At 42.0% G+C, this 59,014-nt stretch overlaps 4 protein-coding genes and 1 long non-coding RNA gene across 8 annotated transcripts; 4 read left to right on the top strand and 1 right to left on the bottom strand.

The window, feature by feature from the left end:
- Nucleotides 1-17,842: 17,842 nt before the first annotated feature.
- LOC115141098 (uncharacterized) lies at nt 17,843-25,489 on the top strand. 3 transcript variants are annotated; one of them, XM_029679715.2, is made up of 10 exons: nt 17,843-18,345; nt 18,468-18,873; nt 18,954-19,050; nt 19,388-19,465; nt 20,574-20,861; nt 21,033-21,129; nt 22,063-22,984; nt 23,131-23,200; nt 23,449-23,623; nt 24,488-25,489. In XM_029679715.2, the coding sequence occupies exons 3-10, from the start codon at nt 19,002-19,004 to the stop codon at nt 24,639-24,641; spliced, it is 1,833 nt and encodes a 610-aa protein (XP_029535575.1). In that variant the 5' UTR covers nt 17,843-18,345; nt 18,468-18,873; nt 18,954-19,001; the 3' UTR covers nt 24,642-25,489. The 3 variants fall into 3 exon arrangements, with proteins under 3 accessions (XP_029535575.1, XP_029535576.1, XP_029535574.1); XM_029679716.2 differs by lacking the exon at nt 19,388-19,465 and having other exon boundaries at nt 17,845-18,345; XM_029679714.2 differs by lacking the exons at nt 17,843-18,345; nt 18,468-18,873; nt 18,954-19,050 and having other exon boundaries at nt 19,423-20,140.
- Nucleotides 25,490-30,547: 5,058 nt separating this feature from the next.
- On the bottom strand, nt 30,548-54,038 carry LOC115141097 (uncharacterized). 2 transcript variants are annotated; one of them, XR_003865328.2, is made up of 5 exons: nt 53,546-54,038; nt 52,743-52,853; nt 36,357-36,424; nt 34,465-35,505; nt 30,548-34,383 (listed from the first exon to the last, which is right to left on the bottom strand). It is a non-coding gene; the product is annotated as an uncharacterized LOC115141097 (long non-coding RNA). The 2 variants fall into 2 exon arrangements; XR_010458462.1 differs by having other exon boundaries at nt 30,548-35,505.
- Nucleotides 35,019-46,646, top strand: rpz (rapunzel). Its single transcript, XM_029679712.2, has 3 exons — nt 35,019-35,098; nt 38,703-38,759; nt 43,180-46,646. Exon 3 carries the CDS (start codon nt 43,274-43,276, stop codon nt 43,955-43,957), a length of 684 nt encoding a protein of 227 aa, XP_029535572.1. The 5' UTR covers nt 35,019-35,098; nt 38,703-38,759; nt 43,180-43,273; the 3' UTR covers nt 43,958-46,646.
- LOC115141096 (uncharacterized) lies at nt 38,771-43,170 on the top strand. Its single transcript, XM_029679713.2, has one exon. It carries the CDS (start codon nt 41,360-41,362, stop codon nt 42,026-42,028), a length of 669 nt encoding a protein of 222 aa, XP_029535573.1. The 5' UTR covers nt 38,771-41,359; the 3' UTR covers nt 42,029-43,170.
- LOC115141094 (protein rapunzel-like) lies at nt 53,803-57,661 on the top strand. The gene is made up of 3 exons (XM_029679711.2): nt 53,803-54,044; nt 55,477-55,973; nt 56,161-57,661. Exons 2-3 carry the CDS (start codon nt 55,480-55,482, stop codon nt 56,849-56,851), a joined length of 1,185 nt encoding a protein of 394 aa, XP_029535571.1. The 5' UTR covers nt 53,803-54,044; nt 55,477-55,479; the 3' UTR covers nt 56,852-57,661.
- The last annotated feature ends 1,353 nt before the right edge of the window (nt 57,662-59,014 follow it).

Genomic DNA, 59,014 nt, shown 5'->3' with positions numbered 1-59,014 from the left:
ACTAGCACACTATAATGATTTATTGGTAGTTTGACAGTTGCAGTCCATATTAATATATTTGTATCATTCTAGTCTTTGAATACATTTGTACATTGTAGCAGCAGCATTAAAACTAGCAAGCTAGCAGGATTAGCTGCTAATGCTAGCTCATCAGTTGTAGACTTGGATCTCCCTCCCTCTGGTCTACTATAATGTAGCACAGTTTGTTAAGCCAGCCCATTGGCCAAGTTCCAAAAGGAGTAGTGCCAGATTGGAGGGGTGAATGGCAGAACAAGAGAATTACTAGTTAATTCAGCCATAACGGGTCCCAAGCATCATAGCAAAGCAAACTGGCTTTGTTAGAACAATGTTGGACTGACAATAGATAATATATTTGTTTAGTAGAGCATAGCTCTATGACTACAAGACAGTTCCTAGTTGATATGCAACACAGAAGACAAGCAGAAGGCTCAGCAAAGGTGTCTGATGTGACGAAACCGCCAGGTTTGCTAGCGCTGCTGTTTAGTCCGCCGCAATATTGTATTGCTGAGTCTCATTTTGCATGAGAAATCGAAGCTGCCCGTTCTTTATGGAAGCCACCCGACCTTTGTCAACCCAGCGAATTAGCTAGAAGCATATCAGCTGCGCTCGCCCATTTTCCTGACTGTCCTATTAACTGAGTGAAGCAAGGCATGGGTCACACTTAAGTAACCTTTTCTTGTAATTGGGTTCAAGGTTAAATGACCCCGGAGCAGGGAGGTCCGGGGTTAAGGTCGCCGTGTCAGGCTGAAGGGTCTGCATTTAATCACAGATGGGAGAAGAAATCAAGGTCCAGGCTTAAGCTGTCTGGGTAGGCCGGGACCCCGGTCAAACAGTGGGGTGGGGGGTCGAAGGGACGGTTGCTAGGCGACTCATATTCAAGCCAAGGTCTTCAAAGCTTTTAACCTTAGCGCAAATCGATATGGACAGCAATTCGGCTAATATTCATCTTGCAGATGGGAAAATTAGGCAAGAGTTGGGTCAGAGGAGTGCTGTTGGCATTGCAACAGCACTGTAAGGGCTCCACTAATTGAAATGTATGCAGAGGGAGAAAAAGAATGAAAGAACGACAGAAAGATGAATGAATAATGGCTGTGACAGCTTTTCAGTGGAGTGGCTCTATGTCTCTCTCTATCAATCTCCCCTCCCTCCCTCCCTCCCTCCCTCCCTCCCTCCCTCCCTCCCTCCCTCCCTCCCTCCCTCCCTCCCTTTGTCTCTCATAGCCAGTGGGAGATGGACAACCAGGAGTGGAAGGGTTCAGCTAGCATGACCCATAGACCTGTCCATTGCCAAGGGTGAGGAAATAGCCCAGATTAAAGAGCTTGTAAATAATGGCCCATAAACATCTGCCTCTTAGGACCCTCCATCCATCTCTGTCTCCATCTGCTACTACCGCTTTTGATTCCCTCATTGTGCTGCCTTCACGGGCAAATGCAATCCCCAGTACAAAGTCATTCATATTCCAAGACAAACAAGCATGTGCTTGACCCCCGGTCGACGGTCGTGTACAGTTCAGAACTCAAACGTTCACAGACGCTGCGCTGCGTCTGGTCCAAGGACAACAATGGAGCACATTTAGCTTTGTTTTATTTCGTTGGGCTTGCCCCTTTCTTAACTATATATGTAGCTTTGTTAACTTAGCACAGTGACATGCTTGGATATGTCTACGGTTTACCTTCCGTTACAGCCCTGTTTTGATAAGACGCTAGTGACTGTCCTATCCTCCCTTTTCCAGGCCGCTCCCTGGCTCCCTCTCGGTATTAACCTTCATTAGCCCCCCCTAATTAGTGATTAGGCCTCATTAATGGTGAGCTGCTGACATCTGCTCGGGGATCTGTCCACTTGCGCTCCTCTCTCCTCCCATAGTGACGCAATACAGAGCAGCGTAAACCAACCAAACGACCCCTGGCACCAGCGCTGGCCACCTCATTTGTGGCGAAACTGCAGGTGGTGAATTAAGGTAAACAAAAGGGCAATCATGGGTAGACTGACACTGAGCAACACTCGCCAACAAGTTGCAGGTACAATCCTGTGCTGTATTGGATTTGATTTAGTTTAAGATTGCCGAATGTTTCTTTATCAATTCTTAGATATATTTTGGAATATGTAGCACCATCTTGTTTTATTTGAACTTTCTCTAACCAGGAAGAAACCCATTGAGACACAGTTTTGCTCAGGAGACCTGGCCAAGAAAGCAGCAGCAGTCAATACAACATGACAACATTTAAAACATACAATACAAACAGCACATCATTAAGAGCTGATCCGGCCTAAAGGAAACAATCACACTCCTCCTAAACAGAGTTTTAAACTCACTAAGGGGCACTAGTACATCTAGGTGAAGCGTATTTTGCAGACGGTTCCATTCCTCCGGTGCACAATAGGAAAAGGCAGACTTGCCTAACTCGGTAACGGCCCCGGGGACTATCAATCACCTAGTAGAAAGCGTCTGGTAACTGCTAGTGGTGAAGAAGAGCAGGGTACCAAGATAGAGGGGGTGTTTACCCAGAAGGGTTTTGTAGATGAACACATACAAATGTAGCTGTCCGCGCATGTAAAGTGAGGTCCAGCCCACCATTTGATACAAGGTGCAATGGTGGGTGAGCGACTTGGCATTTGTAAAAAAAAAACAACAACAACTGAGTCCAGTCTCTTTTACACAGAAGAGACTGCATGCCCCGTAGCACTCACTTCTGTCATCATTAAGTACTTTGAGAGGCTAGTTAAGGATCATATCACCTCCACCTTACCCGACACCCTAGACCCACTACAATTTGCATACCGCCCCAACAAATCCATGGAGGACGTCAACAAAATGAAGGAGCTGATCGCAGAGAGAGTATGTAACCCATCCACATCGACAGGGCCACAGTGGAGAGGGTGAAAAGCTTCAAGTTCCTCAAGTGACAACCTGAAATGGTCCGTCCAAACAGACAGTGTGGTGAAGAAGGCGCAACAGCGCTTCTTCAACCTCAGGAAGCTAAAGAAATTAGTCTTGGCCCCTGAGACCCTCACAAATGTCTAAAGACGCATCATTGACAGCATCCTGTTGGGCTGTATCCCAGCCTGGTACTGTATGTCAATTGCACCTTCCACAACAACAGGGCTCTCCAGAGGGTGGTGCAGTCTGCCCAATGCATCACAAGGGGCACACTTCATGCCACCCAGGACATCTACAGGACCTGGTGTCACATGAAGGCGAAGTAGATCATCAAGGACCTCAGTCACCCGAGCCATGACTTGTTCAGCCCTCTACCATCTAGAAGGCAGAGACAGTACAGTTGCATCAAAGCTGGGACCCAGAAACTGAAATACAGCTTTTTTCTCTAGGTCATCAGACTGTTAAATAGTCACCACTAGCCGGCCTCCGCCCATTACCCTTCCCTGAATTTTGTCACTTTTATTAGCCGGCTACCCTGCACCTTAGAGACTGCTGCCCTATGTACATAGTCATTGAACACTAAAAACGTTTACATACTGTTTAACCCACTTCATATGACCATCCTACCGATCCTCGACTTCGGGGATGTCATTTACAAAACAGCCTCCAACACTCTACTCAACAAATTGGATGCAGTTTATCACAGTGCCATCCGGTTTGTCACCAAAGCCCCATATACTACCCACCACTGCGACCTGTATGCTCTTGTTGGCTGGCTCTCACTTCATACTCGTTGCCAAACCCACTGGCTCCAGGTCATCTACAAATCTCTGCTAGGTAAAGCCCCGCCTTATCTCAGCGCACTGGTCACCATAGCAGCACCCACCGTAGCACGCGCTCCAGCAGGTATATCTCACTGGTCACCCCAAAAGCCCATTCTTCCTTTGGCTGCCTCTCCTTCCAGTTCTCTGCTGCCAATGACTGGAACGAACTGCAAAAATCTCTGAAGCAGGAGACTCTTACCTCCCTCTCTAGCTTTAAGCACCAACTGTCAGAGCAGCTCACAGATCACTGCACCTGTACATAGCTCATCTGTAAATAGACAATCCAATCTACCTCATCGCTATACTGCATTTATTTATTTATCTTGCACCTTTGCACCCCAGTATCTCAACTTGCACATTCATCCTCTGCACATCCTACCATTCCAGTGTTTAATTGCCTTATTGCAATTACTTTGCCACCATGGCCTATTTATTGCCTTACCTCTCTTATCCTACCTCATTTGCACGTGCTGTATATAGATTTTCCTACTGTATTATTGATTGTATGTTATTGATTGTATGTATGTTCATCTTTATTTAACCAGGTAGGCTAGTTGAGAACAAGTTCTCATTTGCAACTGCGACCTGGCCAAGATAAAGCAAAGCAGTTCGACACATACAACAACACAGAGTTACACAGAGTTACTGCTTTATCTTGGCCAGGCCGCAGTTGCAAATGAGAACTTGTTCTCAACTAGCCTACCTGGTTAAATAAAGGTGAAATATATATATATATTTTTAATTATGCATATACTGTATTTCAGTCATCCTATAGTCAAGGCTCATCCTATATAACTACTGCTGTAAACATATTTTCTATTCATATACTGTCCATACACAGGGCTCCTGAGTGGCACAGCAGTCTAAGGCACTGCATCTCAGTGCAAGGGCATTACTACAGTCCCTGGTTCAAATCCAGGCACATCCAGCCGTGATTGGGAGTCCCATAGGGCGGTGCACAATCGGCCCAGCGTAGTCCGAGTTTGGCTGGGGTAGGCCGTCATTGTAAATAAGAATTTGTTCTTAACTGACTTGCATAGTTAAATAAAATAAAAACATTTAAAAATACACACACACACACATCACGCCCCCATTCTCATCGACGGGACTGTAGTGGAGCAGGTTGAGAGCTTCAAGTTCCTTTCGTCCACATCAACAACAAACTAACATGGTCCAAGCACACCAAGACAGTTGTGAAGAGGGCATGTCAAAATCTATTCACCCTCGGGAGACTGAAAAAATGTGGCATGGGTCCTCAGATCCTCAAAAGATATTACAGCTGCACCATCGAGAGCATCACTGCCTGGTATGGCAACTGCTCGGCCTCCGACTGCATATGGCCCAGTACATCACATGGGCCAAGCTTCCTGCCATCCAGGACCTCTATACCAGGCGGTGTCAGAGGAAGGCCCTAAGTATCATCAACAACTCCAGCAACCCTAGTTATCGACTGTTCTCTCTGCTACCGCATGGCAAGCGGTACCGGAGAGCCAAGTCTAGGTCCAAGAGGCTTCTAAACAGCTTCTACCCCCAAGCCATAAGATTCCTGAACAACTAATCAAATGGCTACCAGACTATTGGCACTACCGCCCCCCCACGATGCTACTACTCTCTGGTACCCCCGGTATTGTTATTTACTGCTGCTCTTTAATTATTTGTTTTTCTTATTTGAGGTATTTTTTTAAACTGCATCGTGGGTTAAGGTCTTGTAAGTAACCATATCACTGTAAGGTCTACACCTGTTGCATTCGGCGCATGTGATAAATAAAACTCATTCAAGGGTTTTTCTTTATTTTTACTATTTTCTACATTGTAGAATTACAGTGAAGACATCAAAACAATTAAATAACACATATGGAATCATGTATTAACCCCCAAAAAGTGTTAAACAAATCCAAATATTTTTTCTGTTTGAGATTCTTCAAACTAGCCACCCTTTGCCTTAATGACAGTTTTCCACACTCCTAGCATTCTCTCAACCAGCTTCAACTGGAATGCTTTTCCAGCAGTCTCAAAGGAGTTCCCACATATGCTCAGCACTTGTTGGCTGCTTTTCCTTCACTCTGCGGCCCAACTCATCCCAAACCATCTCAATTGGGTTGAGGTCGAGTGATTGTGGAGGCCACGTCATCTGATGCAGCACTCCATCACTCTTCTTCTTGGTAAAATAGCCCTTACACAGCCTGGAGGTGTGTTGGGTCATTGTCCTGTTGAAAAACAAATGATAGTCCCACTAAGCGCAAACCAGATGGGATGGTGTAGCGCTGCAGAATGCTGTGGTACCCATGCTGTTTAAGTGTGCCTTGAATTCTAAATAAATCACAGACAGTGTCACCAGCAAAGCACCCCCACACCATCACACTTCCTCCTCCATGCTTCACAGTGGGAACCACACTTGCAGAGATCATCCGTTCGCCTTCTCTGCGTCTCACAAAGACATAGTGGTTGGAACCAAAAATCAACCATCTCAAATTTGGACTCATCAGACCAAAGGACATATTTCCATCGGACTAATGTCCATTGCTCGTGTTTCTTGGCCCAAGAAAGTTTCTTCTTATTATTGGTGTCATTTAGTAGTGGTTTCTTTGCAGCCTGATTTACACAGTCTCCTCTGAACAGTTGATGTTGAGATGTGTCTGTTACTTGAACTCTGTGAAGCATTTGTTTTGAGCTTTTCTGAGGCTAGTAACTCTCATGAACTCATCCACTGCAGCAGAGGTAACTCTGGGTCTTCCTTTCCTGTGACAGTCCTCGTGAGATCCAGTTTCATCATAGCGCTTGATGGTTTTTGCGATCGTACTTGAAGAAACTTTCAAAGTTCTTGAAATGTTCTGTATTGACTGACCTTCATGTCTTAAATTAATGATAGACTGTCGTTTCTCTTTGCTTATTTGAGCTGTTCCTGCCATAATATGGACTTGGTCTTTTACCAAATAGGGCTATCTTCTGTATAACCACCCCTACCTCGTCACAACACAACTGACTGACTCAAACGCATAAAGAAGGATCTTTCCACAAATTAACTTTTAACAAGGCACACCTGTTTATTGAAATCCATTCCAGGTGACTACCTAATGAAGCTGGTTGAGAGGATGCCAAGAGTGTGCAAAGCTGTCATCAAGGCAAGGGTGGCTACTTTGAAGAATCTCAAATATAAAATACATTTTGATTTGTTTAACAATTTATTGGTTAATACATGATTCCATATGTGTAATGGCATAGTTTTTGATGTCTTCACTATTATTTTACAATGTAGAAAATAGTAAAAATAAAGAAAATCCCTTGAATGAGTAACTGTGTCCAAACTTTTGACCTCTACTGTATGACTTAGATGAAGATCTAAGTGGCAAGAAACAGTGGCAAGAAAAGGTATGTGAACCCTTTGGAATTACCCGGATTTCGGCATAAATTGGTCATCACATTTGATCTAATCTTCATCTAAGTCACAATAATAGACAAACATAGTGTGCTTAAACTAATAACACACAAATTATTGTATTTTTCTTGTCTATATTGAATACATAATTTAAACATTCACAGTGTAGGTTGGAAAAAGTATGTGAACCCCTAGGCTAATGACTTCTCCAAGGAGAAGGAGTCAGCTAACCTGGAGTCCAATCAATGAGGTGAGATTGGAGATGTTGGTTAGAGCTGCCTTGCCCTATAAAAAACACTCACATAATTTGAGTTTGCTATTCACAAGAAGCATTGCCTGATGTGAACCATGCCTCGAACAAAAGAGATCTCAGAAGACCTAAGATTAAGATTGACTTACATAAAGCTGGAAAGGGTTACAAAAGTATCTCTAAAGGCCTTGATGTTCATCAGTTCACGGAAAGACAAATTGTCTAAAAATGGAGAAAGTTCAGCACTGTTGCCATTCTGCAAAGATGATTGAAAGAGCAAAGCGCAGAATGCTCAATGAGGTTAAGAAGGATCCTAGAGTGTCAGCTAAAGACTTTCAGAAATCTCTGGAACATGCTAACATCTCTGTTGATGAATCTTTGATACGTAAAACACTAAACAAGAATGGTGTTAATGGGAGGACACCACAGAAGAAGCCACTGCTGTCCAAAAAAAAGCATTGCTGCACGTCTGAAGTTTGCAAAAGTGCACCTGGATGTTCCACAGCGCTACTGGCAAAATATTCTGTGGACAGATGAAACTACAGTTGAGTTGTTTGGAAGGAACACACAACACTATGTGTGGAGAAAAAAGGCACAGCACACCAACATCAAAACCTCATCCCAACTGTAAATTATAGTGGAGGGAGCATCATGGTTTGGGGATGCTTTGCTGCCTCAGGGTCTGGAGAGCCTTCTATCATTGGCAGAAAAATGTATTCCCAAGTTTATCAAGACATTTTGCAGGAGAATGTTAGGCTACTTGTCCACTAATTGAAGCTCAACAGAAGTTGGGTGATGACTGTTGGATCTATAAACATAAGCATTTCGCTGCAGCGAAGTCACCATATTCAATTACAGGAAGAAGTGTCTTGAACAGAAAATTGTCTTCTTTCTAGTCTCAAACAGGAAGCAAGCCTTGTCACAAAAATAAAAACCCAATTTCAGTTTAAGCTTATCTACTAATGATCTAGTTTATCTACTTGAACTTTGTAGGACAGCTTATTGTCCAACCAAAGACCAAGGTATTTGTAGAATGACACCTTTTCAATGGGTGTGCCCCCAGATGTCAATATACTAACCATCTCTGGCTGAGAGCGAGCTCTGGTGAAGGTTATGAATTTAGTTTTTTGAGCAGTCTAGTTTGAGACAATATAAGGAGGTCAGCAGTGACTTAAAGGCAGTCTGGAGCTCTTCAACGGCCTGAATCAGAGAAGGAGCATTTGCATAGACGACCATATCATCTGCACTTTGTCTGGTTGCATCCCATTTCCCCTGGGGTACACCTCTCGTGATCTCAAGAAAGCTTGACTTGTGATTCTTAGCATAGACACATTGTGTTCTGTCTGCAAGATCATTTTCAAACCAATTGACAGCCCCTTCATTGAATCTGGCTAGCAACAGTTCATGGTCAACTGAATCAAACGCATTTGATAAATCAACAAGCATTGCAGCACAATGTTTTTTTTTTATCAAGTGCATTATGATGTCATTTGCAACTGCCATAGCTGCAGGTATGGTCCTGTGCCCTAACATAATACACACAACATAAAGTAATCATGCATACTCTTAGAAAAAAGGGTTCCAAAAGGGTTCTTCGACTGTCCCCAAAGGAGAAATGTTTTTGGTTCCAGGTAGAACCCGTTAGAGTTCTATCTAGTACCCTCTGTGGAAAGGGTTCTACATGGAACCCAAAAGGGTTCTACCTGGAACCAAAAGGTTATTCAAAGGGTTATCCTATGGGGACAGCAAAATAACTTTTAGGTTCTAGGTAGCACCTTTTTTGTGTATATGGTGTATATGGGACAGTAGTACAGTATTCAAACTAGATTCAAACCTTGGCCTTCTTTATAAAATCATATAGACGTTCATAAATGAAATGCTCATTAAAAGAGTCCGATCATCAAAAGTAATGTATAATGCCAGTGATACAGGTGTAACAGTATAACTTTAGACCGTCCCCTCGCCAATACCCGGGCGCGAACCAGGGACTCTCTGCACACATCAACAACAGTCACCCACCGAAGCATCGTTACCCATCGCTCCACAAAAGCCGCGGCCCTTGCAGAGCAAGGGGACCTACTACTTCAAGGTCTCAGAGCAAGTGACGTCACTGATTGAAACGCTATTTAGCGCGCACTGCTAACTAAGCTAGCCGTTTCACATCCGTTACACAGGCTAAGAGTAGAGAAGTGTTTGTGGGTAATAATGTGAATGAGGCCAGTCATTTTTCAGGCAGGTGTTGTAACTAAAGCATTCTAAACCCAGAGAGCTGGGAGGGAGGGACACTGCCCTTTACTCTTTAGATGAGCCCTCTAACCTGCCGGCTCAACCTCAAACTGTCAACATGAATGATGCGCCGTCTTATTGCCGGATCTTACTCAAGGTGAGGTCTCCCACGCTGCACTGTACCGAGACATTTAGCATTCAAGCCTCTATAAAACACCCTATTCCTCCTTAAAATGCCCTCCCCCCTCCATTTTTCACCAAATTGTAAACTCTCCCCTTTTATCTCCGGGTCCATCTCTCTCTTTCTCTCTACCTCTCCTCTTGCCCCTCACCCCAACGTGGATTTATTAGCTGCCATCTTTGGCCTGGAGAATGACCCCCACCTTAAACTAATTTCAATGGAGCCAATAAATTTATTTGGCAGATAAATCACTGCTTACCAAATGCTCGCAGCGCAGAGAAGGTCAAAGTCATGGAAGGAAATTACAGAGATGGTGAGTTCAGATGAGAGGTGCCAACACCAATGTAGCATGTAATGCACATCTCCCTGTAGGTGGTGGTGGCAAACTGGACCCAAACCCCTTCACTTTTTTCTTATCCTGTGTACTGTACATGAAACGGACTGAATAACTTATTCAGATAAAAATGTATTGAAAGTTTATTGGTCCCGTACAGTTTAGCAGGTGTTATAGCTGGTGCAGCAAAATGCTTATGTTAGTATCGCCTAACATTGCAGTAAAATGTCAAACAATTCAAATGTAAGGAAATAAAATACAAAAAGAAATGGTGGGACAAATCTGATTAACAACCCAAAGAGCAGGGGATATATTAGAGAAAGCTCTGTCAAGAATCCAGTGTATACAGTATATACATATGTTGTGTGTATAAACAGTGTAACTAAAATACAATGTACAGTAGTAGAAATATTATGATGAGCTACATTGGGGATACAGTATTTAAATACACATTTTGAAATGGGAAGTGACCAGTGGTTCAATGTCTCTAACATGGGACAGCAGCGTTGACTGTGTGTGTGCTTGCGTGTGTATGTGCATGTGTTTGTGAGTATTACATTTACATTACATTTAAGTCATTTAGCAGACGCTCTTATCCAGAGCGACTTACAAATTGGTGCGTTCACCTTAAGACATCCAGTGGAACAGCCACTTTACAATAGTGCATCTAAATCTTTTAAGGGGGTATGAGGTGTGTGTGTGAGTGTGCATCACACGGTAGACGGCTAGTGATGGCTGTTCAACAGTCTATTCAACATTGTTCAAAAGAGCAGGGACAAAGAACTATGACATGACCTGACCAACAATTCTGTTACGTTACAGCCTCATTCTAAAATAGATTAAATTATTTTCCCCCCTCATCAATCTACACACAATACCCCATAATGACATAGCAAAAACAGGTTTTTAGAAATGTTTGCAAATTCACACAAAACATTTTTTTTTACATACATAAGTATTTAGACCCTTTACTCAGTACTTTGTTGAAGTACCTTTGGCAGCGATTACAGCCTTGAGTCTTCTTGGGTATGATGCTACAAGCTTGGCACACCTGTACTTGGGGAGTTTCTCCCATTCTTCTCTTCAGATCCTCTCAAGCTCTGTCAGGTTGGATGGGGAGCATCACTGCACAGCTATTTTCAAGTCTCTCCAGAGATGTTCGATCGGGTTCAAGTCCGGGCTCTGGCTGGGCCACTCAAGGACATTCAGAGACTTGTCCCGAAGTCACTCCTGAGTTGTCTTGGCTGTGTGCTTAGGGTCATTGTCCTGTTGGAAGGTGAACCTTCACCCCAGTCTGAGATCCTGAGCGCTCTGGAGCAGGTTTTCATCAAGGATCTCTCTGTACTTTGCTCCGTTCATCTTTGTCTTGATCCTGACCAGTCTCCCAGTCTCTGCCGCTGAAAAACATCCCCACAGCATGTTTCTGCCACCACCACCATGCTTCACCGTAGGGATGGTATTGGACAGGTGATGAGTGGTGCCTGGTTTCCTCCAAATGTGATGTTTGGCATTCAGGCCAAATAGTGCAATCTTGATTTCATCAGACAAGAGAATCTTGTTTATCATGGTCTGAGAGTCTTTTAGGTGCCTTTTGGCCAACTCCAAGCGGGCTGTCATCTGCCTTTTACTAAAGAGTGGCTTCCGTCTGGCCACTCTACCATACAGGCCTGATTGGTGGTTCCAAACTTCTTCCATTTACATTTACATTTACATTTAAGTCATTTAGCAGACGCTCTTATCCAGAGCGACTTACAAATTGGTGCGTTCACCTTAAGACATCCAGTGGAACAGCCACTTTACAATAGTGCATCTAAATCTTTTAAGGGGGGTGAGAAGGATTACTTTATCCTATCCTAGGTATTCCTGAAAGAGGTGGGGTTTCAGGTGTCTCCGGAAGGTGGTGATTGACTCCGCTGTCCTGGCGTCGTGAGGGAGTTTGTTCCACCATTGGGGGCCAGAGCAGCGAACAGTTTTGACTGGGCTGCGCGGGAACTGTACTTCCTCAGTGGTAGGGAGGCGAGCAGGCCAGAGGTGGATGAACGCAGTGCCCTTGTTTGGGTGTAGGGCCTGATCAGAGCCTGGAGGTACTGAGGTGCCGTTCCCCTCACAGCTCCGTAGGCAAGCACCATGGTCTTGTAGCGGATGCGAGCTTCAACTGGAAGCCAGTGGAGAGAGCGGAGGAGCGGGGTGACGTGAGAGAACTTGGGAAGGTTGAACACCAGACGGGCTGCGGCGTTCTGGATGAGTTGTAGGGGTTTAATGGCACAGGCAGGGAGCCCAGCCAACAGCGAGTTGCAGTAATCCAGACGGGAGATGACAAGTGCCTGGATTAGGACCTGCGCTGCTTCCTGTGTGAGGCAGGGTCGTACTCTGCGGATGTTGTAGAGCATGAACCTACAAGAACGGGCCACCGCCTTGATGTTAGTTGAGAACGACAGGGTGTTGTCCAGGATCACGCCAAGGTTCTTAGCGCTCTGGGAGGAGGACACAATGGAGTTGTCAACCGTGATGGCGAGATCATGGAACGGGCAGTCCTTCCCCGGGAGGAAGAGCAGCTCCGTCTTGCCGAGGTTCAGCTTGAGGTGGTGATCCGTCATCCACACTGATATGTCTGCCAGACATGCAGAGATGCGATTCGCCACCTGGTCATTTAAGAATGAGCTGGACTCCACAGATGGAATAAATTTGCAAAAATGTCTAAAAAACTATTTTCGCTTTGTCATTATGGGATATTGTGTAGATTGATGTGGGGGGAAAAATATTTAATCCATTTTAGAACGTAACAAAATGTGGAAAAAGTTAAGGGGTCTGAATATTTTCAGAATGCACTGTATTAGCATTTGGTTAGCACAGGTTAGTTAACACAGTGTCCAAAGAAGGGCCAGATGTATACAGAATGGTGTCGTCTGCATAGAGGAGGATCAGGGAATCACCCGCAGCAAGAGCGACATCGTTGATATATACAGAGAAAAGAGTCGGCCCAAGAATTGAACCCTGTGGTACCTCCATAGAGACTGCTAGAGGTCCAGACAACAGGCCCTCCAATTTGACACACTGAACTCTGTCTACGAAGTAGTTGGTGAACCAGGCGAGGCAGTCATTTGAGAAACGAAGGCTATTGAGTCTGCCGATAAGAATACGGTGATTGACAGAGTCGAAAGCCTTGGCCAGGTCGATGAAGACAGCTGCACAGTACTGTATTTTATCGATGGTGGTTATGATATCGTTTAGTACCTCGAGCGTGGCTGAGGTGCACCCATGACCAGCTCGGAAACCGGATTGCACAGAGGAGAAGATACTGTGGGATTCTAAATGGTCAGTGACCCCCCCCCCCCTTTGAAGAGGGGGATGACTGCGGCAGCTTTCCAATCTTTAGGGATCTCAGACTAAACAAAAGAGAGGTTGAACAGACTGGTAATAGGGGTTGCAACAATGGCAGTGGATAATTTTAGAACGAGAGGGTCCAGATTGTCTAGCCCAGCTGATTTGTACGGGTCCAGGTTTTGCAGCTCTTTCAGAACATCTGCGATCTGGATTTGGGTGAAGGAGAACTGGGGAGGCTCGGGCAAGTAGCTGCGAGGAGTGCGGAGCTGTTGGCCGGGGTTGGGGTAGCCAGGAGGAAAGCATGGCCAGCCGTAGAGAAATGCTTATTGAAATGTTTGATTATCATGGATTTATCGGTGGTGACTGCGTCGCCTAGCCTCAGTGTAGTGGGCAGCTGGGAGGAGGTGCTCTTGTTCTCCATGGACTTTACAGTGTCCCAAAACTTTTTGGAGTTAGAGCTACAGGATACACATTTCTGTTTGAAAAAGCTAGCCTTTGCTTTCCTGACTAACTGTATGTATTGGTTCCTGACTACCCTGAACAGTTGCATATCACGGGGACTATTCGATGCCACTAACTGTGGCGGACTGAATGTTGTTACGATTACTCCATGAGTCGTTAATCATGAAGCATACACCCTCGCCCTTCTTCTTTCCAGAGAGATGTTTATTTCTGTCGGCATGACGCATAAAGAATCCCAACGGCTGTACCGACTTCGACAACATAACCCGAGAGAGCCATGTTTCCGTGAAACAGAGTATGTTACAATCCCTGATGTCTCTCTGGAAAGCAACCCTTGCCCCAATTTCGTCTACCTTGTTATCTAGAGACTGGAATTTTGGGTCAGCCTCTGGAATCAGATCAAATGCCCTGGGTGGTGGTGTGAACAAAGGATCCGCTTCGGGAAAGTTATATTCCTGGTTTAATATGTTGGTAAGTTGAAGTTGCTCTGATATCCAATAGTTCTTCCCGGCTGTATGTAATAACACTTAAGATTTTCTGGGCTAACAATGTAAGAAATAACACATAAAAAACAAATTACTTCATAGGACTAGAAGAGAGGCCACCCTCTGTCGGTGTCATCTTGCCACAACTATTTTGGTCAAGTACCAGGATAAACTAAATTAAATGTGCAGTCTTATTCCATATGTGCCGTGATTTAAGAGGGGATCACAATATGATGTTAATTTGATTTGTCTGACCAACCAGCCAACTGGGCTGCTTATCCATGACCTCTGAACTCCTTGGTTTTTCAGTTGGCTGGTTGAGGACAGCACCTTCACTTGACCCTTCGGCCTGTATGGTAATGCCATGAAGTGGGAGGGGCAGTTATTTGAGAGGAGAGAGGCCACACAACATGAGCTCAAGGCCAGTGTCCTCTAACTATGTACCAACCCGCCTTAGCTATGTTTAAACATCTTTGTATACAAACTACTGCCTTCTATTCCTTCATTGAACTCTAAGTCCCTCCATCCGCCTATCTAGTTATCAATATTCTTTACATGCCTGCCAACAGTCTCTAACTGTATGCATACAGGCAGGCAGAACATATTCAAAGCCTTTGCATCTTTCTGTAAATCTGTGTGAAGTGCTTCGAATTCAATTTGCCGGCTTCCTATATGCTGTGCATATTGATAACCTCTATCTACCATAGCAGATACAGTAGTACAGATTTCCAGGCTGCGCTCCAAAAGCCAGTGAAAGCATTCAGGCTTTAGATGGGAGTGCTGTGATCAGAGTGGGGCTCAATTAGCTACTGTTGTGGGTGTGGGGATTGGGGCCGGAGGCTGGGGGCCGAGTGGGGCCAAATCCTCTCCTCCAGGCCCAGCTGGGGGATTAGGAGGGTTTCCTGTCCCTTGGCTGACCCTTCAAACCCTGCCCAGATGTCCGGAACCCCCCTGAACCCGCTCTTAACTCTTTCAAGACAAAGCACTCAGGTGACACCTCTTATCTCAAGGGCTTGCTCTTTTCTCTCTCTCTTGCTCGGCCTCTTAACGGCTTTCCCTGCCCTCTGGTCTAGAGAGGGGGTGTTCGTAGTGTCGGCTATCCCTCGACTGGACTCGCGGTCTGGGGTTCTGAATGACTTAAGGATGGAAATGAGTCTCTTGGTCTCAATCCTCCGCTGCATGCCTGCTGCAAGGTGTTTAATAGCCAACCAAGGTCGAAAGCCACTGACAACGACTACGCTATCTGTATGAAATTAAGTGAAGAAAGGAAAAGTTGGTCTGTATGTATACCACGGTCTGTGGCTCTGTTAAAGAATCTGTCTGTGACCTCGCTAACCTCGTACTGTGCAGGTCTTCAGAAGTTGGTGGTGGTCCTTGAGGGGTCTCGAGGGTGACCCTGCTCCAAAGGACAGACACTTGGCAGGGTAATGACCACCCAAAGGGATCCCTATTGATATCTAAGAGGGCATGGAGAGATGAACGGAATAGGACTCTGTCCGGGTCAGATGCTGGGATTAGCATTCAAAATGGCTCTTATTTCTTAAACATATTCCAAGAAAGGTCCAAAGTATTTTCATGAAATGCCCAAGTATTTCCTTATAGACCTGAGATACCATACTGTACGATGGAGTCTCTTACAGATGGGAATATAATAGCCCCATGTCTTCATCAAGGTTTGACAGTTTCAGTGTTGGATCAGTACTACTATACACATGCATGTATTCATCACAATAAAGTACACATCTTGACCACCTGCCCTCACATTCAGCCAAATATGTATGTATATGTATATATTATTATCAATCTTCCTCCATCTCTCCACAATGTTCTCTGTTCTTTTTCATGTGCTTTTCTTAATCCTCCTCCTCTATTTATCCTCACCACCACCCTACCTCTCCATCCCTTTATCTCTGCCCTCTTCATCATTCCCTCCTCTCCCTTCTCCTCCTCCTCTCCCTCTGTCATTGCAGGGCAGTCAGAGTTTTAGGGACCCAGTGAACTGTGAAATCGCACAAATTGCTGTTGCTTTACGTCTGGCCCAGCGACAGAGGGAGAGCAAGAGAAAGGGAGTGAGAGAAAAGAGGAGGGAGAGAGAGATTTTCTGCTCCAGCACTTCTGAACCTTTTTTGCCCCCCCTTATTCAAACACACAGACACACATGCACACGCACAGCTGCAAGACTGCATATCTCCCCCCCTACTACCTCCACTTCACCACCACCTACTCTCAACATATAATCCCTCCACCCCCCACGATAAGACACCACCACTTTGCTTTAGTATCCGGGTCACAGAACAACTTGGTGAAGCAGCCTCAAGAGCGTTAAAACCCCTAGACCTGGGAGAGACATTTCAGCCACTTCTAATGAAAAGAATGCTTCCCCTAACACCAAAGTCACAAAAAGGCTAAAAAGAACATGCTGTGACTGTGTTTGCACTTGTGATGACTCCATGTTTTTTCTATTTCAGTCAGACAGTAAGAACTAAGCAGGATATGTATACAGCATACCTGACTTTACCTCATATTGGACAATCCTTCTAATGATGAAGAGATGTCCAAAGCTATAGTTTTTAATGTTATATTTTTGGTTGTCTGTTTGTCTATTTTTAGACAACCCCAATCTTTCCCATACTTTCTGCTCCCAACAATTGATTTAGATTTCCATGCATCTCCACAACCTGAAATGTTATGAGCCAGCTAAACACATTATATGGTTATATCAACATCAATTTGTAAAGATGTTCCCATAAAACTTTCTGGCTTTATTTTGAAGATATAATGCACCTGCGCATATATGATGGACTGTGACCATCCCTCAAAGGCTGGTACCTACAGCATTGGAGCAATGGGCCAGTTTCTTCCCTTGTGTCCATATTATTTGCTGTATACTACCATCATGTGGAGCAAAGCTGCTACTGCAAGTTGGCCCTTTTATTTCAACATTTGCACTGTTTCTATGCACACTCACAGAGCCCAACAAACTCACACATCACACACAATATGCACATACATTTATACTGACTCTACACAACCCGCACACCAACTCACATGCAAGCTGCTGCTACTCTGTCTATCTTATATCCCGTTGCCTAGCCCCCCTTCACATATCTACCTCCATCACTCCAGTGTCCCTGCACATGCATGGTATTGGAACTGACTTTTAAAATATTTCCTGTATATAGTATGCCTACTTACTTACTTTATTGTGTATTGTGTATTTCATATTTCTTATTATTATTTATCGTGTGTTCCTTTCTAGTGATACATTGTTATTGATTATTGCATTGTTGGGGTTTGAGTTGGCAAGAAAGGCATTTCACTGTACTTGTGCATGTGACATTAAAACTTGAAACAAAATCATTCTTAATTGAGTTAGCTACCACTAGCCGACGCTGTGACTTCGCTATCACCTTTAACAGACCTAATACATGCGGAAGTGAATGGTGTTTGGAGATAATTAACATGAACTGTGTCTGTTCTCTTTAATGTATTATTTTCTCTGGTATTAACGTGTTCCTGTGAAATACCTCCGGTTCGTTATCTTACCAATTTGTTGTTATCTCATCACTTGTGCTAGAAGCTGTCGTCTAGCACTGCTTGGTGCACATGCAGTCTTTAGTGCCCGGCTTTCATGTTTCATAAAAAACATTTTTTTATTTCCATAGTATAGCAATGTTATCTGTTTTACAAAATGAAGACGACGCTCGAGCAGTCGAACATGCATTTAGAACAGAGATACATACTATTGTGAGTGTTATTTCTAGTATCAACAGTGCCAAAATACAGGAATATCAAAGTAAGTTGACTAAGAAGGACAAATAAAACGAAACGCTGCAACGAAAAGTTACAACCGCAAAACGTGAGGTCACAGCATTGCGAGGCTCGATTGAATTTTCTGGAAATGAATGTCATCAAGTCAGGTCAAGCACTTATGCACTTTCACCAGAAATGCAAAGAGGGAAATCAATTTGCAATGAAAACGAGGTGAGTGGAGAATAGATTTCCCCTGTGAGTATTGTCCTGATTGTTTTTATTCCAATGTTTAGCTCTTTGACATGCACTTACCAACCCCTACTTTTGTCCAAATATCTTTGTTTTGATCACAGGTCACGGTGGAAGGACTCCTCCACAGGTTTTTTTCCCAGTGCAAAGACACATCTCTTCCCACTGGGGCATCAACTATTTATATGTCCCATCAACAGAACCCTATTTCCCATTCTGAAGAAGAGTCGCGGTTTTTAGCAGAGCTAACCAGAGGCCAGTCCCCATCACCCAGTCCAGTCACCAGACCAGTGATAAAAGAGGAGCCCTCTGACATTGAGACATTCTACATTAAATGGGAGATGAGTGAGGAGGGTATTGGGGAGGAACGGGAGGGCCTAGGCCTGATACACATCCTGGGAAAAGAGTACGAAGCCCAGCAGACGGGTGGAACTCCAACCAGGCAAAGAGACGGAACTGGTAGCCAGAGTGGACATGAGTATGGGGAGAGACCGACCAGGCATCTGAAAAGTATGCATGTGAAATTATGATTAAAAAAAATTCAAGTTTAAGAGGATCATGCCAATGACAATATGGTTCTATTGTCTCAGGGAGGCTGTCAAACGCAGAGACACAGAGGAGGTTCAGAGAGAGAGTCCATGCTGACCCTGAGAAGTTCCGGGCCTACAAGGAGAAGGAACGACGCAGGTAAATAGGTTACTATACCTTTCACTACCACAGTCTGGGTGTCCACCTTCTATATAGTCTTGATGAGAATATTGACGTTAACTTGAATTAAATTAATCTGCACAGATGAGGTCTGCACAGATGAGTTTAGGCTGCCAAACAAAGATTGGGATTTGGGATCATATTTGTTGATATTTCCTTTGGTGTTTGAGAGGATGATTTCTGTATCATATTGTAATGATCCAGTTATTCAATGAATTGGTTCGGGCTGTTAATGTTCTATGTTTTTTTTTTGGAAATGTCGGTAAATTAATTCACATTGTACACCATTTGCTTTTGTTCACTGATTTACCACTAGACGGTGCTGTGATTGAGCCACCCCAAATACATTTGACACGCGACGCGCGCGATTGGCGCGGCGGAAGTGAACTGCGAGGTAAACGTTGAGATGTAATACAGTTGCTCTCTAAAACATGTCAAATTAATTTTCTTCTGAATATTTTATACAAGTGTGAATGCCTTTGAAATACCACGTTTTCGTTCGCTTTCTCTTTTTGATAATATTGTCACTGAAGGGTTACAAACTGACGCACGCATCGGTAAAGTTGTTGGCTGCTGACTGTTTAGCCAGCTGAGCTAGCTAGTAATGTTTACGTTACAGTGCCACAGACAAAAGGGTTAGCTAGTTATCAGCTGCTTCACTCTGTGACTTGGCCAATTTAGCAAACTTGTCAACGTTAGATTGTGCGGGTGAGTTAAAAAATAAATAATAATAATCTCCCAAGTAGAGCAATGAATTCCTGTTTACATAACGAAGAAAACGCTCGTGCAGTGGAACATGCTATCAGAACTGCGGTAAATACTGTCATGGATGTTATTTACAATATGAACAGTACCAAAATACTGGAATATGAAAGGAAGGTGGCAGAGAGGGACAAAGAAAATGAAACCCTTAAATATAAGCTTAAAAAAGCTGAAGACGAATTAACAACATTTCGAGTAGGCCTATCCTTTGAATTGTCTGCACTTTCACCAGAAAGAGATTTTGGGAAACCCATGTGCAATGAGAACGAGGTGGCAAGCGAAAATGATTGGAGAATGGATTTCCCCAGTAAGTAGCTCTCTCCCGATTGCTTGGTTATCAGTAGTTCATAATACTGTACATTCCCACTCAAGTCACCGGTGCATAAATGTCAGTGTGTACATCATTATAGACACTATGTTATGAGGATGAGTGTATTCGTAGTTGATATTCCCGTATGCTAAAGTAATGCTGTTGCCAGTACCAGTACTGAGACAAATCCGGTACATGAGGTCATGTAGCTAACAATCCAATTTGTCTCAGTATATGCTCTGCAGATTATTATTGTGTACTGGGTACTGCCCCATTTAACATGGCAACGCCTATGATGAGACATCTTTTTGTAATCTTGTTCATTTTCACCGCCCTGCTGGTAAAGGCAACTTGAACATGTCTATGCTCAAACCTGGCTAGTTTGTGACCAGTTTGTGCTTTAGATATCATGTATTTGTTTCAATCCCAGGTCTCAATGCAGGGACTCCTGGGCTTTCAGCAGAGCGAGCCAGAGGCCAGTCCCCATCAGCCATTCCAGTCACCAGCCCAGTGATAAAAGAGGAGCCTGCTGACACTGGGTCCTTCTACATCAAATGGGAGATGAGTGAGGAGAGTATTGCAGAACAACAGGAGGGCTTAGGCCCGATGCACGTCTTTGGGAAAGAGTCTGATGGAACGTCTTCTGTTGCTGGTAGCCAGAGTCCAGGAGATAGACGTTCAGAACAGTCTGAGGAGACATTGACAGAGCATGTGAAAAGTACGCTTGTGTGTCTTGTCTCTGTCCTTTTCTGTTTGTTGATGTTGTGTTTTTATAGTGGAATGGTGAGGGGATTGTAAAAGTTGTAAGGGGTCTTATGGGTTTAAAAACAACTGTCTGCTATGCAGTTCATGGTAATAACAATACGGTTCTATTGTCTCTTGACATCAGGGAGGCTGTCAAGCGCAGAGACACAGCGGCAATACAGAGAGAGAATCCGTGCTGACCCTGAGAAGTTGCGGGCCTACAAGGAGAGGGCAAAATGCCGGTATGACCTTTCATCCACACAGTCTGGGTGTCCACAATTTCACTTAAATGGCCATTCAATTTAGTTAAGTTGTCTTGCAAAACATGGAGCATGCAATATTTCTGACATGTTTAGCATATTTTAGTGCTTTGACTGGTCTGGATTTTGGGTTGTTGGTTATTTTTTTATTTATCTGTGCTGTGAAAGACAAATCCATAGTAAAATACTCTCAATGTGTTTTGCAGTGTAACACAGATTACATTACAATTTTGGAGAAAAAAAATTCAAGGTGGGAAAACAGTACAGTAATATAAAGCTTCCTGTTATATTACTGTACTTCACATAAAGACATATTTACAGTTAAGAGCGTTGGGCCACTAACCGAAAGGTCGCTGGTTCAAATCCCCGAGCTGACTAGGTGAAAAATCTGTCGATTTTAAGTCGCTCTGGATAAGAGCGTCTGCTAAATGACAACAATTGTGTTAAAATCAATAGTGCTTCTCTGTCGGGAGAATATTTGAAAATATCATTGATTATCACAAAAGGTCTGTGAAAAGGTTTATAGTCTAACCGGACACTATGTTAAGCCAATTCAGCTCAGATGTCTTGGTTCCGATGCTACAGGCAGGATACGCTTCTGTCAGTAGATTCCTATCAAAGAGACTCTGACACCTATTCTTGGACTATCAACAGTGAAAGACCAGTACAAAATGATCCACCTTGTTGCTAATGAGGACATGACAAATGGTCAAATTTGAAAGAAAATGGACTGTTACAAGAGCCTCCCATCATCATTGTCAATAATTCTCTACCAGGATGCATTGGAGGTACCAAATCATCTTGGCCCAGACAAAAAATAAACATATAATAACATATTGGCTTTGTATAGCACTGTGAATACTTGCCACACAAGCAACCATCAATTTATCCCATGCAATTGGTATTGCTTTTTAGGGAGGAGGAGGAGGATGATGATGAGGATTGGATCAGCAACTTTCATGTCCCTTGGCAGCAGACGCCTGAAAGCCTCAGGCGAGCCATTGCAGAGGGACAAAGAGTCGAGGCGGCAGATAGGCGGCTGATGGTGAGGATCACCGTTGATGCAATGCGTGTACACTGCCTCAACCCCAACAAGAAAGTATGTGCAGAAATAGCCAAAGCCATAGTTGCAGAATATCCAGAGAGCTTTGCAGACCTGTCAAAAGAAGGGGAACTGCTTAGTAGAAGGTACTCCTCCTTGCTCACCCAAATAAAGACAAGAGTGGAGCATGTGAACCGGAACACTGAAAATAGAATACGCAGACCCAAGACGTGCAAAAAAGGGGAACACAGCAACAGACAAGCCAAAACAGCAAGAACAAAAGTGGACAGTTATGGGTGCATCAACTGGCACCCACAGGACCTTCCGGAAGGAGAGACTCCTGAGTCCCTGGAAAACAAGAGACAGATTATGGCCACCATTTTCAACAGTGCAGGCCCCAGAGGTGTGGACAGGGGAGATGTGGATGAATTAATGAGGCTTACGTACATTAACCAACGCCACATGATCAATGCATGGCCAGCCCCAAGCATCGGTGACGTCAAGGAACAATGGCCTTTTCTTTTTACCAAGAGATGGCTCTGTGCCCACTTCCACATGCTCACTGGAGTTGAGATCAACAGCTGCCTCAGTGGCGCTCTGCTGAGCAAGGGAAAGACCATTGTCAATTTCTTCCGAAGTCAGAAACCCAACTGGAGGAGAGGCATCCAAAGTCTCCTCAATGACATTGAAGGTGACCTCAGTGGAAACAACAAGGACCTCACAGCCTGTGCTGCCATTCTTCTGGTGCTATCCCACTTCAGAGAGAAAGAGGACTCTCTCTTCCTCTTGGCTGATGTAAGTTATTGTGTGTGATTTTATTCAAATAAAAAAACATTGTATTCTGATTGTTTCACACTGGGACTATATACATTATACTGTGCTTTTACACACATGATTGATCATATCAGGATTCAACAACCTTCTTTTTGTGTTTAATGTAGGTGAATGACACCCAGATGGATGTAGAGGCTCAGTTGCATTTGCCGGCCACTCCAAGACTTATCATGCTTGGTAATGACAACATTTTGTGAATGGACTGGAGATATTCATAACTCAGATTATGTCCACGGTGGGGCTAGATAAACCACCAGAAATACATACTGGTACTTAACTACATAATGTTAACGCTGAATAGAACAATAAGATGAATTCTAGCCTAAATACAGTAATATTTAATTGTGGTGGAACAGTAATATATTGTGTAGGCCTATGTTAGGAAATATATTGTGTAACACAATCATTATTGCTGTATACTTCAGGGAGTTCCCTGCTGGCTTCATCTAAATGGATGGTGTCGCTCGAGGGGAGAGTGGTCTGTGTTTTGGAAAATCAGTCCGACTTTGCTGCTGCCCTCTCTGTGCTCTTCGGCTGTTTCTACGTGTTCAATACAGAGTACCAGGAGGCAGCCTCAGCAACACTGGAGCTTATTCAGAGGCAAGTATTGAGCATTTATTAATCCAGCACTTACATTTGTCTTGCATGCCTTGCAGTTAAATTTAATTTAGTTTTTGCTTATCTCAGTTTTGAGAGACTTACTTAGTGTTGCAAAGGAAGGGTATATTACTGGAAACGTTAGTTTACCAGTAAACTACCAGATTTTTTGTATCTTTCAAGGATTTTATATAATCTATTACAATACATACAGTGGCCCTTTTGGGTACCTCAGATTATCACAGGTGTCTGTAATTATCTCTGGCCCTCTGTGTGGCCTTATCACATGTACATATATGAAATAATTAAAGAAGATGATTTTAAAATAGAAAAACACAGTTTTAAAGCATCCTAAATATAATCCATCAATTTAGTGAATACCATTTTTAATGGGTTTCAGCATGAAGTATCCGTTATCTTTTTCACTTATTTATTTTACTATGTCAGTATGCATTTGTTGTCCATGTTTGGTGTCAAACTGCTGGCAGTTGTAAAAAAAAAAAAAAAAGTAAATAGTTGGAAGAGTTGCAGAGTTAATTGAAAATAATGCCAACGTTAATTAGATTTTTTTTCATTAATTAGGCTATTTTCCCTTGAACCTTATAGTCTATCTACTAGAAACTCATGGACAATATGGACACAGATGTAAAAAATAAATAAATAATACTATATATGAATACATATGGTTTAAGTTATTCAAATATAAATGACCAAAGTTGCAATAGATTGCCATACATTTTCTCTTAATTACCAAAACTACTGAAGATTCTGGTAGATTAGTAAATTACCGGTAGCTTTGCAACCCAAATTGAAAGAATTGTGAAAGCAATGCTTGGATTCACTAACTCTTCCATGTTGACTGTTTAGGTTTCTAGTAGGGATCAACCCAAATGAAGGAACCAAATGCTCTTCATACCTTGATTCAGAAGCCGGGGTGAGCCGCAGGACTGGAAGAGTTGTGCAAAGGAAGACCGATGCAGTTGCCACCTTCCTCAAAGACCTGACTGAATTTGAATGGTAGAAACCGTTTCATAGGAGATGCAAACACACAAACAAGGACGCACATACATGATGAATAGCTTCAAATGTTGTAATGTTGCTCTTGTTTAGTATCAATCAATCACCACTACAGATTGCAATTGAGATCTATCATGATATGCATCTTGGAATATTTGTCCTATGTTTCTGTTGGCTGGCCCTGTCTGTGATGGGGAAACGTGATTGTATAACTTTTGTTATAATGATGTTCTAAATGATTACCGGAAGTGTTTTTTTTGTTGACAGATTTAAGATGTTTTGTAGAGTTATTGTAAACTAAATCAGTGTGATAAATTCTGTTTTGTTCGGAACGAGTTCCCATTTCACTACAGTGTGAAAGGGGCAGTGCAGATGAACTTGATTTTCCTGCTTTTAAAAAAAGATATATTTCCACACGATGAGGTTGTAATAAAACTGAGAAATTGTGAAAATTATGCCCTTTGTTGTGTAAGAGCTGTTTGAAAATTGGCTGGAATTTCAGCCTGTTCAGTTGGGATGGAACTTTTGGCCCACCTCATTATGTCGCAATGTGATCTGATTATAATAGACCAATGATTGTTCATATGGGTAAGGGGGTTGGCTCTAGACCATTCTGTCAGCCAATCAGATCTGTATATGTAAATAATGTATATTCAAATGTGTTTCCTAACGCCCACATGATCAAACTGAGCATTTTAAGGGCCGAAGGAGGCTCAGGGAAATACATTTACATTTAAGTCATTTAGCAGACGCTCTTATCCAGAGCGACTTACAAATTGGTGCTAAATGGTTAAACATACGTTGAATATGTTGTAAGTTATTTTCATTAAATAAACACAGTGATTTGTTATACATATGGTGATGATTTAAAAATAGAATTACAAAGACTGCATGGGGGCTTAAGCTGTTATCTTTTTCAATATTATTTATTTGTGATAAAACTTCCTCTTTTGGATGAAACTGCATTTTGCCATTGCCAATCTAGCTTGAGGAATGGAATTTGTCTACTTACAGTGCAGTGTTTTTCTCTGACTGGTAGCCAATCAATTTCGCGCCTTAAAAACAGTAAAATGTTCAAGTTTAAATACAATTGGCCTTAAATCAATAAAATCTCAATTAATCCCCAATTCATTCAACCTGTATTTGATGTGTGCGCTCTGCTGCTGAGTAGGTTATTTAAAAAAAAAAAAAATGCACTTGAATGGGATTAATAGTGAGTGGGGAGGCTATGCTCAAAACTCACCCAATCTAGTTGATTGTAATAGGCGACACTCTGGGTACCTGTTCAAGAGGTCATTTTGACTGCATCTACTGTTTGTCAAATCAAATGTACTACTCGTGCTCTCCTTGACATGTTTCTGTTTGTTTCTTTGTTCATTCTTTATCAAATTTAACCAATAGAACTCATGGCTCAACGAAGAAGGTGTGTGACAACTGCAAAAAGTTGTTAAATTGTGCTTCTAAAATATGTGAGAGCTGCAAAGCTGTGCAGCCTTTCAAGAAGTACCACAAATTACGCAATAAGGCAATGGACAAGACACTGATGGAATGGGCAAGAAAGACCATCCTGCACAACAACGTTGCCAGGTTCCTGGACTCACTTTTTATAATGGTAACCCTCTACATTTCTGGACACATTCTTAGCTTTATTCCATTTGAATTGAACTAATTCCCATTTTATTTCTGATTAGCAGCCATCTGATTGAAATGATAATTCTGTAAAATCTTTGTCTTCTTCAGCTCCGTAAAGTACATGCTCTGGGCTTTAGGCCCATCCTCCTCATAGGGAAGCAGTCCCGTGGAGGCTGCTGGGGAGTAGAAATCATGATGCCCACCAACCCTCAGCCAGGTCTGGAGGAGGACTGCCTCCAGGAGCTGCTCAAATACTATGAATCTTTACTGAAGCGTAAGTTACTATGCACTCTCTACAGCATACACAACATACACTGAGTGTACAAAACATTAAGGACACCCGCTCTTTCCATGACATAAACTGACCAGGTGAATCCAGGTGAAAGCTAAGATCCCTTATTGATGTCACTTGTTAAATCCACTTCAATCAGTGTAGATGAAGGGGAGGAGGCAGGTTAAAGAAGGATTTATAAGCCTTGCAAACAATTGAGAAATGGATTGTGTATGTGTAACATTGAGGTTTAATGGGCAAGACAAAATATGTGCCTTTCAATGGTAGTAGGTGTCCTTAATGTTTTGTATACTCAGTATACGTTCAACAGCATACATACAACAGCATATACCAACAACTCCCCTCTGTGTAACAACATATTAAGTTGAAGATTGCAGAATGTATGCTACATTATTTATAAAAAATACCTGCCATATTTCTTCAAACAGATATGCCTGACAACCAGTCCCCCACCAACTCCACAAAAGCCACCAGGGGTAGTGCCCTAGAAGGACAAGAGGGACAGGATGGAGACGTGGGTGACGTTAGCACTGGGGAAGGAGTGGACAAAAGGGCTGCAGATGTAGAAGTAGGAGAAGACGATGGAGATAGAACTGAGGGAGATGAAGAGGACATGGAACCTGACTACCGGCCACCTGCCAAGAAGACAAAGTAGAGTGAGCTGCACTACACCACAGAGGTGTGCTCTCCAAACTCTATTTAGCCATAATAGTCTTTTTTTAAATGTTGTATGCATGTTCCTGTTTTCTATCAACTATCTGTCTGTGTGAGAGGCCCGATAAATAAACCACTTAAGGCAGAAAAACAGCATCATTCATTATTTTAATCTCCTTGTTGAAATGTACCAATCCAGACAAAATACATACATCTACTGAAATGTAAAACAATGACAGTCCACCAAGGTTTAGGCTGGTTATCAAATCAAAGTTTATTTGCAGATGTTATCGCAGGTGGAGCGAATTGCTTGTTTCTATCTCCAGCAGTGCAGTGATAATACCTAGAAAACAATAAGCACATTCTCCAAAAGCAAAGGTTGGGCGGTTCTACTATGACAGCCCTAGTGTGTGTATCTGTGTTGTGGAGCCTGTGTTCATTCTCTCTTCAGGTATTATCAGAAGAGGTTGTATCTGTTCTCTTCTCTTTCAGGTATTATCAGAAGAGGTTGTATCTGTGTTGTGGAGCCTGTGTTCATACTCATTCTCTCTTCAGGTATTATCAGAAGAGGGTGCTGATATCAGATCTACCTGAAGAGACTCAGAGACAGCAGAGGGAGGCCTGGAGAGAAGCATCCAGACGCCGTCGTGCCCGCGAATTGTCCTCCCTTCAGACGAACCCCACACAGCCCTGCCACCTCCCCCAGAACACAGAGACACCTGGGGGAACTAGGGGACGCCACAGGGGCAGACAGTAGGGTGGAAAGTTTGGATAGCTACTGGACAGTCTTCTTTTGACATTCTATACAGACCACTTACTTAAAATGAGATCTTGAGCATGGCCTTTAACAATTTCAGGACTGAATAGATACATGGTTCATCTCTGTAATTGATGTCATTGAGCCTATCAACAGGAGGCACTGTTTGTGCATGTTCAGGAGTTTCCTGACAGGTTGAACTTACAGGTGTACCTTGTCATCCATACTTGCAGCGTTATTCTATCAGGTGTTCAATTTAGCATAAACTATTGTACAGTTTGTAATAGCAATAAAGTGAGACAAATGTTTTTCCTTTTTCATTTAAACATACTGTCCATCTTTTGCAAATGAATAACATTTAACAAACTGAAGTATTTTTTTGTATTTCAAATGGTCCTGATTGGAAACAATTGATTAGTTGTTATAGAATTATGACCAACATAAATCCCTTGATTTTGGAAGAATATGACTTATTTATATCTTTATTACCTTATGATCGAACAAGTTTGAATACCCTCATTAAGAGCCTAGATGGCAGCCTCCCTGGATCCTTTGCTATTTGCAGACCGCCTTAAAAGTGCAGTTGAAGATGCTCTTCTCTATCTACCCCCACAGAGCACAATATTCTTTGACTTCTCCAGTGCATTCAATACCATACAACTCCACCTACTGGCCCAAAAGCTAACGGACATTCATCTCAACCCACACATAATCAAATGGATTGTGATCTGACCAATAGACCACGGTTCGTAAGACTGAACCAGGCAGTATCAGATCGGATATGTACAAACATGGGGGACCCTAGGCTTCTTAATGAGTGTAATAACAACTGATTTATGGTTAATGTTGTTTCTGCTTGTTTCCCCAGAGTAGGATAGACAACAGCATTTCTTAACTCCTTTGAATTGAACTCTGTTTTATGGCCTCTAAGGTGCAGGTGCCTTCATACTGTATGTGTCTATCTGTTTTCATCATGTGTTTGTTACGTCTTCTCTTGTACTTGTAATTTATTGATGATGCTTAGTGCTAAAACCATTTCCCAAGTCGGGATCAATAAAGTACTACTCTACTCTCTACTCGTCACAGAAAAAATAAGCACAAATTACTTAATTATGAATCCTTTATCTTGACTAAATGCAGTTTGATAAAACATTGAGAAGATGAACTATCTTGACAAACCTTATGTGTGGAGTGATTCTAACTGTAGATAGGAAATGTGCATGCAGAGTAACTCAAGAGGTTGCACCAGTGTAGTCAAACAAGCAATACAGTAACCCCTTTTGGACCACAAGCCGAAATAAGGCATGTTGTGAGATATGAGATGTTGATTATGATAGGTTGTATTAGATTGTATTCTATAGACTCGGTGGCGGTTCTAGCTTGTATGCCCCCCCAAAAGCACCATTCTGCACTAACTGTCATTTTTATTCACCCCAAACTACTCAATATATCACAAAATATAAATAATATCAGCATAATTTAGACGTCTTCTAAGTTAGCCTACAGCATTTGAAATTCACCTTACCGAGCTTGGGACCTAGTCAATATAATCACAGAAAACCTTTATGATGTCTCCTCAATGAAAGTTAACCAAATCAATCATGTGCTAGTTAGGTTGTAATCGTTTTGCTGCAGGCTACACACATTATCTTGATGAAACTGTGTGAAATTATATCCAATGTTATGTAAGCTGGTTGGACAGAAAATTGAATATTGTTGCCCTATGTGTAATAGCATAGCAAGCAACATAGGCTAACAAACACAAGTGTTATGCAAACCTATTTCATTACATGCATAATATTATACTCATAAAGAGATGACATAGTTGCATACCTTTATCTTTTGCGCGTTTCTCCTCTTCTTTAACTGGGCACTGATGGCTTAGACCTTTTCTTATCCATTTGTGTTGATTTGGCACTCAAGCACCAATACATTACCCATCTCCCAACACTGTCAACCAAGAGTCAAGACTAAACCAATTCACCTTGGTGGTGTGCAGACTGGTTTTATATTATTCTTAACGATTTCGCACAAACCAGAAAATGTCTGTGAAACTATATATTCACAGTATTTTGAATGAATTGTGGTTTATTTGGTAGCATTTCGTAGTGTGACTGATTTTACTAATTGCATTAGTGCTGTACAAAGTTAGAGGTGCACTATTTGGTAGATTCCTCCGCTCCCCCTACCTTTGGCTTCCAGTGGTGATACCTGAGGTCAACCTCCCCCCTCCCCATCTAGTACTTCTGAGTGTGAGACCTTCCCAGGCAGTAGCCTGTCTAGCTCACAAACTAGAATCAGGGCGCCCACTCCGACAAGGTTAATTGACCCACAGTCCCACACGGTGACATGATATCATTGACGTGACGTGCAAATGAACGATAGAAAACCTATTGTGCAAATGTCACCATTCCAAAAACAACTGTGTGGTGGCCCCGTGCCACCCCTGGCAAGATGCCGCCCTGGGCGGCTGCCCATGTCGCCTAATACCTAAATACGCCACCGTGTCTCTGAATTATAAACCATGTATATGAGAAGAGGTTATAGTAACAATCTAACACTTTACACTTCAACATCTTGAAATATTACATTTTATTGACAAAAAAAAATCTCTGTACAATGTTGCATTGAATATCGTCACTAAAGCAGCATAGAGTATCGCCAGTGTATGTAATTTGTAATAATCTATTGCATGTAGGCTCCATCTTCCGTTGCCTAGCACTAGTGCTTATAGAAAACATAAAAATGAACATAGAAACATCAACATGTATGGCATATCATAGACAGAATAACCTTAACCTGAATATTGCTCTGGTGTATTTATTTTCCCATTGTTTATTATAACAATAACACAAACATAAATAGCAGAGGTGTCATGCCCAAATGGGTCACAGGGGAACATGCTCCCCTTTGTCCTGTTTAAAGATATTTACATTATATACAGTATATACAGTACCTTCAGATGGTATTCACACTGAACTTTTTCCACATTTTGTTTTGTTACAAAGTGGGATTCAAATTGATTTCATTGTCATTTTTTGGTCAATGATATACACAAAATACCCTGTTATGTCAGTGGAAGAAAAAGTATATATATTTTGTATTAATGGAAAATAAAACACTAATATATCTTGATTAGATAAGTATTAAACTCCCTGAGTCAATACATGTTAGAATCACCTTGGGCAGGGATTACAGCTGTGAGTCTTTCTGGGAAAGCCTCTAAGAGATTTGCACTGGATTGTACAATACTTGCCCATTATTCTTTAAAAAATGTGTCAAGCTCTGTCAAGTTGGTTATTGATCACTGCTAGACTGCGATTTTCAAGTCTTGCCATAGATTTTCAAGCTGATGATTTAAGTCAAAACTGTAACTAAGCCACTCAGGAACATTCAATGACATCTTGGTAAGCAACTCCAGTACATATTTGACCATGTGTTTTAGATTATTGTCCTGTAGAAATTTTAATTTGTCTCCCAGTGTCTGTTGGAAAGCAGACTGAACCAGGTTTTTCTCAAGGATTTTGCCTGTGCTTAGCTCTATTCCGTTTCTTTTTATCCCCCCAAAAAACCTCCCTAGTTCTTTCCAACCCATAACATGATGCAGCTACCACCATTCTTGAAAATATGAAGAGTGGTACTCAGTGATGTGTTGGATTTGCCCAAACATAACACTTTGAATTCAGGACAAAAAGTTTATGTATTTGCCACATTTTTTGCAGTATTACTTTAGTGCAAACAGGATGCATGTTTTGGAATATTTGTTATTCTGTACAGACTTCCTTCTTTTCACTCTGTAATTTATGTTACTGTTGCAGAGTAACGATGTTGTTGATCCATCCTCAGTTATCTTCTATCACAGCCATTAAACTCTTTTACTGTTTTAAAGTCACCATTGGCCTCATGGTGAAATCCAAGAGTGGTGTCCTTCCTCTCCGGCAACTGATTTAAGAAGGATGCCTGTATCTTTGTAGTGACTGGGTGTATTGATACACCATCTAATGTGTACAATTAATAACTGCACAATGCTCAATGTCTGCTTTTTTTTTACCCTTCTTCCAATATGTGCCCTTCTTTGCAAAACATAGAAAACACCCCTTGTCTTTGTAGTTGAATCTGTGCTTGAAATTCACTGCTCGACTTAGGGACCTTACATATAATTGTATGTGTGAGGTACAGAGATTGGGTAGTCATGTTAAACAGTATCATTGTATACAGAGCGAGTCCAGGCAACTTATTATGTGACTTGTTAAGCACATTTGTACCTCTCAACTTATTTAGGCTTGCCATTACAAAAAGATTGCATACTTTTATTGACTCAAGTTTATTTTTTAAATTAATTTGTTAACATTCCACTTTGACATTATGGGGTATTCTGTGTACATAAGTGACACACAATCTGAATTTAATAAAACAATTCAATTCAAAACTACTAGCCACCTAGCAATTTGATATTGGCTTTAGCTATCCCAGATAGGTTGAGGCAATCAATCAAGTTAGAGTAGCTAGCTTGTCTAACTATCATCTTCGCTGGCATACCTGCTGGCAAGATTGGTAGACTTTAGAAAAGCAAGCAATAACTAAATGTACTGAATAAGACTCACATTCCTTTCAATATTTTACCCATATTTTAGCAGAGATGCAGAGAAGCATGTTTCGTTTCTTTAAAGAATAACCACTAATCAGGAGTATACAGACAGCTCAAAAGGTATGCTTAGATATGCAGAAAAAGAAAAGTGTTTAACATAGAATTAAGCGTAATGATTAAGGCTATAGCAAGACAAATATGTTTAATGAATATGAATGAACAGGAGCCAAGCCCACCTCCTGACCACCCCAAAGCCATCCTCACATACTTTGTGCCCCCTCAGATTTTTGGAGTTCATGACACCCCTGATAAATAATACAGATATTCAAACATTACAACATTATAAAGAACATTAATGAAACAAAAGTGAAGGCATTAATTCATTACTGTATTACTGTATTTCATCCATATGCTCTGTTCCTATGTAGAAGCGTTGTGACGTTGGCGCGTGTTTTACGCACGCAGAACATAGCGTAGCCACATAGCCTGCTCTGCACTGCCTCATATCATTATGGGAATGCGATACTGTTACACTGCAGATATTGATTGATTTTATTTATATGTGTTACGACTTGTAGTGAAAGGCGACATTTAGCCTTGCATTAATCCCTTATGTATAATTCAACTTTAGGTAGCTAGAAGGAATGGAAAATCATATGCCATGTAAGGTTAGCTTTTCCCTTGTAGCCCATGCAATGGTCTGCCTGTCTGCAAACAAACCCCCATCAACAAGGGCGTCCATCTTTCGCAACGTCCAGGTTTGTGTAGGCCTACATGTAAATATTTACGCATTCAAACCGCCGACAGACAACTCAAATATGAAGCTTACTACCACCATGGCTATTGGCTACTGTTCAGATAAATACCAGTTCATTTTTGTTATTTGTTCTTATTCCGCTCACAAATGTGCTCTATTCTAGTCAGACAGCTGCGGCTGTTCTCGTGAACAAAAGCGACAGGCGCGCGCCAGCAGCTGACATCTCCAATCCTGCGCTGAAGCCTGTCTCCAGATTCTGAATGTACCTAGTGTCTCGTTGTTATTCGATTAAATATAATCTAACATTGTTTACGAATACATGATTCATTTTAAGTAGCATATCTGTGCTGTAGTGCCGATATTCGTTCTGGGCAGGTGTTTAGGCGTTTGTTATTCAAGGTTTTAAAATGAAGACTACGTTTTACGTTGTATTTTGATACTGAAGGTTTGGATTGATCTGCTGTTGCTTTGGGCAGTTGACGACTGGTTTGGGTGCTTATTGTTTTAGGGCAAAGATCATCTCAAGTCTGGACTCGCAGGAAACCAAGTACTGGCATTTGTTTTTCACACCACTTCTACTTTGGCAATTTTGAAAGCATATTAATTTAATGTCTTGATGATGCCTACTGTCAGATCCTGATATATAGCTGCTTATTCAGGTAGGCTATATCAAATTTGGTTCAGTCAAGTCTTAAACTGCTAGGCTATCTTTTGTTCATTTTCTGATAAGTTTATTTTAAAAACATTAGCATGTTATCTTGTTTCAGGACCATGCTCTCAACTGTAGGCTAGTATAGGCTAGTGCTGAATAAAATATTATAATAAAGTGGTAGGTGTATATTGTAGGATATATGGTAAATATGTATAATTTAGTTTGAGATGATACACCATTGATATATTACATCTTAAAATATTTAAAAAATATATATTTTATTTAAGTATATACATATAGTTTTGAACAAGAATGAAGTCCTTACCTTATGCACTGCAATGTGTCCTGTCAATTAGTGAGCTTACCTGCTTTCAAAGCGCGGACCCCAAAATTGGCATTTGTCATCCGCTGCACCTTAAAATTATAATCTGTTTAGTAATATATGAAGAAAAACATTCTTAAAAATTACATTTTAAACTTCAGGATCTTAATTACCTTCTCATTGTGTGAGTGGAAAGCTCCTTGTCCCAGTGGATACATCTCTGCACTTTTGGAGAGGGACACTTGGAGACAGTGCTCTCTTTTTGCTTGATTGCATCATATTCACACCATAATATTTTCCTCTGCATTCAAATGGTCTGTTTCAATAAAAAGGGGTCTTTGTGTGTCCAAAATATCCCCTAGCAATGATTTTGGGCAGCTCTAAGATGCCCCAAGGCTTGGTGAATCCACAAAAACCCAGTGGAAACTCTCTGAGAGCTCATTTGTGCAGCAAGTTACAATTGCTTCTCAGCATTGGCTGTATGACTGGTGGATGGGCCATATGATGTGAAAGCCATTGGGGGGGAGGACAGAGGGAGTTAGGGGACGGTTATTTACTATAGGGCCAGTGTCATACCGTTTGAAAGGGACATGTTGGCGCCTGTGGGACTATGTACCCAAATAGGCCCTTACTGAGCATCTGGGGCCTTCTGTATTTTACAGTAATGGTTGAGTCCAAAATGAGCACCCCTACACATTCAACTTACATGGAAGTGCCCCTTTTGCAGGGATTTCTGGGAAGAAGAAGGAGGCTATCGAGGTTGGGACTTTGGAGAGAGAGAGGTATAGAGAGAAGCACTTTGTAAAGGTAAGAAAAGCTCTGTTCCACTATGGTTAGGGTGCCATTGGATGAATATGAGGTATATAGAGTCTCTAATCTCAAAATATATCTAGAAAAATTTAGGTTTTCAGGTGCTAGATGGTGTCTGTATAATGTTATAGAGAAGGGAGGGTCAGGCCATTATGCTGTGCATAAACAAGGAAATATGGAAGCACGGCTAGGGGGAGCCATAGCTGGAAAGGGAAGGGAGCTTGCTGGCTCTATGCTACTGCAGAGGAGATGTTGGTTGGATTTAGTACTCACAAAGTCAGTAAAACTCCGGAAGAAACTGTATTGTTGTCTATTGTGTTAATTAGTCAGTTATTGTCAGATTTATATTGGTCTCAGGGCTGTTGTCCAAAGGGAAGTGCCCAAACTGCCTCACAGGCTGTGCTCTGTAAAGAAAGATGGGAAGATGTCATGATTGAACAATAAGAAACAGAAAATTATTCAAATAAAGAGCAAACATGCAAATGGTAAACTTTGCAAAGATATTAGTGTGAGATAACATGTAGAATTTAGTTAGCTTGCTCTGCTATGTTTTTTTTTAGAGAGCTGTAAAGATGGCCGCTCCACTGTAGGGAGAGTGGTGAGAGTAACTGCCCACTTCCTGATTGAAGCACCATCGCAACTGCTTTCTTTGCATTCATGCTCAGGCAAAATGTGTTGTTTGAATACAAATTACCAGCTTTAACTTAGAAATAAGTTAATTATTTTGGAAATAATGGTGGTATTTGAGGTTACAGGACATGGGCCTAGACTAACTGCTTCAAACAGGGAGTGCTGCAGTGTTCTGAATCTCTGAAGGCTCAGCTATACAGTAGCACAGTGGTGATCGGTTAACCTGAAAGGGAGACGTTAACGGGCCTTGGGGCCTGGTCAGCTGTTTCCCTGAAATAACATATTGGGTTGACAGCCCATATACATCAACTTTTCCATACATACACTTTTCTACTGTGTACAAACACAGTTTACTATGGGATGGGTAGAATTGAAACCACCAGTTATAAAGCATTCGATTGGGAGGAACAGTTAAGCACAGGCTTAATTTGCACAAAGGGTTAAATTACACTGCCGCTTGCTTGCATTTCTGTGATGATGATAGACAGAGTATTAATGTGAAAATGTCTGTAATAGTGCTTTATGTTTCTTAATTTACTTAATTCCTTGCTGTTTTTGTAGTTTTAGAAAGAAATAAAAAATGGCCCCCAGGTTAAAGAGAACAATTAACCCTTTCATGACCTACTTTTCAAAGCTGTATTGGGTTGAGTCGGAGGTGATGGGTAACACGTTCTTTCTCAGATGCGGTGTTATCTGTAAAGGGAAAGACACAAAAAGAGAAATAATTACACAAATGAATTAGAAATTGTATCCATAGATATATTTCAGATCTCAGAAAGTGACATATGTTGTCTCACCGGTGTGGTAAGGAGCACCGAAAGCCAGATCATATTCTCATGAAAACTGGGCTTTTAATCAGATTTCTTTAAGCTACTTTCTCCCCATTTGCTTCTTTTCAAGTGCCTTCTTTCCCCCATATTCATTTAAATACCATCCTATCCAAACCCACTAACCAATATTTGCCTGAATGTAAAGGGTTAAAACATGCTCTGGAGAGACATTGCTACGCAGTCCATATAGTTGGTGCTGAAATCTGAGTTTTTTTCCCCACATAAAAATATGTACATTTACTGCCCCCTCTGGTAGATTCAGGCAGAAAAGAGTGAATTTGACCAAAGACAAACAGGCAACCTGGGTGTTCCTCACACTATATAGTGTGCAGTGCCTCAACTCTTGATAAACCCTTGTCTCCGCCTGTACATGTGGGTGAATCTCTGCCAGAACCCATGTACATTTAGCCACTGTTGTAATGCCACAACTGGGGTGTATGTTTGTAGTGGCTGTGGTCTCAGCAGGCATTCCTATCCTGCCATTTGCACTCAATGAGGTGAGTGACTAAAAATGAGATTATGAGCAGGCTCTCACTTTGACACCGCTCTCAGTCTGATGATATCTGTCGAATTCAACTCGTGACTTTGGTACATTAAGGCTGTGCTTTTTCAAAAAGACCTTAGTCTACAATTACGCGTTTCTGTAACATAGTTGAACATGAGCACAAGTACCACTGGGAAGAATGAGAAATCACTTCTCAGACATTAATCCTCAACTCATATAAGTTAAATTAGCCTCTGAATTCCTCCACTAGAACACAGTGAAATGATTTAACTTCATGTACAGTAGTGTCTTTGATGTAGTACTATAGTTATGTCAACCGTGCTGCACTACAACAGGTTTCTCTTCCACCAATATTGAGCTGTCTGTCGTCTCTGCTTCTCTGTATGACTCAGTGTCCCACCCAGTGGCTGTTAGCACACATTGCTTCTAACTACCACTCGAAGGGCATGATTTCCTCAATTAGCCTGCTAGCATTGCTATCACAGCTACACTGGAGCTATCAGTCTCTTCCATAGAGGCACATTCATAATCGGCCTGGTGCTGAAGTGCTGAACAGAGGGCTGCTATGCTTAAAGAGAAAATTGTTAACTCCTTCACTGCCAAATGCCACTGCTACTCCAGATTTTAGACTTCTGTTTTGGTTTGTAGCTACTGTATGTTCTACTGCAGCAGTAGCCATGTGAGCCAACAAAAAGTGGATTGAAGAGTAGCCCCCCCCCCCCCCCCCCTATTATTTTGGCTACATCTCGTCTGTGCACTCCTTAGAAACAGCTGACAATGGGAGTCAGTTGCACGACAGCTGTGTGACTGTTAGCAGCTGAAAAACAGAAACGAAACCATGGACACCCTCATCTCAGTAGGTCTTTGTGTGCATCATATAATAACTTTCAAGATCATGTCCATGTAAACCCACACCTGAAGACAAACACAGCTAAAAAAAACAACAACATCTTTTGTATTTGTATTTCAAACATGTGGAAGAGATGACCCAGCATTTTACCTTTAAGCCACCTCAGTTTCAGTCGCAGTGATCTAGGTACACCTTTGGAAACATCTGCCGATCTTTGAAAACGTCCATCACTCTCACTCAACTCATGCAGGTTAAATTAGCACCGTGAAATCATTTCACTTCATGTAAAGTAGTGTCTTTGATGTGGTACACAACAGTTTAAGCAACCGTGTTGCCATAGTACATGTTTCTCTCCCACCAAGATTAAGCTCAGTCTGTTGTCGTCTCTGCTTCTCTGTATGACTCAGTCCTGCCCAGTGTATGTTAGCTTCCATTGGTTCTGACCACCACTTGAGGGGCACGACTTCCACATTTCGCCTGCTAGCGCTGATATCACGGCTACACTGGAGCGATCAGTCTTTTCCATAGAGGCACATTCAAAGCAGCGTGGTGCTGAAGTGCTGAACGGAGGGCTGCGATGCTAACAGAGATAGCTGTTAACTCCTTCACTGACAAATACAATGTCTCTGTATAGTAGGCAATGTGATCCCCTTTTAAGAACTGCATGAAAGGCTGTAGAGAGAAATGCTGTCTAATCTCATCTAGAAATTGAAAGAACACTATTAGCTGTGCACAGATGCAGTCATATTTTCCCCAAATCTTGATGGATGTTGTCTTTTTCTTTAGGCGTCACATCGATCAGAGCCCGAAGTCGCAGTCCAGGAGCTTGTCAAACCCTCCAACGTAAGCAATTCCTCCACTCACTTGTCAACGGCTACAAATACTTCTTTACACATTTTACTGAGATCATTTTACTTAGATATTTTTCTCACATGGATAATGTCTGGCACTGTCTGGCTCTGTCTGACACTTTTTAGTATAGCCTACATACATTATTTTACCTACATTTCTGTCAAATAATAAGGGTGTTTATTGGAAACTTATTGCAATGTGTATAACATTATTTTGTTTGTTGCTACAACTCTGGGTGTCAGTTGCTCGATAGCTGTGGTACGGTTGAGGGCAGCAGTGAACACCCTCATCCCAGTAGTTTTTTTGTGTGCACTTGTATCATCTGGCATCATATAGTGTCTTTGATGTAGTACACTACAGTTTAAGTCAACCGTGCTGCCCCACAACAGGTTTCTCTTTCACCAAGACCGAGCTCAGATATTCTGTCATCTCTGCTTCTCTGTATGACTGTGTCCCGCCCAGTGGCTGTTAGCGTCCATTGCTTCTAACTACCACTCAAAAGGTATGACTTCCTCACTAGAGCTACCAGTCCCCTCCATAAAGGCACATTCACATCGGCCTTGTGCTGAAATACTGAAAGGAGGGCTGCTATGCTCATGTAACGGAGGTAAGAAAGTGACATACGCTTACTCCACATAACTAGCTTAAATGTCGCCAATGGTGCTATCGTATCCGATCATTTTCTATAGAGCAACTGGTTGGTAAGTTGTCAAGGAGGGCGGTCGCGTGTGTTTGCGATGAGAGCGTGACTGGTTTGAGCCCAGTAAGGGGATGCAGGGACAGTGGAGGAAGCAAAGCTGTTAGCAGCACACTGGTTTAGGTTTCACTGACAGAGATGGCTGTTAACACCTTCACTGCTGTCCAATATCAACTGGAAATTGAAAGGACACTATAGGCATCTGAGTCACAGACCAGGAGTTAGCCATTACAATTCCTCCACTCACCTGTCAACAGATACAAATACAGAATTCTAAAGATACAGAATTTGACTTAGATATTTTATTCACAACAATGATACAAAGACTCTGACACTTCTTAATGTAGCCTACATATCACCTCCACTTTGATTAAAGCGTTCACAATTCTACCTATGTTTCTGTTTTATGTAAACTTACTGCAATGTGTACAGTTTTGTTTTAGCTGTTGCTATACCTCTGTGAACTCCTTAGCTGACAATGGGTATCAGTTGCACGACAGCTGTGGTACTGGTGTTAGTATAATGGATGTCACGCTTCTTGCTTAGCGAGTACCACTTCCTGATTCGGCTCACACAGAGGCTCAAACCCAGGATCTCTTGTTTTCTAGCACATGTGACCACCCGCCCGAAGCGTCTTACCAGTCACGCCACACAAAAAGCTAGCTATATGGTGGCACAAAGTGGGGAGACTTCAGGGTGAGGAGTAAGTTTTACATATCCCCCATGTGCTACATTAGAAGCTGTCTTGAGACAGCAACCGTGGACACCCTCATCTCAGTAGCTCTTTGTGTGTGCAGTTGCATCATAACTTTCTAGATAATTTCCATGTAAACCTTCTGAAGACACAGCCAAAGAAAACACAAAATATTTCAAAAATCTTTTAGCACTGTCATTGTCACTCCTCAGTTCTCTAGTTCCATTCACATTAATGAAAGATTTCCATGGAAGTTGGCATCACTCGACACTGCAGCCATGGGATAGTGAACCAATCAAAAGTGGATTGAAGAGTAGCCTTTTCCCCGTAACCCAATCAGCATTGTGTATGCATGAGCCACTCCCACACCCTGCCCTTACATGGCACAGAGGACTGGCCAAGGTCTACAGATGGATGTAAAGGCTGCTAGTTCAGAGACAACAGGGCCACAATACTAAGACCACTACAACTATTACTACTACTACTACAACAGAACCACAACTACCAAGAGCACTACTACAGAACCAGGAGGGGAACAGCTTCCGACTTGTCTCAGGTAAGATTCGATTACTAATCATAATTTTAGATTAAATCAATGGATATTGAATTTATCAAGCACAATAACATATTTTTTTCGTCACAATTTCAGATTGAATAGTGCTAGTTGTAGAACGCACTGATATCAAAAGACGTAATCCCTTCCAATGATTGCATAAAACATGGTACATTCATCAATATTCTGAGAAGAGTATTCATTTCCATCTAATGTGTGACATATAAGGTTTTTTAAACTCCAGTTTCAGAACTGGACAGCAACCATCTGCCAATAGCTGCAGCAGAATACTTATAATGTTCTGTTTGTTAAAAATAAGGGGCATAATGTTGTGCCCCAATGTTGTAGAGAGTCAGCCGATGTTCAAAGAGCAGACTGTAATCTGTTCTTCAGCTGTACGACAATATTCTATTATTATTCAGCTAAATTCCAGATGCAGTTGCAGAATGTGCGTACACACTCACATGTTTGTCAAAGATTCACGAGGCTGCTTTGTGGATATTCTGAATACAAGTCAAAGAAAATCACCCCACATGATTGAAATGCAATAAAGTTGGCACGACTTGCAGACATGAGCGATGTAAATACTAAAATACTCTCTTCTCTCTCTCTAGGACGACAGTGAAGTCGTATGTGTAGCAGCATCTATGGACAAGGAGACAGTGGTCATAATCCTACAAGGCATGGAGAAGGTCTCCTCCTTCGCCGCCACCATCAACCCACTCTTCGACATAGTCACTGCAGTGGTGAAGGTGACAAAGGACCTGGTCGCCAAAGACCTCACCCAAGACCTGGACACCCAACAATTGGGCCACATCCACGCCAAGCTGGAAAGCATCTCCAAGACAAACCAGCAGATTCTGAAGCAGATTCACCTGAACGAGGTCAATGAGAAGTACAGCAAGTATGAGGAGTATATCAAGCACCAGTACACCGCTCTCAACACCATGGTGAAACAGTTCAATAACGACCCTGAGGGAAGAGAGCGCCACATGAAGGATTTCCATGAAGTCTATGAGAGAGACAAGGATACCCTTGCTCTAGACACATACTACAGTGTCATAAAAGAGAATACAACTTTTGAACAAAGGGGTTTGCTGGAGGTGTACCTAGAGCACTACAAGCAAAACCGAGACGTCATGGAGAAAAAGTGTTCCCAACTGGCTAATGTCTTTCACATGGGCCTGATGACACTAATGGCATATACGGTGGTCACAGAGGATGATGAGGTTGAAGTCAGGGAGAAATGGGCCCCCAGGGTGAAGAAGATTCAGGCCAAGATGGATGAGGCGCTGGCCCAGTGTGAGGGGAACTGATCCTCATCCACTCCCAGGGTCGGGTGGGCATATGAGGGCTTTAAAGGGATACTTTGGGATTTTGGCAATGAGGCCCTTTAACTACTTCACCAGAGTCAGATGAACTCATGGGTACCATTTTTATGTCTGTGTCCAGTATGAAGGAAGTTAGAGGTAGTTTTGTGAGTTACTGCTAACTAGCATTAGTGCAATGACTGGAAGTCTATGGGTATCTGCGAGTCATCTAACTGTGGGAAAGTAGATAAAGGGCCTCATTGGCAAAATCCAGAAGTATCCCTGTAAGGTTAAAAGCTGTTTGGAGACTAGTCCTCTTCCCTCAATTTAAAAAGAAAAGTAATTTCCTTTTGGGTGGTGGGCGATATTCTTTGTCAATGAATGGAATGGATTAAATCTAGATTGATCATAGCAAAATATTATACAGTGTTGCACTTCAGCCCTCATGTTTTCAATTTACCACTGCCGACTCTGTCGTTTATTTTCAGAAATGAGTCTGAATGCATACTTTATGGTAACCTTGTATATCATTGTTTTTTCTTCCTTCGATTAAGTGTACTTTTTCTAAATAAATGCTTTTTTTGCACTTGTTATTCATTTTTATGCTCTTACATGGAGTTATGTAAATGACACCAATGGTGATAAAATGTAGTCCACTTTATAAGGTTCGAAACACTTACACAGAGAATGTTACAAAGCGTACAACATACTGATGAAGTTGATTTTCAACAGTGTTGGCCAGTGTTCATTTCAAACTATTTACAGAGTTACAGAAACTCATTGAGTGTAATTTAAAAAAAAAATGTTTTATTTAACTAGGCAAGTTGGTTAAGAACACATTCTTTTTTAACAATTATGGCCTACCGGGGAACTGCCTTGTTCAGGGGCAGAACAACAGATTTCTTTTACCTTGTCAGCTTTGGGATTCGATCCAGCAACCTTTCGGTTACTTGCCCAACGCTATAAGCACTAGGCTACCTGCCGCCCCTAAAAAAGCTAAAAACACTTTCGAAAGTGTAACATTAACTCTGTGTAGTGTGGAACAATATAGATACTTTTTTGTCTTAAGTGTAACACTATTAGAGTTTAAAACATTCACTTTTCTTTTTTTAAGAACTTGTCAATAGATTGCTCTACTCTCTCTCTCTTTCTCTTAGACTCCTGTCTCTCAATCAGAAGCTACCATCCTCCCAAACCCTTTCAAGCACTACCTGGTTTGGACTTCGGTGTTGTGACCCCCTGCTTGCCATCATGTCGGAGATGGAGATCGTGGAGGACCGGGCCAAGCTGAAACAGGGCCTGGTGAAGGTGCTGCAGTGTGTGGCCACCATCTCATCTGCTGCGGCTGTGGTCAACCCCATTTTTGGCGTGGCCGGCTCTCTAATCCGAGTGGTGCTGCACCACGTGGACGATGAGGACATCCAGACACTGAAGCGCGAGTTTGGCTCTGTCAACCGTGCCCTGGACCAGCTGTCCCAGCAGAACCGCGGCGCCCTGCTACAGATCAAGAAGGAGACGCTGGACGGCCAGTACTGCTGTGTGGAGGAAAACCTGCGCAACCAGTTCCGCAAGTTTATGGAGATGGTGGAGGCACGGCCCGAGCACTGTGAGCGCAAGAAGGTCGACTTCGAGGAGAGCTACTCCAACGACCTAGGCGACCAGAACCTGCACACACTCTACGAGGGTGTGGTGGGCAAGCCCAAGCTGTTCAGCCGGCCCATCCTGGAGGTGTACCTGAAGCACTCGCAGGGCGACCGCCGCACCATGGAGAACCTGTGCACGCGCCTCACATACCTCTTCTGCATCGGCCTGATCGCCCTCATGGGTTACGCCGCTGTCATCGGAGACGACGAGGAGGGCATCAGCTATGAGTGGACCGAGAAGATGGAGCACGTGCAGGAGAGGATGCAGGAGGCCCTCCAGAAATGCAAGTGAAGAAGAAGAGAAGGAGGTGTAGAGGCTGCTACTTGTCCTTCCTCCATACACAGGACTCTCTCCACATTCCCTCTAGGACCCCCCCCCATCACTTTTCTCCTTACTCCAGGACAGCTGTGTATACAACGTCTCTATTTATTCAACCAGTTAATTGACTATCAATGTGGATCGTAGGAGGTTGGTGGCACCTTAACTGGGGAGGACGGGCTCGTGGTAATGACTGGAGCAGAATTAGTGGAATGGTATCCAATACATCAAACACAGTTTCCAGGTGTTTGCCATTCCATATGCTCAGTTCAGGCCATTATAATGAGCCCTTTTCCTCTCATCAGCCTCATGTCATGTGGATTCATTATTCTTTAATGATCACATGGCTATTCACTGTTGGTACCTATGAGTTAGAGGTAAGTAAATTGAATGAAAACAGTTAGTGATTTGCTTCATCCACCGCAGTAGTCAATGAACAGACCAATATAATATACGTGAATGTTGATATGGAAACCTGCATACACAGCGGTCTGACGATCAACATTTGGACTGGCTCTCAACTAGATTTAACTATGCCATTCCTATCTTCTAAAGAGTACGATGGAGTGGTTTTAATGTCTGACAATACTCAGCACTTTCAAAAAAATATGTTCTCTTGCTGGTATCTGCTGGTGATTTAGAGGGAGACACAGAGAACAGGCTCATTCTGTTGCGTGAATGTAAGATTCACCATAATGGGTATCTATTTGAACAGATATATACTCCATGCAATTCTAATAGCGCCACTGATGCAACCTAGCACTTTCAGTAAAAAAAACATTATCTATACTGTGGACACTATTAACATAGCATGCCAATTGCCTAAATACAAAACCAATTGACTTTACAGTGGGTTAATTAGTATTACTTTACTAATTACTGTAGGTCATTTGTAACTATATATCTGCAGCTAAATTAACTGTTATTTAGCATTTAATTGGAGATAGCATAAAAAACTATTGATAAATAATGCACTGTAAAATCTAACTTAACCAAAATCTAACTGATAACAAATATCCAGAGTTATCTAAGAATGTATTTTTGGCGGGGATCCTATAGTTAACTCCCCACCCCCCCACATACACAACACTAGCATTATGTTGCTTCCATAATTATTCAACAAAAACACTAGACTGTCTGTCAAAGCGCGTTGGCCCGGATAATGAAGTCAGTGGAATGATAATCATACTGTAACTAACACTAAACACTTGTAGCCTGTTTTAATTTAATACCAAAACCGGCCTACTATGCTGTCCAAAAACACTAGTTTCCTTTTCAACCATATTGTTTGGTATTTGTTTGTTTTCATGAAACACACCACAATATGGTGGGTGTGATGTAAGCCAACCAAGTGCAGTTACTACACTAAACTATACGTGACAACTAATCGCACAACAATACAAAAGGTCAAAGTATACATTAGCTTTAAGTGCTTTCTCTCTTATGGGTTTTCTTGTATCACAGATCAATTAAGTATTTGCAAAAATGTTTGTTTGTTTTTACCAAGGTTGCGTTCATAAATTCCCTCTGGCCATCTACTACGATTTCAGAGCACTCTCGTCTGAGTGTGTCATAGCGCAGAATAACGTGATTCATTTTCGAACACGCAACACCCATTGAATATGACCTGTGTCAATAAACATCTGCAAAGAAAACATATTAACATTTTTGCCAGCAGCACAGTTAGTCACCAACACTCTACACAACACGAGTGAGGTGTTCTCTCATTTGTGTCTTGAAGTAGCTAGCAAGCTAGCCAACTTTAGCCAGTTATTTTAGGTGCTTGACTGCCGTTGTGAGGTCAGAACGCTCAGATCAACCCTACTCCCCGGCCAGAGCGTCCATTGTGCCCTCTAAACGCTCCAAGAGCGAAAGGCTCTGAATATACAAATTGAGAATCTGACAACACTCAAAATATATGAAGGCCAAGAGCGCACAAATTACGAACACACCCTAAATAATTTGATTTCTGGGGAATTATCTTTGCTCTGTGACCCCCTTTCTTTTCACTTAATCTATTATATTATTTTCATATTTTGAAGCAATTTACACCAAAAGTAATGTAAGAGATATTTGTTTTTTACTCAAATACATTATGGTGATGTTTTGTAGATGTTTTGGGGATTTTATACATCTTAAATGGCCATAGTAGTTTTTATTTAGATAACTGACCAACAGTGTCTCTTACACTGTGGTCCATGTTCCGTGTCCCCTTACTGTGTCTTGCCTAAGAAAGGGTTGCTTTCTGTTCTTTACTTCATTTGTTCTTGTGGTCTAAAGCACTGCTGTTTGATTTGATCTCTTTCTTCTGTGCTATTAACCCCACTACTCAGATTTCCAGTGTTACTGATGCCATGTATATACTCACAGATCCAAGAGAGCTCTCCATATCTGTGATTCATAACCCTATATTCAATGGAATGGCTATTCTGTGGTACCAGTCCCTGTCTTTCATATTGTTTCAACTGAGATGTATGGCTGTTAAATAGTTATAATTCTGTACTGTTAAAATTAATAGATGGGAATATATTTACCACTTTAGGGCTTTCTGAAAATATATGCTCCTCATCTAAACTTCGTAGCCTATTTCTTTGTTATGTTGTTCTTTGTTGGCTGGTTGTACTATGCAGCACTATCAATAAAGATTGAAAGTAAAATATCACTTGTATTAGATTGATTTTATGCATTAAAATATCTTGAGGAATTCACAATAGTATTATCATTTTAACCTGGTTTATCTCAAAATGATGATGGGCAATACATACAGACAGGTCCATGGTTTTTGGCACCCTTGATTTAAAAAAGTCTACAATAAATAATAGAATTAGATAAAGGCTAGTTACCGTGGCAAAGGGAGACTGCTAGAGTATTGAAAACAGCTGCAAAAAGATATCCTTTTTAACCCAATCTTTTGAGACTTGTTAAACAAAATCTCATTCTCTGAGCAATTGTATTAGTATAAAATAAGAATTTACAAATGTTTTTCAGCATGCAATATAGTCTACACCCTCTTCAATTTTGCTTCCTTAAAATTTTAACTAAAAAGGGATTCAATTTGATTTTTTTCTACAGATCTGCACAACCTACTCAACATTTTCAAAGTGAAAGAAGGTTATAGAAATGTTTCTATATAAATACAAAATAAACTGGAATAATAATTGGATAAGTCTCCACCCCCCTTAGTTAATACTTGGTGGAAGCACCTTTGGCAGCCATTACAGCTGTGAATCATTTGGAATAAGATTCCATCAAATTTGCACAACTCTTAGGGCAATATATATCCATTGGTTTTATCAAAATTGCTCAAGCTCATTACATTTGGTTGGGAATCATTGATGGACATCAATATTCAAATATTGTCTCTGATTTTCATGCAAATTTAAGTCAGGACTGAGACTAGACCACTCAGGTACAACTCTTGGAAAGCCATTCTGGTGTGTCTTTGGCATTAAAATGTGTCTAATTGTCTCACTGAAAAATAAAACCTTATATCCCAGGGTTAAGTTTTCAGAAGATTGAGTTGGGGTTTTCTCAAACTTTTTGCCTTGGTTTTGCTCCATTAATATTTATTTTGATCCTGACATACTGACCAGTCCCTGCCGATGACAAGCTGCCATCACAATGTAGTTTTGAATTTAGGCCAAAAAGTGTATTTATTTGCTGTTTTGTCTTGCAGTATTTTCCCCTTTGTCATACAGGCCAGTAATATGGAGTGAATGCAATGTTGCTGATCCCTTTGTATTTTCAAATATTGTGATGGCTGCATCATGTTATTGGTATGGTTGTCACCGGCAGAGACTGGGGAGTTTGTTAGGATCAAAGTAATTCATCTCAGTCTTTTGAAAACCCTGGGATTTTATTTTAGTACACACATTTTAATAAAAAATACACATCCAATTATGATATTGCCATATTATTATTTAAAAATGTTTTTGTATAACTTTGTGGAGTAGATTGTGTAGATCTCTAGGGAAAAAAAGTTCAAGGGAGTGTAGACTTTCTATAGGCACAGTAGCTCAATATTTGTATTTATTTTGTACAGTCTTTTTTGCTCATATTTTTTATGATGACATCTATTTTGTGAAGTGCACCAGACCCTCCTTCAGCAAAGCACCGCCACAACATGATGCTGCCACCCCCGTGCTTCACGGTTGGGATGGTGTTCTTCGGCTTGCAAGTCTGCCCCTTTTAACTCCAATCATAACGATGGTCATTATGGCCAAACCATTCTATTTTTGTTTCATCAGACCAGAGGACATCTCTCCAAAAAGTACAATCTTTGTCCCCATGTGCAGTTGCAAAACATAGTTTGGATTTTTTAATGGCGGTTTTGGAGCAGTGGCTTCTTCCTGCTGAGCAGCCTTTCAGGTTATGTCGATATAGGACTCGTTTTACTGTGGATACAGATACTTTTGTACCAGTTTCCTCCAGCATCTTCACAAGATCCTTTGCTGTTGTTCTGGGATTGATTTGCACTTTTCACACCAAAGTAGGTTCATCTCTAGGAGACAGAACACGTCTCCTTCCTGAGCGGTATGATGGCTGCGGGGTCCCATAGTGTTTATGCTTGCGTACTATTGTTTGTACAGATGAACGTGGTACCTTCAGGTGTTTGGAAATTGCTCCCAAGGATGAACCAGACTTGTGGAGGTCTACAATTTTTTTTCTGAGGTCCTGGCTGATTTCTTTTGATTTTCCCATGATGTCAAGCAAAGAGGTACTGAGTTTGAAGGTAGCCTTGAAATACACTGCTCAAAAAAATAAAGGGAACACTAAAATAACACATCCTATATCTGAATGAATGAAATATTCTTATTAAATACTTTTTTTCTTTACATAGTTGAATGTGCTGACGACAAAATCACACAAAAATTATAAATGGAAATCAAATTTATCAACCCATGGAGGCCTGGATTTGGAGTCACACTCAGAATTAAAGTGGAAAACCACACAACAGGCTGATCCAACTTTGATGTAATGTCCTTAAAACAAGTCAAAATGAGGCTCAGTAGTGTGTGTGTGTGGCCTCCACGTGCCTGTATGACCTCCCTACAACGCCTGGGCATGCTCCTGATGAGGTGGCGGATGGTCTCCTGAGGGATCTCCTCCCAGACCTGGACTAAAGCATCCGCCAACTCTTGGACAGTCTGTGGTGCAACGTGGTGTTGGTGGATGGAGCGAGACATGATGTCCCAGATGTGCTCAACTTGATTCAGGTCTGGGGAACAGGCGGGCCAGTCCATAGCATCAATGCCTTCCTCTTGCAGGAACTGCTGACACACTCCAGCCACATGATGTCTAGCATTGTCTTGCATTAGGAGGAACCCAGGGCCAACCGCACCAGCATATGGTCTCACAAGGGGTCTGAGGATCTCATCTCGGTACCTAATGGCAGTCAGGCTACCTCTGGAGGGCTATGCGGCCCCCCAAAGAAATGCCACCCCACACCATGACTGACCCACCGCCATACCGGTCATGCTGGAGGATGTTGCAGGCAGCAGAACGTTCTCCACGGCGTCTCCAGACTCTGTCACATCTGTCACATGTGCTCAGTGTGAACCTGCTTTCATCTGTGAAGAGCACAGGGCGCCAGTGGCGAATTTGCCAATCTTGGTGTTCTCTGGCAAATGCCAAACGTCCTGCACGGTGTTGGGCTGTAAGCACAACCCCCACCTGTGGACGTCGGGCCCTCATACCACCCTCATGGAGTCTGTTTCTGACCGTTTGAGCAGACACATGCACATTTGTGGCCTGCTGGAGGTCATTTTGCAGGGCTCTGGCAGTGCTCCTCCTGCTCCTCCTTGCACAAAGGCGGAGGTAGCGGTCCTGCTGCTGGGTTGTTGCCCTCCTACGGCCTCCTCCACGTCTCCTGATGTACTGGCCTGTCTCCTGGTAGCGCCTCCATGCTCTGGACACTACGCTGACAGACACAGCAAACCTTCTTGCCACAGCTCGCATTGATGTGCCATCCTGAATGAGCTGCACTACCTGAGCCACTTGTGTGGGTTGTAGACTCCGTCTCATGCTACCACTAGAGTGAAAGCACCGCCAGCATTCAAAAGTGACCAAACATCAGCCAGGAAGCATAGGAACTGAGAAGTGGTCTGTGGTCACCACCTGCAGAACCACTCCTTTATTGGGGGTGTCTTGCTAATTGCCTATAATTTCCACCTGTTGTCTATACCATTTGCACAACAGCATGTGAAATGTATTGTCAATCAGTGTTGCTTCCTAAGTGGACAGTTTGATTTCACAGAAGTGTGATTGACTTGGAGTTACATTGTGTTGTTTAAGTGTTCCCTTTATTTTTTTGAGCAGTGTACATCCACAGGTACACCTCCAGTTGACTCAAATGATGTCAATTAGCCTATCAGAAGCTTCTGAAGCCATGACATTTTCTGGAATTTTCTAAACTGTTTAAATGCACAGTCAACTTAGTGTATGTATACTTCTGACCCACTGGAATTGTGATACAGTGAATTATAAGTGAAATAATCTGTCTGTAAACAATTGTTGGAAAGAAATGACTTGTGTCATGCACAAAGTAGATGTCCTAACTGACTTGCCAAAACTATAGTTTGTTTTAACTTGTTAGAGAAGTGGTCCCGCTTTGGGGATCAAATCAGCGGTAATTTCAAGTGCACCACGTATAGTTTTTGATAAAACTCAAACTTTAATTAAAATTGACATACAATATACTGAATTAAAGCTACACTCGTTGTGAATCTATTCACCAAGTCAGATTTGTAAAATGCTTTTCGGGGAATTCATGAGAAGCTATTATCTGATACCATGCACCCTACAAAAATACTGCAACGTCACCCAACGACAGATTTTGCGTTAGCGTCGCAAACGAAAAGGCTGAAATAAAATATAAAGCATTCATTACCTTTGACAAGCTTCTTTCTTGGCACTCCTAGATGTCCCATAAACATCATTTAGGGTCTTTTTTCGATTAAATCGGTCCATATATAGCCTAGATATCGAACTCGGAATACTGCGAGTAAAGAGAGAAAAATTAGCATTTCATAACGTAACGTCGTTTTTTAAAAATCAAAAAGTCGACGATAAACTTTCACAAAACACTTCGAAATACTTTTCTAATGCAACTTTAGGTATTAGTACATGTTAATAAGCGATAAATGGATCAGGAAACGATGTTAAAATCTTTATCTTGTCGATTTAGAAAAACATGTCTGACCAGAGGTCGACCAAAAATCCGGGCGGAGTCATCATGGAAGATGTTCCCTTGTTTGGGCTAGACCAAGAATCAATTACGAATCAAATGACATGACTCAACCTGTGGCAGCTGGAGGCAGTGTAAACTCGGCTCTATTTAATTCGATTCACTTTGAACAATTGCCTGTAGTGGCGGAAGGATATATTTTTCCATTTTCAGAGAACAGATTTTCATACACTTTTCGATGAAACGCCCGTTCTGTAAATGCCACAGGCGTGATTTAAACAGTTTTGGAAACGTCTGAGTGTTTTCTATCCACACACACTAACCATATGAATGTACTATATTCCTGGCATGAATAGCAGGGCTCTCAAATGTTGCGCGATTTTTAACAAAAAGCTGCGAAAATCTGCATGAATTCTGAACATCCGTAAGAGGCATTTGTGGAGTGGTTGAAAAACTAGTTTTAATGACTCCAACCTAAGTGTATGTAAACTTACAACTTCAACTGCATGCTCCTAGGACTTCATTGAAAATAAGAATTTGTGACTTGCTGACTTGCCTATTTAAATAAAGGTCAAATAAAATTCAAATAAATGTATAGGGTCTTTTTGGGATTGGCCCATGTGTTGCAAAAAGCCAATCGGTTGTGACTAGTACATGGCTCTCCATCCCTGTTCCTGGGGAGCTACCTACCTGCACGTTTTCACTCCAACCCTAATCTAGCACACCTGATTCTAATAATTAGCTAGTTGATAAATTACAACTGGGGTTTGAGTGAAAACCTACAGGAGGGTAGCTCTCCGGGAACAGGGTAGGAGACCCCTGCTGTAGCATAATTTCATACCTCTAGGTGTCAGAATAGATGTGGAATCCTGATAACTAAACATTTGGTAACACTGCTACTGTAGGCACCAACACACGATGCCATATAAGTGAATTTAATACCCAATGATAAAGTGCATTTTAACATTTGCTATTAGCTGTCATAACTCATAAGTAGTTATAACATCGTTATAATAAATCACTATGATGCATTAGTGAATGTCATTTTCTTGTTGCCAGCAGATGCTGTTGCGTGAAGATGCTTGTTTCCAGGTAGAACCTATTTGGGTTTCATGTAGAACCCTTTCTACAGAGGATTCTACATGGAACCCAAAAGGGTTCTCCTACGGAGACAGCCAAATAACCTTTTTTTTCTAAGAGTGTACTGTATATTTCCACCAGAGGGCTTGGTGGAAACCAGACTGTATTACAAAGTCAATGTTTGGCCTATAGACCGTTTTGATAAGCCTCATGGTTGGTCTAAATGAAAAATACATTAATTTGGGAAAATATGTTACTATGAGAGTAGGCTTACTTAAATGTCTGTTTTCGTTTTAGGCCACGGCACTGTTAAAAAAGAGACACCGAGACAGCGCACACAGATATAGGCTACTCCTCTGTGGTATGTCCCCATGCCAGCCAGATAAACAGGTCCCCCCCCCCACACACTCCCCTCCCCTGAGTCGGTGGACCAACACTGAGATGTATTAAGACAAGTATGCCAACTGTCTGACACATAAGATATTGTCTTACCTGCATAACTTCATGACTTGTCGGATTCACTTGTTTCATGTGCAGTTGGCCACAGCTCCCACGACTTTATGCTTCAGTCAGAAGTCGTCATTTGAGACTGGCCGCTGCATGCTTCAAAGACATCGAGAAATAGGATATGTGTTTTATTAAATGGCAATTAAATGCCGTTAAATTCAATTGTGTTATGTCATCCGTTTCATAACATATCAATGAATAGAAAGTTATAATTGTGCATTAACCAAATCTATATGCAGATTATAATGATTTATAAATAATGATTTGCGTAATGGTTTCTGATCATGCGGGGATGGGGAGTAGGCGAGGCGCGCTCGCGCACCAAGTCTATGGCGCGCACAGAGAGAGGGGGGGGGGGGGTGGAATAAAACTGATGCAATTAATTAGGGTTAGGGTTTCAATTCATTGTAAAAAAAACTGTAAAAATGGACCAATTTCATCAATGTAATTGAACTGTCATATAAGCCTATACAATATTAGAGGCACAATGTAGCACAATATTATTTCGATTATAAGGTTAAAAAGCTTCAAACAGTCATGAACATTCCCGAATTGTATACAACACTTCATTAATTGGATTTCAATGAGAAAAGTCCTGAATTCAATGTTGGTTAAATAAAAAAGATTAGGCTAGAAAATATTTGATCTGCTATAGGTAGTACATAAAAGCTTTCCCTGTAGGGGAGATGCGCTCGGTAAAAGGTATCGACGTCTCACCCATCGATCAATGTCTTAACTGCTAAAACATGTCACACTATCACACATTTATACAAAAGTGTTGTACATACCGAATTGTTTTAACCATTTCAGAAGAGACAATGTGTGACCCTCCCGCACCCATTTCCAAGAGCTGACTCTTTCACGCAAAGTGCGCAATAGTCTCTTCCAAGATCTTCAGCCAAACGCCTGTACCTGTGAATCAGTGAAAATTACAGTCACAGTCACATCTATCTTTCCCTCTCTCATAAGAGCTTACCAAAATCCTCTTCATGTAAGCACTGACGGTTAAGACAGGGGAGAGGGAATCCAAAAATATTCCACCGCATATTGTGCGCTCCTCTCTCTCTCTCTCTCTCTCTCTCTCCCCCTCTCTATCTCCCCCTCACTCTCTTTGTCTCTACGTATAAACCTGCAGATATTAAATGCGTGGCGGTGAATCCTCCTCTCTTTTTGGACCTCTCCTCAACATCACAGTGAAAAGAGAGCTGTGGGGAAACTGAAGAAGAAAATCTTAACTGCAGCTGTTGGGGCTGATCGGGCGTGAAGGACAAGTCGAGCCATTACCAGGTAAAGAAACGCTGTGCTGTTGTAAGAGAGGAATGGGTTTCTCGAACAACAAGACAGGGATCAGGACTGCAAGGTGTGCCCAATGTTACTCATGGGGCTTAGCTAAATGCGTGCGTAAATGTACCCATACAATGCATCTCCATCATACATGGGCATGAATAAAAACACTGCATTATTATATTATTCGACCTACCCAACTGCATTAGTTATTAATTACAGTTGGAGTAATGCAAATGTAAAAGTAAAATAAAGTCAGTATAAAAAAATTCTATATGTTTTTTTTTTTTTTTTTTTTCTCAAACATTGGAAATTACAACACAGACGGTTGGCAAAAACATAATCTAAGATATTCCAATAAAACACATCTAATTTGTGTTTATTTATTAAGACTTGGTTAATTGGACATCATGTATTTGAAAATGACGCAGTGTCTGTATGACCGTTCATCCTCTACGGATTGTGGTCTGACCAAGGATGCAATAATTTAGGGATGCTATTGCTTGAATTTGGTCGGTTCTGAAACCAAATGAGGCATAAACAGACCCAGTGAAGGGCTGCTCACACCTCTGTCCATTTCTGTCTTTTTATGACATGATACATGTATCATCCCTTTTGGCTTTAGATTGTCATTTGTTTTACATGCAAATGTTGCATCTCATTCAATATTATACACATTTTTACCTTTGACCTTGACAATATCAGACATATAAAAATGTAGCTCTTGATTACAAGCATCTCTAAAAACGTGTCTGTAAATAGTGGTATAGTAACATTCATGGCCAGTGATTACACTTGCTGTCTGACTAGAGTACTTTATAGATTTAATGATCATATTCTATGTATTTCTTTTCACTGACTGTCAATCATTAAAGGGCCAATCAGCAGTAGAAACCATAACAAAAAACACCCCACTGCGAAAACGTTTGTAACGAAAAAATAAATAATCATAAACAGTGCTATGATATAAAAAGTCCATGATATAAAAATATATATGTTTGTTTACATTTACTTTGTTGACATACATTGGAGTTAAACTTATATTTTAGGTTCTGATACAGTACGATAGTTGAACTAAGCTCATGAGGCATTTATAAGTTATATTTTTCAGGAATCAATGGGTACATATCATTACTTTAGAAGTCCAAAAATGTATGTAGGAACTGCTGATTGCCCCTTTAAGATTTAATAGCGATGTGGCCCATAAATGTGTGTTTTGGTCTGTAACAAGGTCCTCAATATTATTTGTAAATGTCCACACCCTGCGCCCCAATAAGGATTTGAATGTTGACTGTTATTATAGGGCATTCAACCACTTTCTTTGAGATTACTGTGCAGCTTTTCCCTCCAGACTTTGAGCATGATTCCTGAAGACCGGTACACCTATGCCAAGCATTGACACATAGTTTACCTTCCCTATTGATTCTCCCTCCAGAGCATGGCAAGTCCCCTGGAGAAGGTGGTGGCCCAGAAGAAAGAGGCCATCGAGGCTGTGATGGAGAGTTTCGAGCGAGGGGCGGAGATGTTGGCCAGTGCAGTAGGCGAGCTCTTCCCTCTCTGTGTGGCAGCCGCACCTGTCCTACGACTAGCCCTGGACAACGTACAGAGCAAAGAGGTCTTCTATGTCAAAGAGCAGTTCCTGGCCGTGAGGAACAAGTTGGACGTACTGTCCACCCAGCTAGAGGACATTGATTGTGAGATTAAGAAGGGTCGGCTGGATTCCCAGTACTTCTCGGTTGAGGAGAACATCAGGAACCAGTTCCGGAAATACATGGACATTCTGGAGGCCAAGCCACAGTTTCAGGAGGTCAAGAAGAGACTGTTTCTGGAGCACTTCTCCAAGACCGGAGGGGAGAAGAACCTGTATGTGCTGTATGATGCTCTGATGGGCACCAACAGCTTTGGGGAGTCCATCTTGGAGGTGGTGGAGAGGTAAAGTGTTCTTAACCATGCTAAATGGACCTTTATGCACCTGGGGAGCATGGTGTTTGTTGAGTATTTTAGTTCGAGACCACTTGTGTTATCAATTTGAACTGTTAACTTGTGATTATGGTAAATAGGATGACTACTTTTATTGTTATTCATAACAACTGAGTGGTTGGTTCACCATCTGTCACAGGTATGAGGCGAGGAACAGGCGCATACTGGAGGACTTCTGTGTGAGGATGAAGGAGCTCTTCTGCCTGGGCCTGATTGCCCTGCTGGGCCACTGTGCCCTCACCAAGGGCCCCGATGAGGAGCAGGAAACCATCCAGGTCTGGAGCAGAGAAATCGAGAGAGTGGAATTAAAGATGAAGGCATGCATTGAGGCCTGCGTAGCAGCCTTCCCTGAACAGGCCTGCCTTGACGCCCAGCGTCTTCTCCAGGAAAAAGAGGAACGGAATCTTCAGGACACGGCACAGGAAGTACAGGAATTTCTCACCAGGAAGTACGACTGGGTGAGCTGGTCGGTCCGAGTGGTCAACCACTCTGGCAGCAGCTATCGGAACTGGCGTGCCGGGGACCACTTCCAACACATGGCCGGTCAGAACTGGTTTGAGTTGCTGCAGGTGAACGATACCAACCTAGTGGTTTCCTACAGCACCAGTCCCCAACCGGTGCCCCGCGACTGCATCCGGCAACTGATGGAGGGGCCGGGGAAGAAGGGTGATGCCCAGGCCGTGGTGGGGGTCCTAGAGAAGCAGCTGGCAGGGTTTGTGGTGCATGCTGTCAGTCACCATAAGGAGAGTGAGGCCACCTGGAGCTTCCCTGAGGACTGCCACTACTGGGAGAGGCACAAGAACGTGGCGCTGTGCATACACTCGGAGTGATGCTGATAGAGGTGCAACAAGTCAGACAAATAGGGACCATTATGTAATCAACCTGAAGGGTTATTCTAAATTCTGAATTGACCAACTCTAAGAGGATGTGTGGGAAATGATGGTAAATGTTGATGAGGTTTTGTGAATACACCATGCAGTTTGTCTTAGCCATTACATAATACTCTGCACTGTGTATAGCAAGTAGCTTTGGTGGCAATTAGATTCACTGTATAGAAATCTGAATCTTTTGCTAATTGCAGGCAGTGTTACAATAGTCCAGTGTTCGCAGAGTACTTAATGAACTGTATATGCATTTTATTATAAGTGACGAACCCCTACCATAATTTATGACCACATTTTACTCAATACTCTCTCGTAGTTAAATAGCTTAACTCAATGCATCTTACCCTACTGCCAATAGGAATAACCTTGCTGCCCACAATTCCACAGAGATGATTTTGCTGAGATTGCAACTGCTGAGCTGTGCTCTCATTTTGTCTCTCTACGACACAGGCTGGCCTACATTACAATGAAAGAGAGCATGGAAGCTATTTTGCCATCCGTGAAAACAACTTGGCAGTGTTCTCTACTGTGCCTTGTCTTCACAACACACTCAAACCCTTGCTTCTGAACCCATAGCAGGCATGCTGCAGTAGCAGAACTTTAATGGTATTACCTCTCGAGCTGTGGATATTTGTGAACAGATGACTTATGCCAGTTGTTACAGCATGTATGTGAAGTGATGTTTAATTGACAAATCTTTCTAATTCCTACTAATTCAGTCATAATAAAAACAACATTTGGCATTATGCTTTGCAATCAGCTGTTATTGGATGTATACTGTGTATGTGTGTCTTGCCTGTCTTGTGTAAACATGTTGACGTCTATTGCCATTAAAGCAAGCTAGTGCACTCGCACTCACCGGGGCCCCTACTAATTGAATTGATATTTGCACATAAGTCAGCGTTTCCTGTCCACAGCTTTGGTTGGATAGTCTATGAATAACCTTTGGCTGCGCTAATATCCTGAAGACGAGCTCCAAAGTGCTTGGATCAGCATGATGGAATCACACATTATCGGTGTTGGAGGTGGAGAGCGGTGGAAACGGCCATCATTTCTTGGCCGGTGGAGTAACTATATGGTTCTGCCAGGGCTTTAGCCTCAGTGCTACACTATCGTCAATCAAGCCTGTCAAAATGGATTGAGTGCAGTCTGTAATATACAGTGCAGTTGGAAATAGACCTTTTTTAATCATCCTCCTGTCTTCCATGCACCCTCTCTTAATGTGGCTATGGGGATGTGTGAGGGAAACAAGGGTTAAGAGATTTCTTGTTGTTTACTAGGGTGACATAATAGGGTAACATTTCTCCTCTCTGAAGGTTGAGTTTCATAGTTAAGGGTATGAGTTCCAGAAGAAGGGTCTCATTGATCACACATTTACCACCATTGAAAAACAGGTGGTGTTGAAAAGAGATGCTGCAGACCGATGGGTGTGTCAAATATTCACCATTAAAGAGCACTTCTCTTCAAACACACCATAAAACCTGTCCTGCAGACCACTGGTGAAATGCATCATCACACCAGGATAAACAATGCCACAAAGTTGAATTCCATTGCCAACTTTTTCCCAGGAGGATGGGAAATTGGAGTTAACAGGGCATCCCTGGACTAATTTTTGCTCTTCATGCAGCCTAGCATGGTAGGCTAAAGTACAGTAAGTAAGTATGGAAATAATTGCAACGTCTCAATTCATAGGCTGGTGGGGTTTATGTTTTATTGGTTTAAATACAGGATTGGAGCCATGTTGTCCCTCTCCATGGTCTGTTTATCACTGTAGGTTGGTGGTTAGTTCAGCTCTTATTACATAAACTATACAGCATAAGCCCATGGAACGTCTTGTATTCATTAGTGGTTCTGTGGGCTTTTCCTGGGTAACGTCTATTGATCCATGGAGCTCTACTCCTGCAGTAAGAGCTTTCCGTGTGATAGCACGTCAATTCCAACTGCCAATATGGAACGATCAAAGCTTCTGTTTGCTAGCCTGATCTATTGAGGGAGTCTGCTTTGTGGGGAAGGAGCTACGGTTATTTGGTTCATCTGGATGAAAATATTATCTGGGTTTCCCCATAATGAACTAGAAAGGTTGTATGGGGACATGGAGCCGGTGCTACT

The sequence above is a fragment of the Oncorhynchus nerka genome, linkage group LG14, assembly GCF_034236695.1.
Source record: "Oncorhynchus nerka isolate Pitt River linkage group LG14, Oner_Uvic_2.0, whole genome shotgun sequence".
Lineage (NCBI taxonomy): Eukaryota > Metazoa > Chordata > Actinopteri > Salmoniformes > Salmonidae > Oncorhynchus > Oncorhynchus nerka.
This window is presented reverse-complemented; position numbering and strand designations above follow the sequence as displayed.

Bases quoted from the DNA above. Each gene is read 5' to 3' on its own strand.
- LOC115141098 (XM_029679714.2), top strand. From the start codon at position 19,822: ATGAATTCCTGTTTACATAACGAAGAAAACGCTCGTGCAGTGGAACAT. The intron at 21,130-22,062 runs GTATGACCTTTC...ATTGCTTTTTAG, and splicing joins AAGGAGAGGGCAAAATGCCG to GGAGGAGGAGGAGGATGATG. The intron at 23,201-23,448 runs GTAATGACAACA...TGTATACTTCAG, and splicing joins TCCAAGACTTATCATGCTTG to GGAGTTCCCTGCTGGCTTCA.
- LOC115141096 (XM_029679713.2), top strand. From the start codon at position 41,360: ATGGACAAGGAGACAGTGGTCATAATCCTACAAGGCATGGAGAAGGTC.
- rpz (XM_029679712.2), top strand. From the start codon at position 43,274: ATGTCGGAGATGGAGATCGTGGAGGACCGGGCCAAGCTGAAACAGGGC.
- LOC115141094 (XM_029679711.2), top strand. From the start codon at position 55,480: ATGGCAAGTCCCCTGGAGAAGGTGGTGGCCCAGAAGAAAGAGGCCATC. The intron at 55,974-56,160 runs GTAAAGTGTTCT...CATCTGTCACAG, and splicing joins ATCTTGGAGGTGGTGGAGAG to GTATGAGGCGAGGAACAGGC.